The sequence below is a fragment of the Cucurbita maxima genome, unplaced genomic scaffold, assembly GCF_002738345.1.
Source record: "Cucurbita maxima cultivar Rimu unplaced genomic scaffold, Cmax_1.0 Cma_Scf00009, whole genome shotgun sequence".
Taxonomy (NCBI): domain Eukaryota; kingdom Viridiplantae; phylum Streptophyta; class Magnoliopsida; order Cucurbitales; family Cucurbitaceae; genus Cucurbita; species Cucurbita maxima.
This window is the reverse complement of record NW_019272025.1, coordinates 1,504,226-1,573,974: the sequence shown is the minus strand read 5'-3', so window position 1 is coordinate 1,573,974 and position 69,749 is coordinate 1,504,226. Positions and strand designations below refer to the sequence as shown.

Genomic DNA, 69,749 nt, shown 5'->3' with positions numbered 1-69,749 from the left:
TACAATTTCTGGCTTTCATCATTTCCTTTAGGAACAAACGTGCCCACTTGTATACTGAATACGTGACCTTGCTTCTATTACCACCACTCTGGGTACTTAAAGGTTGCAGTAATTCTGAGGGTCTCTGTCGAGGTGCATTGACTTGTTGACAGGTCAATATGACACATTTCTTTTCATATGAGGCCATAAGTAGCATTTTTAAGGTGTTGGTACAGCTTGATAATTCTTGGATGCATCGTAAATAGTGATCTATGAGTCTTTGCTAACAACTCTGGGTGTCATGTGTCACAATCATACTATGAAGAGAATAGGTTGTGGCTTTTATGTGTAGTCATGACAAGGTGGCAAAATGAAGTGGCACCCAACTGGCCACGTGAGAGCCGAGACAAGATAGTGCCATGATGCGATCGAGGACGGAAAATCATCCAACACATTATATAAGTTATACATTGAAGCCAAGCCAAGACATAGGCAAGAAGGAGTCATCGAGTAGACAAGAGTGTCGAAGATAGACTTATTGAAGGGTCAGGTAGGGTCTTGGGCCTTAATCTTGAAAGTCAGGATTTTGTAGAAAATTTGGGCATTCGATTCTAGAGTCAAATCCATCTGTATGAAATATGAATGCTCACCAAATTTGGTATCAATCGGATACCGAACGAATGTTCCACAACATTGTATGACCGTTCGTCAAAATCTTGTCTACACCTGCCAAATTGTAAATGCCTCAAAATGTACCTTAAGGGGGAGACATGATGTTAGCTCTCCACCACCCTTAAGCCATGTGACCTAAGTGAGCTACTCTATGGCACATACTTGTGTCACAGTGAGGGCGAGCATTATGAGACGAGTGTCTCGGGCGACCTCCTATGAAATGAATTTTTCAAGAACAATGTCAGACGACATGGGTGTGCCGACTTTGCGACCCAGCCCATGTGTCGGCGGTTGGATCATACTCTTGCTATTTGGAATGAAGTCAGTAAATGATATGACATGGACACGAGAGGGTCCAATGCCTCGATAAAACTGAATGGATGAATTTTTAGGATGTCCCAATATTGAGAATGACACATAGGCCCGCTCTCGATGGCATGATCTAGTGAGCTGTGATGGCTGACGATACCCCGTGACTTGAGATGGTGTCAAGATATATGTTAATTGGAAACCTAAATGATATGAGATGCGACGTTAAATGAGAGACCTTGGCTTCGAGTCGAGGCAAGGTCAAGTCGAATGACATGGTTTAGTATAGAAGCAACTTGGTTAAGCCACAGATGATTGAACATGCACGCACGGGCAGAGTGTGTGGTCGAACAAGCTTAGATTTCGTACAAGTTGTGTTCAGTGGGTGAAGAAAAACTTCGCCTAAGGTCTAACGAAGACACAAATTTGGGCAAAAAATGTATATGGGGCTTGGGTTCACCTCAAGGCTAGTCGTGAGCATGTCATGATCATGATGCCACACGGTTGAAAAAGTATGACCGTGACATCATGCCTATATGTTGGTTTAGCTTCTCTATCACAGACTACTAGCAAATGTTGTACTCCCCTTAAAGTTGTAAGTTGTATGGACTCGTATGTCCTCATGCAATGCCCTTCTTAGGTGTGATCTAAGGTTCGTCCAGACTTCCTTCCTTTTAATGTTTCGTGAGTCGGTAAGCGTATTCCCTCACCATTGATATCTATGTCTCGTAAGTGGCAAATCATTGACTTATCTCTCCATACTCTCGATTGCATACTTAGTATTGATTCTTTCCTTGGAATCAACCAAAGTGTAACGAAACTCATGCCGACTATAGTGTTGGAATATCAAACTTTACATCTTGTTATGGTCTTATAAGCTCTTGATCATATCATGAGTCTAGTTAAGGTATCACGGTTTTGGACTTGAGTTCCTTATCATTCATAGTCACAAATTCATGGAAGATTCATTCACATGATCATGAGCTAGGTTCTTGGGCCGCCTATGTCTAAGTCCTAGTTATATGAACCCATGTGGTCCCTCCCTCGTCCTTCCACGGTGGGTTTATAGAATGTGGTCTTATTTCGAGAGCCCATCCATTTTCATACAGTAAATAGTCATAATTTCTGAATCAAAGACAGTTCCCTACTTAGAACAATCTAGGTCACGTGGTTGGTATAAAATTGTATGGCTACTAATCTAGATAGTAAAATCTTGACACCTTACTAATCGGGTGATGGTTGTGAGCTCGAGGCGTATCAAAAGATAAGGAGGTACTAGGTGATTTTAGGCTAGGTAGGCTGGGTTTGGTTCTTTCCATGACGTGGTACTTAGCTATCAAGGTGTTAAGTCAGAATTAAAATCAACTGTGTTTATTTATGAAATTAGCTCAATAGGCTAGTTCCGATCTTACTGTAGAGCATTCATCTTATGTTCATAAAGCATTAAAAAAAAGGTCAACTTAAGTATGGAGCTTGACGGTTTTTCTCTCATGGTCATTCAGTTATTGTTGTGCATAAAATAACTTTGCTCAATTCCACCGATATGAAATATTAATCTTTTCAATTAACTAATTTCTAAACAATGATTAAATATTTTGCCATCATATCATATAAAAACTCAATTGTATAGAACACCTCCACTTTTATGTCTCCATATGAAAGACTTGGACCAAATCATTTGAAACAATTCTAAAGTGCAACACCGAGAAATAAATACCCAATTTTTCTTTAAAGTTCTAACTTTCCGATGGAATTTTAAGATGATGCAGTAGAAAAATGCTCAAACAAATCCCTAAAAATCAAGAAAAATATGAAAAAACAGTAAAAAAATTTGATAAAAGTGGTCAAAAGTCAACCCTCGAGAAATATTTTGGTCATCATAGCCTCCAAGAGAACAAAATGATATTGAGAAAAAAAGTAGGTTGAGGGTGTTCGAGTTTCGTTAATTAAGGGAAGATTATGCGTATATAATTAGGGACACTATTTTCATTTGTATGAGGCATTTTGAGAAAACTAACATTAAAGTCACGAGATCTTACATTATAAGGGGACAATATCATAATAGTATGGAGTGTGTCGTTCCTATCAGAAGGTACTTAAATGGATCCCCTCCTTCCTACTTCTTGGCCATTCTTTGGTCATGTCGTTCTTCTAAAATAGGTAGAATTTTAATTTAGCTTTCCAACAAAATTTTATATTTTATGGATCAAAGGAATAACTTAAGATTAAAATTTAAAAATTTTACCACAAATTTTGACACGAAAGAATTATGAGTTCATAATCAAGGAATATTATCTCCATTGGTAAGACCTTTTAGAAAATACAAAGAAAAGTCACGAGAGCATAAGCTCAAAGAGAACAATATCTCATGGAAATGCGAGCCTGCAGCGGCTTCTTCATGACGATGGAAACCTCAAACTTTTCTTCAAGATCAACTTCACCCTCCTCATCCCATTTGAACACCCACACCAAATTCCCCACAAAATACTGCAAATGAAGCATCGAAATCCCAGCTCCGGGGCACATTCTTCTCCCTCCCCCATATGGCATGAACTTAATCTCCTTCCTCCCCCTCCAAATCTCTGTAGCTTCCGCTTCCACGTTTGTCAAGAATCTCTCCGGCCTGAACTCCATCGCCTCCTCCCATACCTCCTCGTTCCTCGCCATCTCCGCCAACGCTAAATGCACTGTCGTTTTCTCCGGCACCACGAATCTCCCATCCAATACCACTTCCTCTGTCACTGTATGTGGTAGAGCCAAATGCCCTGGCGGATGCCTCCTCAAGGTCTCCATTATCACTGCTTTCAGGTACGGCATCTTCTTCACATCCTCCTCTCTTATGTAGTCTTTCCATGATGCTCCATCCATCGCCTCATTCATCTCTCTATATAGCTTCTCTTGGATTTCTGGATATTTTACGATGTTTGCCATTGCCCATTCCATCACCACTACTGTGGAATGGACGATTCCGTTGAGAAACTCCACGCATAGGCTGATGATTTCACCTTCTTCGAGCTTCCGATTCTCTTCTGGGAGGTGTAGGTTTATCAATGTGTCGAGATAGGGCGAAATGTGTTCTGATTTTGTTTCTGATTCTGATTCTGATTCTAATTCGTTGTTCTTTTGTTCGATTTCGCGTTGTTTTTCGTGGAATCTGGATTTAATTAGAGGAATTATTGCAGTTTCGATTTCGTTTCGAAGTGTTGAGAGTTCCTTCCAAAGATTAGGGCAGAGGAATTTCCCTAATTTTAGTGGATACTGATTGAGTTTGTTTTCGTTACTGGAACACAACAGAACGCGATGGAGGAGATCGGCTAGGGCTTTGATTCGATCCTCGTCGATCTTCAATCCAATGCACATGAACACTGATAACTCCGTCATAGTCGGCCAGAAATGGTCGACAAGGCGAACGGCAGTGGCGCCGCCCTGGGAGTGCGATTTCAGGCGAGAGACTAGCGAGTGCAGGCTCCACCGGTGGGTGTCGGAATGGAGTTTCAGGCGAGAGGGGTGGAGGATTTCAGAGACAAGGTTACGACGGAGGAGGTTCCAGTTGGGGCCGTGGAAGGCGTTGAAGATGGTAATTTGGTTGCTGTAGAGGATTTTAGTGGTGGTGGAGGCAGGGGGGCGGCCAGCGAAGGCGGCGCCGTTGTGGATGAGAGCTTGGTGGGCGATGGAATGGGCAGCGATGAAGATGACAGGGCGGGAGCCGAAGTGGAGTGTGAAGATGGGGCCATAGTGAGCATGGAGGGTGTGAATCAGCGATGAGAATGATGAGGAGTGTTTCCGGAGGAGGAAGATGTTGCCCAGAAATGGGAGAGGGAATGGTCCTGGTGGAAGGTTGTTGAAGGAGCGGCCATGGCGGATGAGCATGAAGATTGTGAGGATGGAGATGATGGTTATGATGAGAATTGGAAGAGATGTAGTTTCCATTTTCAACATTCACAAAGATGGCAGAAGCCGAAGACGATCCAACCCATGCACAAGTAACGAATCCTTGGCTTCCCCTTATATAGTCGACTTCCTTTATTTCATTTTCTTTATTAATTTTAATATGATTTTTTTTTAACTTTTTCTATTAATATTAGTCGGTAATAAACTCGAAAATCTAAAGTTATATTATATATAATAAAAATTAAATCAAATTTTAATAGGTTAAAATTATTTTAATAATTAACTTAATAAAAATAAATTAATTAACGCCCATTAATTATTAGTTAATGTAATAAAATTGCTGGTAGGAGTAATTATCAAGCTAAACAATCTTATTTATTGATAACATTAATATCTTAATTTATTTTATTTTGAACAAAATCAGTTAATTAATTAATTGTTCTTAGTTTACAAATTTATTACCATTAATTCTTTAATTATAATAAATCAATAATATTTAATTTATTTTGATAAAAAAATTATTGACTTTTTTAAGATAGCATTTTTCTATATTTGTCTCAATATTTAGATTCAATAGGACAATTCATTTGAGACTATCACAAGACGCGACCTCTTGAATAATCTAACTTTATTATGACGTATACAGATATTGATGCTAAGATAGCTACATATGATATAACAATTAAGATACAACCTTGCAACCCCATATTATGATATAATAATTAAGGTGCGACTGTAACGATCAGAAATTTTCTACTTAATTTGAAATTGTCATTGTATACATATTATGAACATTAAATGTGAAAATACTTCATTTAAACTTTTACAAAACATCACCTTCAAAGTCATGAACTTACGTGTTTTGAAAACACCTTTAAAACGACACAACAAAACACTAAATAAAATAAATAAATGTTTAACTTAAAAACATCATACTCTAGCCTAAGTCTAAAAAAATAAATGCGACTACCCTATGCATGTATCATGGTCTCGAATTGCGATGTTTTCCTCAGTCGTACAAGAATGTCTTGTCTTAACATGAAATAGAAGTAACACGTGGTTTGAGCATTTAAAGAAATACTCGGTACGTGACCCCACTATTGGGGTTAAATGGAATAACATGTGAATGCAATGACTAGACCTATCATAACAGTCTATTTTCTTATGATACTCTCCTACAGGTAGCTTAGATGTGTACTATATACTCTACACATGGCCTACACCTGCGAGTGTGGACCCACCAGTCGGTTCACACACTCCTGGACCCTTTTCCTTGTTGGGCGAGCATGCTCTGATAGCTCTCTGTGCCAGACACCCGTTAGAAGTAGTAGCCGTCACGGAAGCATTATGTAAAACATAATGGTCGTTCTTTTGCCTAGTAGTGAACGTGTCCGTGCCATCGTGAAGGAATATGAGTATCCCCCTATGCATGAAGTCTCAATAGTTTTCCATTTTCATTATCTTTTAATACAAGCCCGCTGACGTTTCGTACGTATCATATCGTTTTTCATATCATTTATCATATCTTTCATGCATACGTCGGAGTTGTATTTTATGCTAGTTCGTTGTTTTGTATGTCAATCATATCATATCATTCAGATTACATAAATATGTCACATCATAACGTTTCATGCTTCTAGACATAACAACTTTCATCATATCGCTACAGGAACGTATATGATTATGATATATTGATAGAACGTATCCTAACCATACGTTCTATCAATATATCATAATCATATCCTTTTCTATACATAACCTAACCATATCGCTATGTCAATCATATCTTAGTCATATCGTTACATTACAATTATCGTGTCCTTCTCGTATCCTATCTCACACATATCATTGAACACATCATGACGTAACAGTTATCATATCATAACACATACATAATATGTCAAAGTTATATTGATTCCTAAACAATTCACACATATCAATATATATGATACGTACAGAACCATGGGACACGTGTCACATCAAATATAATCATGCCGATAGTAAGGTCACTTATTTGATTAGCTTAGGCCGGTCTCACCAATTTGTCCTTAATAAAAATTCGATTTTGTCCTTTGCATCCAAGTCAACCATCAATTTCAAGTTTAATTCTCTATATTTTATAATACTTTAGTGTTAGACTTCGTGCGTGCATCAAGACTGTCTTAGAATATTATATATAGGTATAATTTAAGGATCTCATTGGTCTATACTTATGAAAAATTTTCTTCGTTCAAAGGAATATCGGTCTTTGGTGGAGACTAGAATCTCTGCCTCAGCGAAATTAGTAGAGATTACTAGAGCACAACAAAAGACAATTGCAGACTAAAAGTTGAAAGACTTGAAGGTCAAGAATTATTTGTTTCAAGCCATTGATCGAACTATTATGAAAACGATCATTAATAGAGATACTGCCAAAAAAATTTGGGACACTATGAAGCATAAGTACCAGGTTTTCACAAGAGTCAAAAAGCACAACTCCAAGCTCTTAGGAAAGAGTTTGAAGTCCTATAGATGAAAGAGGGCGATAGTGTTGATGCATATTTTGCTCACCATAAGCAAATGGAGAGAGGGTTACTTTCAAATTGTTTTCAAAGCATTTCCTCACTCATGCTTTCAGAAATATTTCTCTTAAACATGACCCGAGACTCAAGTATACGCCAATATTGTCTGCGAGTTCGAATCACAAACAGTTAACTTGTTCCCTAGGTTAGAATAAGTGCAGCACAATCGTTGTCTCGATATTGCATAAATGTGACTGTGACAAATGGTATTAGAGCTGAGTTGACTTCTTGAATCGTAGTACACAAACATGTTCTCTACAAAACCACTGGGCAAGTCCCAGGCTGACCGATTGGTAGAGATCGAAGATCGATTACTCTACCTAAGTGAAGTTCCTAATGGAATGAGACTTTTAGAGTCTCGCATGAGTGAGATTGATATTAAAGTCACCAGGACTGACGAATTGGTAGGTCGCCTTGAGACAATGTTGTTCGTGAATTAATGGTTAGGTGGCTTCGAGAGTGGGGATACCTTGATGAGCAATATTGTCCTATTGGAGAAATGCATCAAGGGCTTAGACAATGATGAACAAGTGATCGTTTAGATGATCTTATAAATGTTTGAGGATTTGAGAGCAACCTTTGGAGTGGTCAAGAATGAAGTGACGAATCTGATTGCAAGACTAAACCTCACCATGATAGTGGAGAAAAACCAATCCCCAACTGCGGTGTAATCCAACTCAACATGATAAGTCCCGGAGCTTAATCCCTTCTGTGGGGTTTGAGATGCCAAGGCTCTAGAGAACTTTATTTTTTACCTCGAAAAGTACTATCGAGCCAAAAATATCGTGGTAGAAGAAGCGAAGGTTACGTTGGCAACAATGCATCTAGCCAATGATGCAAGGTTGTTGTGGAGATCTAAGTACATGGACATTCAAAATAGTTGATGTACTGTGAAAACTTGCGAGAGCTTAAAATAAGAACTTCACTTGTAGTTCTTCCTAAGAATGTCGAGATAATCGCAAGAAGGAAGTTAAGGAAGTTGAAGTATACTGGGAATATCTGAGACTATGTTATGCAATTTTCTGGGCTTATGTTGGATATTTGTGACATGTCCGAGAAAGACAAGGTCTTCAGTTTTGTTAAGGGGTTTAAGCTGTGAGTAAAGGCCAAACTTCATGAACAAAGGGTATAAGACCTTGCCACAACCTACGCTACAGCCAAACAACTATTTGACCTTATCAACGATTAATCACAAGACGAAAGGTGGAACTAGACTTTCATAAGTGGAGGTAATAGAAATTACCAGCCCAATTCCCCCAAAGGTGGGGGAAGTGACAGACTTAAAGGCAGAGGAGAGGAAAACGAGTTCTCCCAACAGATAGGTAGAGCTCAATGGCAAAAACCTCACCGCAAGAATAGTCACAGACAAAGCTCCTTGTCCTATTTCATATGCGATGAAACCATCGAGAATCTGAATGCCCACAGAAGGCGACACTATATGCCTTCCAAGAAAAACTTGGGGTGAATACAAAAGCTGAGTATGAGAAAGTAGAAACTGAAACATCGTTCGTTGAGAATGTTGAACACCTTGCATGGAGGCACTAAAGTACTTGTCCACTCTCTAGAATAGAGTGGAAGAGATAGATAAGTTAGTGGAACGTGGTCTTATGTATTTCGAGGCATAGGTTAATCTCAGAATGATGAGGTTTGTTGACTATGGAGCCACCCACAACTTCATGACAGAGAGCGAAGCAAAACGCTTGAACATCCTTTGGCATTGAGACACAGGAAAGATGAAGGACATCAATTCAGAAGCTTTACTTTTCTTAGGAGTTGCAAAGAAAACTTCGACTAAGATGAGGACTTGGACTGGACAAACCGACTTTGCGATAGTCAAGATGGATGACGTCGACATTAGGGGTGAACTTCCTGTTAAAACACAAAGTCATTACCATTACCTTAGCAAAATGCTTAGTAGTAACGGGGTCCAACCCGAAGATCATTCAAACAAACACACATCAACCAAGAGGTGAAAATGATGTCAGCACTGCAGTTGAGAAGGGATCTTAGCCATGATGAACATGTGCTCACTGCGTTGTCGTAGTTGAAGAGGGGAGCTCGAGTGAGCTAACCCTAATTGAAGCCTCTCGGTTACTAAAAAACACCACGACATAAGATTAGAAAGTTAGACAATATATTTATCTCCTCGTAGGCAGAAGATCCTGAGATTGATTTTATGTCAGGGGTGAGGTTGCCTGCCACAAATGTGTGTCATATGGCTCAACTTGAGTTAGCTGAATTTTATAAACAGCTAAATGACTTGTTGACAGTTAAGACTCATTCGACATGCAAAGACTCTTGTAAATGATCACTCAAATGCTGGGGAGAGACCCCAAACCAACAACTTTATGGAAGGGAGAAGATAAACCTTCGAAGTAACTCATGTTCACTTAGAAAGACCATTCAAAGGGATGAAGAGAAGGCCTAATTGGAAGCGTTGGTCACAAAAATTTCATAACGAAGAGAGAGTTCTAATCAAGTTGAAGTCAAATCAACTCTGAGTTCAATGCAGCAAGAACCAACGACTGATGCAGAAATGCTATGAACCAGTCGAAATTATCCACAAAGTCGGTAAGACATCATATAAAATCCAATTGCTCCCATGGATGCAGATTGTTGACTTCTAACAATCGCGAGAAAATCGTCAATGGAATAACACCGGCCGAAGGAAATTTGTTGGAAGAAAAAAAATAACGGAAGACAACAGAGAGAGAAAGTATGCGCCTGATGGATTGTTATTTTCATTCAGTTGACATATTTAAATAATCCTAAAATTAGTTGTAGTGGCACAAATCTTGCGCACAAAGTTGGCCCAAATGGCCAGTAGAAAATACGCTCTTCCATTCTATGTGAATAACCTAAATAAGGAAAAATCATAGCTTTTATCTAACAATCTCCTCCTAAAAGTTGTGGTATATCTACCTTATTATTTGAACTCCTATTTTTTAGCGTAATTCTTCAAATTTTACCCGCGCAAGTGACTTGGTGAAAATGTCTCCAAGTTGTTCCTCTATTCGGATGAAATCAATCTTAATGAGCCCCCGATTTGCACATTCTCGGATGTAGTAGAATCTGATTTCTATGTGCTTGCCTCGGTCGTGCAAAACTGAATTTTTTATTAGGGAGGTCGTAGCTTTATTGTCCACGTATAGCATTAGTGGATCGCCTTCTCTTTCGATGAGTTCTTCCATCAATCGCGCAAGCCATACCCCCTGTGTTGCCGCCGTCGAAGCGGCGATGTATTCTGCTTCGCAAGAAGACAAAACAACTACCTTTTGTTTTGTTGATTGCCAGCAGATCACGCTGCTTGAGAGGAAGTAAATCATCCCGGTGCTTTTATGATCATCAACTTCACTGACCATGTCACTATCACTGTAGCCAACCAGCTCAAGTTTCTCCTTTCCTTTCCCGGCTCAGTATCTCACATCCCAGCCTCTAGTTCCAGCCACATAGAGTAGGATGCGCTTGACAGCCATAAGATGCTCCTCTCTAGGTGCTTCCATGAATCTACTCATGTATCCAACGGAATAAGAAAGGTCAGAGCGTGTGTTTACCAGATAGCACACGCTCCCGACAATATTGCGGTAATTGGTGGCGTCGACTGCCATCGTAGTGCCGACCTTCCTTAGTTGGAGTCGTGCCTCCATTGACGTCCTTGTAGGGTTACTGTCCACAAGGCCAGTTGTGTCTAGCAGCTTCTTCGCATATGCACTTTGGTAGATGGTGATTCCGGCAATACTCTGTTTCACTTCGATGCCGAGGTAGTAGTTGTTAGATAAAACCTGAGTTTTTACAGTTTTTCCTTATTCACACGATTTCAGAAAATCTCTGTTTGACCATTTGACAAAACACGTCGAATGGATCACCAAAATTTTGGACGAAAATTTTGTAGGGAGTGACACAGATTTAGTTGGCCACTCTCCAGCCATATTTAGAATAATTTATATTTTAAATAGGAGATTTGTTGAGAATAAATAACCATCTGATTTTGAACCTAGTCACAATTAAGTTATTCTCTCTCTCCTTTTTGTACTCATTTTTCTTCCAACAACCAATTTCCTCTCACCGAATACTACAACAGTAGTTGAGTACGCTGAGATTCCTCATCTTGAAGTTATTTGACATCTCCCTCTTGAATCTTCTGAGAACTTCCATGTCACCTCCAGTGATTATGAGGTCGTCGACGTACACTCCCACGATTAGTCGCTGCTCGTCGTGGCCGTGTGTGTACATGCCATGCTTAGAGGCACAATGCTTGAACTTTAGCGACAATAGCGTACTATTGAGCTTCACGTTCCAGGCTTGTAGTGCTTACCGAAGCCCATAGAGTGCCTTGTGTAGGCGCAATACCTTGTCGAGGTTGTCATTGTCCAGGAAGCCTAGTGGTTGTCGAACTAGACAGTCTTCTTCAGCTCTCCGTTTAGGAACGCGGATTTCACATCCATGTGGTTGATCTCCCAGGAATGATGTGCCGCGATTGCCAGCAATATGCAGACAGATTTCAGTCTTGCCACCGACGTAAATACTTCCTCGAAATCCACTCCTTGCTTCTGGACGTAGCCCTTCGCCACCAGACGGGCCTTGTGTTTCACAATTTCTTCCTCTTCGTTACGCTTCAGTTTGAAGACTCATTTGATCCCTATGGCTCGGTGTCCCGACGACATGACCTTCAGATTCCACGTCTGGTTCTCAGTGATGGACGTCATCTCCTCCTGCATTGCCTTCAGCCAGCATAGATTTCTTTCTACTTCGGCGAAGGTGTTCGGTTCATTTGTGCTGATGGCATGCAGTTCGGCCTCCTCCTATTCGAGTTCGCGCGCCGCCAGTCTAGGTGGTTCACCTCCTCCCACTAGGTCTTCCATCCTCCGATACCTGGCCATCAAATCATCATCGTGATCGGCATCCAGCGTTGAATCCGCAGTCCGTGGTGTTACAAACTCTAGTGGTACAAGGGGTACAACTACTGGCGGTAGTGACAGTTCCCGATGTTGCGCTCCTCCTTCTCCTGGCTCACTGACGAGGTACTCCACAGTGAATTGATTTGGGTTTTAATCTGCCTCGGTCACATCGTTCCACTGCCAGAAGTGCTTTCGTCGAAGATGACGTTACAAGACACGTGAGCTCACCCCCCACAGGATCATAGAGCCTGTATGCATTGCTCCTGATTTCGTAGCTGATGAAGACGACATTCAGCCCCCGGGGATCGAGTTTGGCGAGGTGGAGACGTGCTACCTTCATGTATGTGACGCAGCCGGACACTCGGAGATGATGTACCACTGGTTTCTTATTGTACCAGGCCTCATGTGGCATCTTCCCGTCGAGGCTTCGCGTTGGCGATCGATTGAGAAGATAGATGGTCGTCATTACCGCCTCTCTCCAGAACCTCCTAGGCATCTCGACTGTCATCAGCAATGACCTTACTGTCTCGACGATGGTCTGATTTCGGCATTCCACCACCTCATTCTGTTGTGGGGAGTATGGCGTTGTTAGTTGCCGCTACATGTTGAGCTCTTCGCAGTACTTATTGAAGCTCGCTGAGGTAAATTCTCCACCTCTGTCCGTGCGCAGCATTAGCATCTACCGCATTCGGCCTTCGCTCGCGCTTGAATGCGATTAATCGTCTCTGCCGCCTCATTTTTCGCTTGTAGCAGGATCAGCCACATGAAGCGGCTTTGTCATCGACCAGCAGGAGAAAGAGGGTCTTGCCTTAGGTCGCCGACTTGATGGGCCCGCAAATATCGCCATGCATGAGCTCCAATGGCTCACTGGTGTGGTAGGATGCTTGAGACAGAAAGGGGGTGCGTCTTTGCTAACCGATGAGACACCTGTCGCATAGCCTGTTCACATCTTTGATTATCGGTAAACCATGTACCATCTCCCCCTTGTGTAGTTTTTGTAGAGCAGGGAAGTTCAGCTGCCTGTACCTTGCGTGCCACCTCCAAGCTCCTTCTTCGGTCCTGGTTGAGAGGCTGATCGGTTGCTCTATCTCTAACTCCAGGATGTAAAGACGGTTTGTCATGCGTCTAACTTGCATGAGCAGCCGTCGTCGTAGAACATCGCAGATTTTGAGTAGCCCACTCTCGGTGGAAATGAAGCAGCCGACTTCATCGAGTTGACCCAGGCTCACAAGGTTAGCCTTGAGCATCGGGATGAAGTAGACATCGGTCAGCTTGTGGAGCTCGCCTCCTTTGCCGACGAACTGGATGATATCGCGCCCTTCTTGCGCCCAAAGTTAGCCTTCTTGCGCCTCCATCCTATCCTAAAATTAGCAGTAGTGGCACAAATATTGCACCCAAAGATGGCCCAAATGGCCACCAAAAATAGGCCCTTCCATTATACATATCCAAAAACCAAAAATTGAAAGTGAATAACTTAAATAAGGAAAAACCATAGCTTTTATCTAACACGGACTAGCTAGGTTGTTCACGTTAGCAAATTAAAATGTTATTATCTCAACCAAGAAGACACCAAGCGCAAGTAGGTGGTACAGTCTAATACAACAAAGAAAAATTTCACAGCAAAGAAAGTAGAAGAGACTTTAACAATGAAGATGCAAAGACTCAACCAATTGAGAAGTGGTTTTCAACCGTTTCTGAAAAATTAGAAGATGTTGAGATTAGCTAGAAGTGCATCAGAGACCTCAAGTTAGCCTCATCCTACATCACTGAGTTCGTAAAGAATCAATAGAGATGTCAACCAATTGAGTGAGAGACGATGTCACGATCATGTTTGTCTAGGACGTGTAGTCCATGGCTGCATGCCTATTCCAAACCCCTTTTTACTTGCTTTCATGTTAGATAGGTTTTTACTATTTTTGTTGTGTCAATACGGGGGTGTATGACTGGCCACCAAAATCAAGTATACGCCTGACTGAGGCTAAAATGCCACAAAATGTACTATAGGCAATATGGTTAGTTGTCAATTCTTCCTACCCAGATTATATGCTATCAAAGTTATGGTTGTTGCTCATTCACTTTTAGCTTAAAAACATTTCTCTCAAACGTGATCCAAGGCTCGAGCATATGCCAATATTGTCCTCGAAGTTCAAATCTTACACAACTTACTAGTCAAAGTATACTGCAGGAGATACAACTAGCCGTTAATTCTTTCCACCTAGAGTTACATGTTATTTAAGCCATTGTATTGACTTTGTTGCTTGATAGCGCATAACGACCTTGTTTTCCATTCATTTGAAAATCTCTCTACCTTATTTTTTTCAAACTTTTTTCTTAACACATTAAATCCATCTAAGCATTCTACTTAGTATTGGAAAACAACTCCTATCCTTTCTCGTATTCTCACAACAACATATGTCATCTCCATGGATCAAATGGAAGAAAATATTTAACGAAACTTCTAAAAAATTTAAAAGTATTTGAAAAATTAATTTATGATCGAGCTTTCAACACATTTCAACGCCATAATGTGATGAATTATTCCCCACCCGTTTTCGTGATTTCCCATTTCCCATCTTCGCCGCAGCCGCACACCCCATCGGTCGCTTTAATCTCTCCGATCAGTATCACCACTGCTTCACAGCGGCGCCCATACTCATCAACCCTCCATCCCTTATTTCCTCTTTCCCTCTCTCTCACCTGCTGCCGTCGCTGGTCGCCGGCACCCCACCACACCAACAACGTAATGCCATTTGTTTTTGGGAAAAGAATATGATTGAATTGAATGGTTTATGCATTTGATTCAGTGCAGATGTGTGATTGAAGTTTAGACTCAAAGAAATGGTGAACAAATCGCAAGCATTTTCTTGGTCGCGTCTCCTTCTCAACCAGGTCGTGCACCAAAACTCCACTTCAAATTTCCCGGAAAATCTCCCCTCTCCAACGCTTCCCGTTTGAGGAAACACCGAAGACTCCGGCGACGCTGTGTTACTCAACTACTTCAGCCAGAGTAGTGCAAGATTTTCTCGCCGAGGTGGAGAAGGAGAAGCAGAGAGAAAGGGAGCAGAGGAGAAGGGCTGGTCTTGATACCAAGGATATTGACGATGAAGATAGGGAGGATTATATGGGTGTTGGGCCATTGATAGAGAAGCTCGAGAAGGAAAAGTTAAAGGACACTGGGAACTTGAACGCCTATGAAGAACCTACTGATTCTGATAGTGATGAAGACGATGAAAGATTTAGTTCTGAATCCGTCAAAAAGAGGTTTGATGAATTTGAGAGGAAATTCAAAAGACACGAGGAATTGTTCAAGAACTTCACTGAGACTGGTATGACCATTTATTTTGGAGCATATCAACATTTCCTACTTGTTCTTGTTTTTAGTATATGGAAGGATTTTGGGAATGCATATTGATTCAAATTTTGTATACTCCAAATGTAGCTAGTGGCATCCTCAAGTTTCTGTTTCGTTGTTTGATACTTATTGCAATAGACTAACATGTGGGTTACACTTTTTATAACGTTCTTCATATGGAATGAGGCATGAACATATGTATTGAAAACGTTGCAGAATTCAGCATCTATTAATTGATACCATTATTCGATCTTAACATCTTAACCAAAAGAAAATTCATATAACCATTGTTTTCGTTTTTATAACTTTTTGGACTTGTGTTAAAATCTGTCGTCTCCAACTGTTTTTTTACAGACAACATCGATGACGCCTTCAAATGGATGAGTAAGATCGACAAGTTTGAGCAAAAACACTTCCGGCTTCGTCCTGAATATCAGGTAATTGGTGAATTAATGAACCGCTTGAAAGTAGCGGATGGCAAGGGGAAGTTCATCATTCTTCAGCAAAAGTTAAATAGGGCTATTAGACTAGTGGAGTGGAAGGAAGCTTATGACCCAAATAATCCTGCAAACTATGGAGTCATTCAACACAAACGAGTAGGTCCGTCGGTTGATCTCATGGAGCTATCAGGATTTGAAAAAGAGAAGCAAATCATACAAGGGGTTGATGATGATGATGAGGAAGAGTTTGATGACATGAAAGAAAGGGATGATATACTACTGGAGAAGCTTAATGCTATAGATAAGAAACTTGAAGAGAAGCTGGCAGAGCTGGATCATACCTTTGGAAAGAAAGGAAAGGTTCTAGAAGAAGAAATCCGAGATCTCGCAGAGGAGAGAAATTCTTTAACTGAGAAGAAACGAAGGCCTCTTTATCGAAAAGTATGTTACTCCATCATCCTTTCTATGCCTTTACTTTATTGTCCGTCTTCTTTTGGCAGTTGATAGTTTCCATCTACTTTTGTTGTTCTACACTGGGATTTGAAGAACACGCTGTGCTGTAAGCTAAGCTGTTCCCCTTGTAGGAGGAGGAGATATAGAAAGTGTGGTCTAAGTTGAGGCTCTCTCGCCCTCACTTTTGCTTGTTACAAATTGATTGCAGGGTTCGATGTGAAATTAATTGATGTGAACAGAACCTGTAAAGTTACGAAGGTACGCGACCACCCTTCTAAATATCCTATCCAAATAATTATGTACTTGATTATTGTAAACTTTGTATGATATAGGGTGGGCAAGTTGTCAAATACACTGCTCTCTTGGCTTGTGGGAACTATCATGGCATTGTTGGTTATGCAAAAGCCAAAGGACCTGCAGTACCAATTGCTCTACAAAAGGCATGTTGCTTGTGCTATTCAGTAGATTCCGTTTACTTGTTTAGTTTTATTGAAATTTGAGAATTTGATAAAATGCCTGAAGTTTGAGTTGTAGAATGATAGAGAATGAAAATTAATTTTACAATTGTGTTTTGATTGAAGAAATTGAATTTATGGTAGTATTTTGTACTTCGAATCATTATTATATATAGGGAACCGAAGCCATTCATTGTTATGATGAAATGGGTTACAAAAGTTCACAAAACATAGAATGGAGGAGGAAAGGAGTTTATCGAGTGCCTTTGAGAGGCGAGAGAGTTGCGCTGAAAAGTTAATTTGAAGTCTTAATTAGGAGGGAGAGACAAAAGTCGAAGGTCAAGTGGGCTAAAAGGGTGGATGAAAACTCCTCTTTTTCCCCCTAGTATGGTGAGGGGTAGGAGAAAAAGAACCTGATTGAGTTCGTGGAGATCGAAGATGGAGTGGTCGTGATGCCCACCGCCTAGTGTCCCCTTTCTTGGAAGGTTTAGACTGGTGTCCCATTTTAGAAAGGGAAAGGGAAACAGAAGAGTTGGAAGCTCCTTTTACTTTGGGAGGAAATTTGCGTGGTGATATTTGACTTTGATAGGAATAAATACCTTGGTAGGCCCACTGACCCATAACCTTAAGAGCTTTAGCTCGAATCGACTTGCATTAATCAAACTACCTGAGCCCAAATCCACTCTTGCTACCAACTTGCTCAACCGATTCCCCTATGACTCCTTACGCTTCCATGAGTGTGTTTCACTGTCTGGGCAAGAGTTTGGCACCTCTTTAGAGGTTCAAACACATCTTCTAGGATCCATGTGGGATTCCTATTGATTTGTTCCAATGAAGCATCTTTGGAAACCGTAATGTCTGTTGCTTCAATCATCATCGTTGATCCTGTTGGAGATGATAAAAATTGGGGTAGCAGTTAAAAATAAAGTGGTCCTTTTGCAAGGTTTGTTTGAATAACTCCCAAAAAAGAGTTTGAGAATCTGTCTCTTGTCACAGAGGGTAACAAGAACTGGGGTGTTTGGGTTAAGAATATCATAGCTTTTTTTTATACAGTCTGATGAATGTTGACACTTGGGCATGCGCAATCATCAGTTGAGCGCAAAGCTAGGAGAGCCAGAGACCAATACTCTTGAGTCCCCACTGAATTAGAGCCCCCCTTCCCACCTATCTGCCTATAAACGATGTTAGCTTAAGATCCATCAGCGACCTTTTTTCTCTATGAGATAGCAAAAAGAAAAAATGTTTTATATCAAATTGCCTTGGAGTGCCACAATGAGCATTTGCCTTATAATTTTTCAGTTTACATTTTTAATGTGTATCGATGCTCTTAAGCAGGCATATGAGAAATGTTTCCAAAATCTTCATTATGTGGAACGCCACGAGGAGCACACAATTGCACATGCAGTACAGACAGAATACAAGAAAACAAAGGTATTCGACCATTTCTAATTAAAGTTCTTATCTCGGATCGAGGAGTCCCGGCCCTTCCGCACCTGGAAAACATCAGGGGCTAAATACCTGCGGTGGACAAGGCGGATGAGTCGCATATACTGGCTGCTGGACAACAACGACAACCGTCTCTTGTCTAGTTTTGGATGATCCATATCCAGTTGATCGATTTCTGTCATTTGATAGAAACTTATGGTTCCTTTCTTTTCTTAAATCTCCTTTTTGTTGTTGTGTTTGTTAAGGTATATCTTTGGCCAGCATCAACTACCACAGGTATGAAAGCAGGGAAAACTGTTCAAACTGTTCTGAATCTGGCTGGTTTTAAAAATGTCAAATCTAAGGTAATTTCTTCATCTCCTTCGTTGTGGAGATCAACATAAAATGTATTCTCTCTTCCCTCCTCTACTGCCTCTAACTTGAGTTCAAATAACAGGTTGTTGGCTCAAGGAACCCCCACAACAATCTGAAGGCCCTCTTCAAAGCTCTGAATGCAGTTAGTAGCTATGCAATTAACATTGATAATATATCTTCCAATTCCACAGACATCATTATGCTAACAATTATATCATACGTCGTGTTTTCCAGATCGAGACTCCAAAAGATATTCAAGAAAAGTTCGGACGGACTGTTGTCGAGAAGTACTTGCTATGATACGAGGTTTTCTTTTTCCCTCCTTCTTTTCCATACTTTCTCGGGTCGAATCTGTTCTTTTTGTTGGTTCTAACTCGAAAAGGTATTGGTATTGGAATTTTGGTATTGTTTCCATTTTTGTAGCTTTTTTTGGTTTATCTATAAAGGAATTTGTTCTTAGTGGTTGTCCTCCTTTCTGGACTTTTAACTTTATGGTATTCTTGGGTTACGTGAATTTAGAATTCAAATATCACTTAGATTCCTTCCTCTTCTGCCATTCCTGAAGTCATCAGCTTCTTTCTTGTTCATACATTTTTTTTTTTTTTTATTGCAACTTGTCTTGTCTTGTCTTGTAATGTTCTTATTCGACACCCAACAAACTCGTAACCGGGCTCGAAAAGGGATTGTTTTGATTATGATTTTAACAGCATTGTGTGTGAATTTTTTAGTTGAGAAGATGGAATTCGTGTTTTTTTTTTAATCAGTATTGAGAGATAATATATTGTAAATGAAGCTTCTATAAAATCAAATCTTTCATACGTATTGACGTTTTAAGGACGAAAATGTAAATGAATTCCATAAGTAAAAAAATTATATCCATAAAATTAATTTATAATATTTGATCAATTATGTTGTTCATATAGTAATTGTTGTTGCTTTGTTGACTGATCAATTATATTATTTATATAGCAATTGTTGCTTAGTCGACCATGTTAGCTATTTATTTATAATTTAGATTTATGTGCCCAAATAAAAATAAAATCAAAACATGTGCACCCGATTTTGGAGTATAAAAAATTATTAAAAATCATTCCTAAAATATTAAAAAAATTATTAAAAATCATTCTTAAAATTTATAACAAATATCTCCCATCCTAATATATAAATAATACCAATATATTAAAAAACAAATATCTCCGTTAAAAATATATATATATATATTTTTAAATAAAAAATATTATACACTTTTATTTTATTTTATCCAAAATTCATTATAATTTTATTTTTATATCTGGAGTAATTATTGATTTTATTGGAAAACACAAATATTTTTTAAACATGGAAACAACAATAATTATAAAAATTGGAATCACAAATACTAAAAATAACATTTCTTCATTCTAAATTAAATGTTAAATTTTAATAATTTTCTTATTCATGCATTATATATTTTTTTTAAATTACAAAATTTATTAATTTAAACAATTTTATTAGGTATGTAATTTACTTTATGTTTAATGAATCCATTGACTATTAAACATTTTTTTTTGTTTAAATACAAGAAAAATATTAAAAATACAAAAGTTAGATCAGAATTTTATTAATTGGGAAATATTATTTATTTATTTATTGATTGTAGTAAAAATATTAAAAGAATAATTAAAATAAAAGGCCTTTATTTAAATTGGCTTAGTCCACAAGTAAAGCGCATTAAAAAATAAAAGAAAAATAAAAAATAAAAAATAAAAAACAAAATTGTCACACGTGTCTGCAAAGAATGGCATCAGCTTTATATGAAATGACACTTGAAATTCACAACGCCACCACCTTCGCCGCCACTGTCTCCACCGTAGCTGCAACCTTCCTTCTCTGAAAATTCTGCATTCATTTTCTTCTATTTTTCTGCATTTATTTTCTTCAATTTTAGCATTGAATCGTCTTTTTTTCACCCTCGATTATGTCCGAATCCAATGCTAATAATCCGATCCGGAAGGTTCTCGGATTGGGATATTGGGTTCAGGGTTTCCGTTGCTTCCCATGGATGGCGGTTAACTTCTTCCTCAAGGACGGCCTCAATGTAGATCCTTCTACTCTTCAGCTTCTTCAAAACTCCGCTAATCTTCCTATGGTCGCGAAGCCTCTGTACGGGATTCTCTCTGACGCCGTTTATATTTCCGGCCAACATCGGATCCCTTACATCGCCATTGGGGGTAAACTTCCTTTGTATTGCTTGAATCTCCTGGATTTCGCCTTTTTTTCTGTTTTGTATTTCGATTGTGTTATTAAGTTTACTTGTTGTTTTCGAAATTCTGGAATATGTTTATGAAACAAGTTGAATTCTGGTGTTCTTTTGAAATCAATTTCGGATCACGCATTGAATTTTAGGGAATTTTGATGAAAGAACACTGCTGAGATGGTTACAAGTTCTGAGGCCTTTCTTCATTCACTAATTTTTCTGTCTATGTTCTGAACTAATGCTATGTTGTAAATTATATTCAAATGACCAGATAGCATCATTCTGTAATGAAACAGAAATCTTAATAAGCATTACAATCTTTGAGATTTATATTTCATTATAGGCAGGGAAATTCTGTGAGTGTGTGATATGCAAACGATGCCAACGTTATTGGTTCCATAATTGTAAAATGTATGCTTTAATCTGTTATACAACCTGAATAAGATCCTACAAACGATTTGCATTGCTAACTGGTTTGGGCATATGCCCTCGACCGAGAGACCAAGAGGTCAGATTCATGTGTTGTTGAACTTGCATTAAGGTTAGCATGGGAGATAACCAATTAACCAAGTGTTTCTTGGTCAAGCATTTGGGCTAAAATCACTAAGCATTTGTTTTCAAGTTCCTCCTTGAGGTAGTTTTGACGTTTTTTCAAAGCACTTTTATGCTAATCTAATCTCAAATGGGAGCTGCCTTTTGGCATAGGCAAAATGATTTTTGACCAAATTCATTTACAAAATAATATTATTAGACAAATGCTACCTTTTTTGGATAAGCAAGGTCTGGTACAGAGAGAATAGAAGGCAGCTTTCTTTCAGTATCTTGGAAAGCAGCTTGTAAGAACTGTGAACTGAAGTGGATTTGGACCGTTACAAATGGTATCAGAATCAGAAATCGGGCGATGTGCCAGCGAGGAGGTTAAGCACCAAAAGGGGATGGACACGAGGCGTTGTGCCAGCAAGGACGCTGGGCCCCGAAGGAAGATGGAGTAGGAGGTCCCACATTGGTTGGAGAAGGGAACAAGTGTCAGCAGGACGACGTTGGGCCCAGAAGAAGGTGGATTGTGAGATCCCACATCTATTGGGGAGGAGAACGAAATATTCTTTATAAGGGTGTTGAAACCTCTCCCTTTTATAAGGGTGTTGAAACCTCTCTCTGCAGATGGATTGTAAAAATCCTTGTGAGGAAGTCCACAAGGGGAGTCTAAAAAGGACAATATCTGCTAGCTACAATAAATTTGTCTAAGCTTTCCTACATGATTTCTGATTATGTAAGTTTTTGGAGAATTGAATTGGTATTACCACTGATACATACTGAATTGGTACAGGTTTGGTAATTAAAAGATGATTGGATTGCACTTAAAGCATTAGTTTATGTGCTGGAGTTTTAGGAAGCTATGCGCCAAGTATTTATCATGAGTTATAAATGTGAATTGGTCAAATCGTTTATCAATTATTTCCATCCTTTCATTTGTCTGATAATTTACTTGAGACTCATTTTATTGTCAATTTTTTTTTAAAAAATTATTCCTCTTATGCTTTATGTTGATGCAGCTCTCCTACAAGCAGTATCATGGATACCCATAGCAACTATGTCACCCTCAAGTATTTCAGTTTTCACGATCAGCATATATCTTCTCCTTAGCAACCTCGGTGCTTCAATAGCGGAGGTCGCTAACGATGCCATCGTTGCAGAGGCAGGAAAGCAGCCCACTTCTTCCAAGAATTCTCGAGCTTCTTCATCAGGTGAGCTACAAGCATTTGTTTGGGTAGCATCCTCTGCTGGTGGGATTCTTGGAAATCTTCTCGGAGGCATCGGTATCGATAGGTTTTCGCCTCAAGAAATGTTCCTGTTCTTTGGTCTTCTTCTTTTGCTTCAGTTTTTATTAACCATCATCGTTCGCGAACGCTCTCTTAATCTCCCTCAGAGCTCAACCAGTGCTGGTATCAAGAAACAGCTCTCACAACTTTTCGTCGTGCTAAAAAGACCCGAAATTGTGTATTCCATAACATGGTTTGCTGCATCTTACAGCATAATACCTGCACTGACTGGCACCATGTTTTTTTATCAGACAGAGAATTTGAAAATTGAGTCATCTGTTTTGGGCATCTCTAAAGTTATTGGCCAAGCAGCCCTGCTGTTATGGGGTGTAATTTACAATCGTCATCTGAAGTCGATCCCGTCTAGGAAACTTATATCAAGTATCCAGGTTTTGATGGCGGTGTTCATGATCTCGGACATGCTGTTCGTGAAGGGAGTGTATCGAGAAATGGGCATGCCAGACTTCGTATATGTTGTTTTGTTCTCTGGTCTTTCAGAGGTTCTGTTATTCTTCAAGATCTTGCCATTCAGTGTTCTGATAGCTCAGCTTTGCCCACCAGGATGTGAGGGCTCTCTCATGGCTTTTGTAATGTCAGCCATCGCCCTCGCGTTCATAGTGAGCGGATGTCTCGGTGTAGCGCTTGCGTCTTATGTTGGCGTCACAGCAAATGAGTTTTCTGGGCTCCCTAATGGTCTAATAATACAGGCAGTCTGCACTCTTCTGCCATTGTCATGTTCATGGTGCATCCCTGATGATGTCAAAGCCAAAGGTAGAGATAAAGACTCCAAAAAGCAGCAGTAGCACAATGGAAGAATGGTTAGCATGGTCAGTGAATTTGAATATACATATTATATTCCATTATTTATATTCCATTTTATAACTATTTTGTTTTAAATTTTTTATTTTTAAGCTCATAAGCATTTTCAAATCTCAATTTCATTTTAAATAGTTCATAAACGAGGCCAAATGTAAGAAACAAAAATAAACCATATGTTTAAAAACTAGAAAACAATACAATCAAATGTAACTACGGTAACCCCGGTTTTATGATTTTCACATAGCGATGTCTTATCTTTACTTGAAATGTGAAAGTAGTGAATGATCCCGTTGGACTAGGTAATGGAAACACACGCATACATGATGAGATCTATCTTTTAAAACAATATAATATGACCTTGAGCTCTTTTCGGTACGGGACAGGATTGAATGTGTGGTACTTTCTCACAATATGGACCTACCAAATGGGTTTGTATATGTAACCTTGGATCTGGCTTGATCGGGCTAAATACGCTAATGCGTCGTTGGATACCGTAGAAGGGAAAGACTCGCATGATACCATGATGAACATAAATATCAAAAGTATGTGTCCGTAATAACATAACACAATGGGCTAGTATCTTGATGCAAATGACATACATAAAATACATGAGATTCCCCTAGTTTAAAATCATAACATATAATAAGAATCATTTCGTTCTTCCCTTCGTTCATGTTATAGTACACATATGAGACATGTATGCATAGTACTCATCATGACTTTTACCTTTCATCATCATAGTGTAGTATAATCATGACTTTCACCTTTCATCACCATAGTGTAGTATAATCATGTACATACATAACATGGTGTCGTAGGTCACCACATAACATACATAAGTATAGCATGACATTATGACACATGCAAGAGTTACGGGCATGAATCATCATACATCATACAATTCTTCCGACCAACCAATAGGAAAGCTACTTACTTGGTTGACCTAAGCCGGAGTTACTATTTATTCTTGGTACCGACTTGAATCTACTCCTCAAAGTTCAATTCAACCTCAGATACATCATCTTGATAATATCAATTAAAACAAAATGACGGTAATAATCAACCACCTTATGGTCCAATTACTAAGAATAAAAAAAATATTTCTACATATCTCCTCTATCTTTTTTTTTTTTTTTCGTAAATCAAGTTTATTATTTCGTATTTAAAATTTGATTATTCTAGAAATTCATATTTATAATCCGTCTAAATAATTCATTTTAGACTTTAAATCATACGTTTCTAAATTTTATCAAGTATTTAACAAAAAAATTTATCTTTCATTTAATGTTTTTTGGAATATAAATATATTTAACGAATACTATGTCTACTAACATATAATTTATTAGAGAACTATGATTTTGTAATATATTTGAAAATTATTTACATAAATAAAAATATATGTTTGTTATATTTAAATTCTCCTCTACATCTACCATATGTAAATGTATCTGTCCAAATTCACATCAAGCCCAATCTTGAGTTATATTAATTGGATTGGGTAGAACAGGTAGATGATTTTTCATATATAATTAATTTTTAATACAACACACGAAAATTTCAGGCACTTTAACGACCTCTTCAAATCACATCTGTTCTAGGGGTGTATATTCATCCGACAACCCGATAATCTGGACCAACCCAACCCAACCTACAAGTTTGGGTTGGGTTGGATTAACATTTTGGGTAGGGTTGAGTTCATTTTTTTGAACCCAAATTGAATCAGTTCGGTTTCGAGTTCGTGGGCAAAACCCTCGGATTAACCCGAGCCAAATTCAAATATATAACATATATTAAGAATCCTTCCTTATAATGAGTTTGTCAAAGTGGTACTATGGCCTGTCTAAAAGACTCATGCCCAAATTCTATTAATTATGATTTTAAAAATGTTAGTTCATAAATTATATATATATATATATAATTTTAGTTTTCGTTTAAAAATTGAAATGTTTTGACCAACACACAATTGGATCACAGTTTAAACATATTTAAAGATTTTGTTATTAAACTAAGACTAATTCATTCTAAATTATAATGTATTTTCTATTTGTTGCAAGGTCACTAAACATATATTAATTTAAAAAAATATATATATTTTTTATACAACATTTTTAAACTAATCATTTTTATGGTTATTTAATTTCATAACATATCTTTATATTTTTCTTACTTAACCTATTTTCAAGAAATATCGGTATTTAGCGGTCTTTAATTTTATGACAATATTGAACTATGTTAATATGCTACAATTTTCGTTCGAACCACATTAATATGTTACCATTTTTTGCTCGTTTTTTATTGATTTTTTTTTTTGTGAATAATTATGGATTGATTTAGGGTTTTTGTGAACTTTTAATATATTTTATGTAAGATTGTATCCTAATAATTATAAATGGTGGATAAATTTTGAGATAGGAAATTAATTTAATATTATTTTGTCTTTTTAAAAAAATTAATCAACTTATTTTGTTTTATTTTATTTTTTTTAATTGCAGTTACAAATATATATTAATCATTTTTATCAAATATTATATATATATATATATATATTTCTCTTCCTTCTATATTTAACTTTTATAAGTATTAATTTAAATAGTTTCATTTTTTCTTTCAACTAAATCGTCTCTCTACAATAAACAACAAATAGATTTTACGGGCCTACCGATTACCAGTCACAATCATATAAAATTAATTAACTATAAACTTTTTAATTAACCAATTTCCATTCATTTAACTACTTAGGTCACTTTACTAAAGACCTAGGGTTGTACTCATATACACGGTAGAAATCACAAACAAGTTGATCATTCACGAGTTGTTTATAACTACAATTGGATTAAAAGTATGTTTTTACCATTATAATATTACATCTTATAACTTAGCATCATTGATCTTCTAAGGAACAATTATATATGATCAACTACAAATTAGGTAAAATTCATTCATCTCATAACTTATACCATTGGTTTTCCAATGATAATTATTTAAGATTCATCTATAAACTAGGTGGTATCTTATTGGTCGAAGTCCCGAAATCAACACTTAAGGAAAGTAGGAAGGGAATGAATTATTCATTCACGCACAACATTGAATTTTACTTTGATTTTATTAAGAATTAAAATAAAACAGGCAAGGAGATGAAACTTCCTCCGCGCTATCTAGAACTCCCTCAACCATATTTTCCTAGCTACCCAGAGCCAAAACTCGTAGGAGTCTCTTAAAAGAAAATCCTCTAAGAATTTGAGAGAAAGACTATTTAGAATCCACTAAACTAAATCAATGAGAGCTCAATTGTTATTACTAAAGTTCATAAACTAAATTATTAAAAAATTTCGATGAAAGAGCGGATCAAAAAGTGTCTCTTAATCTTTTTCTTCTTACTATTATTGAATTTTTGTCCCATGATCCAAATTTTATGTATGGAGATTGTGATCATTTGTAAGTTGGAGGCCATTTCATAAGGATCCTAATACATTGGGAATACTTGAACATCTCATTTATACCATACTTGGTGTAAATTACTACAAACTTTAAAAGTACATTTTGACAATAAAGAGTGATTCTAATAGGCCACATAATTTGGCCCTTATTGTAATATACAACAAAGCTGTGTATATTTATTTCAAACCATAATATGTACCCAAAAAAAATCAAAGAGCTATGGAGAAACAAAAAAGTAGCTTAGATTGCTGTTTTCCCTGTTCAAAACTCTGTCTAGCTTCAGAAGTTGCTACCATGTGTCGAAATCGCGCTTAAATTCGAGCTCGAATTTGGCAGTCATTACCCAAAAAGTAGCTCCTTAAGAGATGTTAGAGGTGAGCAGAATCCATACACCACAGAGTCTCTCCAGAAGAAAAAGCCTATAGGATTAAGCAACATTAGATATGTAGAAGTGTCATTAGGCAACGTTCATGCTTCTCGCTTACTACTTCGTGCCATTAGTTTGTTTGATCAGATATCTAGAGGTCGTTTAATATCAATCATGTTTCTACTAGGCGTCTTTTTAGCTATGCAGTATACACCTCACGTACCATTTCTGAAGTATATAGAAGGGAAAAATGAATAGGGATAAGAAGGGAACCTATCCAGGAGAATAGGCAAGCAGTTGCAGCAATGAAGAACTCCCTGCTCACGCCATTGCAACTGTTGTAGGAACCATAAGCACACTCACTCAACTACTGCTAAGGTAAGAAAAAATGCAGATGTATCAAAATGATCAGCAGCTTACCAGTACAAGCATACTATGTTACCATATCCGTAGAACAACATCGCCCAACCCGAACCCAAAAACCTGCAATTTCCGTTCAAATGATCATTATCAAGGCTGGTTACAATGTTATATACTCTGCAATTGTCCTGGTTGTGCACCATAGGGCCAAAAAATGGAAGATTATTTGTATCGATCGACCCGTTTTCATAATATGCAAGAAGGATGTTTACTTTTGGGAAGAGACACTATACATTTGTACTCTAAGTGAAGATCATGTTTCCCAACACTTAACGAAAAGGAACGAAATAGACACGACTAAACAGACGTGAAAGTTCTGATTCGGGGAAATAAGATTACCACATGAAGTCTCGAATGAATAGCGCACGTGGGAGTACAAGACCGTTTCCGATCAGGGCAAGAAACATTGTGAGAGCTGATAAGCCTTTGATGTTCTCAGGATTCAGATAATTAGTCCACTGAACAAACAGCATATATGGTGTTAGAGATAAAATAAAGATGTAATAGTATTTATTTTGTAACAGCCCAATCCCACCGCTACGAAATATTGTCCGTTTTGGCCCGTTACGTATCGCCATCAACCTCACGGTTTTAAATGTATATGTTAGGGAGAGGTTTCCACACCCTTATAAGAAATGCTTTGTTCCCCTCTCTAGTCGATGTTTCCCTCTCCAACCGATGTGGGATCTTACATTGGTTGAAGATGTGGAATCTCACATCACAACCAATGTGAGATTTTGTAACAGCCCAAACCCATTGCTAGCAAATATTGTTCGTTTTGGCCCGTTACGTATCGTCATCAACCTCACGGTTTTAAAACGCGTCATTAGGGAGAGGTTTCCACATGCTTATAAGGAATGCTCTGTTCCCCTCTCCAACTGATGTGAGATACACATCGATTGGAGATGTGGGATCTCACATCACAACCGATGTGAGATTTCGCAATAGCCCAAGCCCACCGCTAGCAAATATTGTTCGCTTTGGCCCATTACGCATCGTCGTCAACCTCACGGTTTTAAAATGCATCTGTTAGGGAGAAGTTTCCACACCCTTATGAAGAATGTTTTATTCCCCTCTCCAACCGATGCGGGATCTCACATATTTATATCATACTAAAAGTTCAAACTGGACAAATACCATTTGCGAAACCGGCATCCACATGAAGAGGAGTGTTGCTGTCCATCCAGATAATGCTCCAACAAATTTCACACCTTTCTCAGGAAGTTTTCCAGCTCGTGCCTGTAAATCTTACAATAACACCTTTAAGGAATGTTGAACTAGATCGCAGCAATAACATTTTATCAACATGATAAGAACAGAACAGAAAGTAATCTTGGTTTCAGATCTCAACTTCACATTATTCCATTTAATGAACATATAAACGCAAGAAAACTTGCCAGAAAGAGAAGGATTTTGCCTATTTGGTGCAAGTTTTGCAACACCATTATTGACAGAGATACTCAATCCTCACAAACACGAGATTTTGAGCCGCATATTTCATTAAACAGAGTAGCAAATGCAAGAAAAAACAAAACATTCTACCAAAGCAACGGCTAGCAACGCTGCGACCAAAGCGGTGATCCCCGGCAAGATACTATTCGGTACGAACGGAACAAACGTAGACCACATAACCTACAAGGAAAAACATCTCTGAGACAAATTTTACTATAAAATGTTATCATCTCAGGAATGAAGGTGAGGCTAGAACAGAGATTACCTGAGGGAGCACAGAAAACCCACCAACAGTGATGAAATCTTCCCAAAATTTCAAGATTTGAACATGAAGAACATTAAAGTAATTCATAAAGTTTATAAGAAGACCAGAAGACACAACAGCCGATGTAGCTACAAAGTAAGGCAGTGGCATGGCCCCAGCTATTGCAAGCTGAGCAAAAACTATAAACGTTGTAACTACTCCTAATGTTTGAATCACCATGGCCTCTTTCTCCCTCTTCTTTGCAAAGTATGATAGCAATGAAAGGTTCCCAAGCAAACCAGTTAACATCCCCTACATGTATAATAGAATGGACTCGAATTATCAAGAAAACACTAAATATTATGCACATGACTCAACACTTTATTGTCACTTTCTTAAATCTTTGAATTGGAAGTAGTTCTTACCAGCCATGGAACAGCCAACAGCGCTGTTGTGTTTCCTGCTAAAAGGTTTCGAGTATTAAGGATAATCTGAGGCAACTGCAGCAACATAAAAGGAACATTTGCTGCTCCGGAGAACTTTGCTGTTAATGAACTCCACTCCTCAAGCCTTTTGCTGTCACTTAAAGTCTCAGATCCCTTTCACAATTTGAAAAGAGATCGTCAGTACAAGAACACAAAAAACAGAATCTGCTGGGTGATTCCAAAATTTGATTTCACATTATATTGCTACTGAATTAATGAAGAAGATACGACAGTAACCTGGTGATGTGACTGAGGGACGTCGGATTCCAAGGCAGCGATCGGCGGAAGACGGCGGTGGGGCAAGGTTAATCGAGAACTGTATGGCTTCAAACAAAAGCAATTGTGGGGATTTGGGTTATTCAGAGGCAACGAGAGGGAAATGGGCTTCGAAGGAATCGATGCCGGGAAGAACCCAAGTGGGTTTCGTGGTAAAGGAGTTCTTGCACCATTTGAAGCCAATGGGAACTTAACCGCCATTAACATCGCGCGAAGCTCGGATTTCTGACAGACCCACCTGCAATTGATTCGCTAGAAACACAGAGAGACGGTGAATTGGGTATTGGAGAAATGGGAGGTGAGGCGTGGAAAGAATCTGGATTGGAAGTGTTAATAAGACAAGGATGATCCTGTTTGGAGCGTTTATGAGATGGGTGAGAGAGATATTTAGGGACGATCAGCATTTCGTTTCAGGTTGTTGCTTGAAAAGGAAGGAGGTATGGGAAACAGAGAGAAGCAGCTCGGTTCGGCACAAGATCCAATTTGATGATTAATTTTGTGAAGTACAAACCTCACATGCCATGGCCATTGGACGTCTCATTCAAACTTTTTTTTATTTTTTTTCTTTCCTTTTTTCTTCTTCTTCTAAAAATGATTTTCATTTCAAGTTGTAAAGGTGTTTTTTCATGTTCATGCATTTAAGGGAACATTTTTTGATCGGTAGAAATGTTCTTTTCAAAGTTGGGGAGTTTTCATACTCAAGATCTAAGCATCGTTTGCAATATTTTCCTTTTCTCTCCGCTCTCCTACCATCATTTTCTTTCCTCCATCCATGATCGTAGTTGTATCACTAGAGCTTCCAGACCTAAGTGATGGAAGTCGTTGAAATTGACCTCGTCGAATAAGGAAAATATCATATCAAAGTTGTAAAGGAGGATTTGAGAAGGATCATACAGTGTTACAAATGTTCAAACTACATTTATTACACGATTCAAAACTAAGAAAATTCAACTAGCATCCGAAAATTGGATACGTTTAATCTTCATTTCCTGTGTTACAATAAAGATCATTTGTAGTTCAGAAATGAACATTTAAAAAGTTGAAATGAAGTCTGGGTTGCTATAAATAGCACGTGATTAATAATTTATTTGAAAACTTTATTAATAATTTTAATTTCACAACTTATTATTGTACTACTGTAGTATTGGAGCGAGAAGTTACATGTCCAAATGGTTCTAACTCTTTTTTATGAGACATTTGAAAGGTGGTAGGAAGTAACTTGTCAATCATGATCATAACTTCTTACGATGTACATTTGAAAGATAGTGAGAATAACTTGTGAATCATGGCCACTAACGACATACGGAGTTGGGATTTATTTCGTAGAAAGACTATAAATACCCACAAAATAATATGTAAAAATGAGCTCTTAGAAATTTGATCGCGATAGATTGCATCCACATCCAAGTCATTCTATCAAATAAACTTGAATTCACGTCTTAACCTATAATTGTTGTATTCAATATTTTTATTTTGGAACTCGAAAATAACTTTTGAATTTGCCTAAATTCTCTAAAAAAGAAAATTAGATCATTTTCTTATATTTTATCCTTAATGACATTTAGTTAAAATCATAACAACATTTCTTTTTTGAATTCATTTTTGAGTTCTTTATTTGTTTGATTCGTTCTTTATTTGTTTGATTCGTTCTTTGATCATAGTTTAGTCACTTTCTCGAATAACCTACTTTTCGGGTGAGGTCCTAAACATATTTAACTACGGTTTGTACAATCATGAACCAAAACGAGAGAAATGAGGAGAAGATTAATGAAGCTAGGTGGAGAGAAGCACATGTCGAGACCATTACTCGTTTGAATCAAGTTATTAATAACTTGATAGATCGGATGGAGAGGATTGAAATAATTTTAGGTAACCCTCACGAAAGGGACGATATTTTGAATGAAGAAGTTGAAAATGAAGGGAAGTATTTTTATGATATTTTATTAAACTTTATCTTTTATATTTTAATCCGTAGTAATGATCCTTTTGTTTTAATCCTTTGACAAATCGGGACCATTACTAGTTTAAATTAAGTTATTAGTACTTTGACTTATCTTGAATGAGTTGTGAAGTCGTAATTTGTCGTTGTTAAAAGTGTCTGTTTTTAGGTTGAATTCATCTTCTATTTGTTCTTTAGGAAAATTCACGTTCACTCGGTCAATGTCAAGTTCAACCTCTTTGCTTCATCATCTTTGTTACGGTGAAATGAAACTTTCTTTTAGAATCTCAACATCAGACTTTCAAGCTTTCAAACACTCTATGAATGGTGACTTTCGGTGTCTGGACAAGGGAACATAACGTAAGACATGAAATATAACGTTAGGCATGACGATTAGATACTTTCTCGTCCTTTAAAACTTTAAATTTCATGGGGCTAATACACGTCTCACTTCGGAAAGTCCTCACATTTTGTCAGGTTGACAAAATGACATACTTCCTCCGAACGATTGTCGTGGAAGTTTCTTAGGAGGAAACCTAGTAAAGTTATTGGTCTCCAAGATCGAGGGAGATCCTTGTCTTCCTTTTTCCTTTCTTCTTTTGAGTGTAACTTCTTCTCTTATAATTTTGGTACGAGCGAGACTCTTCTAAATAGATTCGATTGTTTTCGTGTTATCTTTAATAGACTCATACGTTGGGATCTTCAATCGGAACCGAACAACTATAAGCTCAAAGGTTACAGATTGGATTAAACTTTCTCCTTGATTATATAATATACCAAAGGTGGTTCAACGTTAGAATTTATCATTTGTATAACACGATTCGTCTGAGTTCCCTTTTCAAGATCTAGCTCGATTTTCTTTTCACAAGTCAATCTAAAATTAACTTGTTTGTACAAAACACTTCTCCATTAGATCATCGGTGAATGTAATATTTGCCGTAGTTAAGGTCACTTACTTTTTCTGACTATTTCGATTGTATGCATTTAGAAAAGTAAATGAGTTATTTTTTTAACCGTTGCTTGAAATTTCCTACCTTTCTTTTATGGTGAGGTGACATCCCTCGTGACAGAAGCATAAGATTGAACATATAAATATGAAAAATATTCAAACATTCTATACTTCTACAGTATTGTTTTACCTATGACTCAAACACACGTGGCTAGTGATTTATTCGGAAATTGAATCAAATAGGTCTTTTTAACGCAGCGGTCGAATAACATCATAGTAAGAGGTAAATCATCAGTTCAAACTCGATAAGGGGCTTTGGCTTTTGTCGTGAAACTCCTACGGGAGTATTCATATCTGATTGAAGGGAGAATTAGATGCCAATTTTCATTATTAATTTTCATTTATTAACTCCAAAAAGATCGTGACGAGACTTCATTTGATAATTGCATTGGACAAGAGGGCAGTATTATAGAAAAAAAAAGAAGGCAAAAAATTCAGAAATTCTTAATTGCATCAGGAATCCCATTTCATTGGAATTCGGTATGGATAAAAGATCTTCCTATATTATACTATTCAATTCTCGACGATGAATCGATTTGATAGCTTCGATATTGTTATTCATGATATTTTAATACGATTCGATATCATCGAGATGCACTTCAACCCATTGAATTTACAAGCGAAACATTTATCATCTCTATGAGATTAAATCCCGAGTTATTGTGGATAAAAAAATAAAACGTATTAAGAATATTCAATTTCGAGAGAGTCTGTACATACTAATTACTATTATGATTTAAATCTGTAATCGATAGGGTTAGTACACGCTAATTGCCACTGAACTATGATAAATGTTCGAGTTCAAAAACGTATAAGTAGTAATATCTAAATTTTTTTTGGTAAATAATATAAATTGAACCGAACTTCATAAATATAAAAATGACTTCTAAATATTTTTGTAGTTTGAAAACTTATTGTTTAAATTTGTAGCTTTTAAAATATTTTTAATGTAGAATAGCTTTTAAATTTAACCTAATTTTAATTTAAGGAGGAGGATTCCTTGGGAAAATTTTAATTTTGAAGGCAAATTTGACAAATCGATCGAATAAAAAGGACATTCAACCCAATTTCGCAGCAAGTGGCCATGGGCTGAAGGCGGCGGTACAAAATTCCGACGTTCATAACAAAAAACGAAATTCGAAATTCGAAATTCGAAATATTTTAGCGAAGAACAGAAGAAGAAGAAGAAGAAGAAGAAGAAGCGCAGCTACTGAAGTAGGTTTTCTTCTCGATCAATCATTTTTGATATTGTCAGTCATCCTAGGTTTTCAATTTCAGACGGGATCCCTTCTCCACTCTTTTGTTGTTGTTTTGAATTCTTTTTGTTATTTTGGAGCCGCCATAATCTGTTTTCCTGGGCGAAATTAGGAAATCAGGGCATTTTCGAGTTTCTTCTTGTTTCTGAAATTAGTGTGTAATTCGTGAGTAGTTGAGAAGGGGGGAGAGAGAGAGAGAGGGAGATGGATGATTATCAAGAAATGGAGAGGTTTGGTATGGAGAATGATTACGATGATGGCCAATGGATTGGGGGCGAGTTTTATTACCGAAAGCGCAAAGAGAAGAGGTCCCAAACGAAAGATGATGTTCTTTATGGTGTGTTTGCGACTGGGTCGGATTCGGACTCTGACGGTGATGGATTTTCGTCTCGGAAGCGCCGCAAGGACCGCGACTTGTCTAGGAAACCTGACCTCACCAAGCCTGTCAATTTTGTATCCACCGGCACCGTCATGCCCAACCAGGAGATTGATAAGATTTCCAAGGATGGAGATGCTGAGAATGTGGACGATAACCGGCCTGGCCTTGGCTTGGGCTCTAGCACGTCTGGTTCTGGCCTGGGTTTTAGTTCTTCGACTGCTGACAGAAATCTCGATGGGTTTAAGGAGAATGGTTCTACTGTTGATGGAGATGAAGGTGGTGATGACTTCTTTTTGCCCACTGCGTTTGGGAGAAAGATAAAGGAGGGAGCTGAAAGGAGGGAGAGGGAAAGAGTGAAATCACAGATAGAGAAGAAAAGTCAAGTGGTAGCCGGGGGAAGAAAAGATTCTGACACTGGGAATGTTGGAGCCTTTGAGAAGCATACCAAGGGCATCGGTCTGAAGCTACTCGAAAAAATGGGATACAAGGGAGGTGGGCTTGGAAAAAACAAACAAGGGATTGTAGCTCCTATTGAAGCTAAAATGAGGCCTAAGCATATGGGTATGGGTTTTAATGACTTCAAAGAGGCACCTAAGGTACAAGCTTTGCAGGAACTTGAGGAGAAAACATTGCCCCAACCCACGACAAAGGCAAAGGAGAGGCTATGGTCGAAGCAAGTAAGGTCTAAAAAGAAGAAAGAAGCATATTTAACAGCTGAGGAATTACTGGCTAGCAAGCAGGACCAGGCATTGGAGGTTGTTCAAAAGGTATTTGACATGCGTGGTCCTCAGGTGCGGGTGTTAACAAATTTAGAGAACTTGAACGCTGAAGAGAAAGCCAGAGAAAATGACATCCCTATGCCAGAGCTTCAGCATAATGTGAGGTTGATTGTAGATTTGGCTGAGTTGGATATTCAAAAAATTGATAGAGATTTGAGAAATGAGAAGGAAACTGCATTGAGCTTACAGGAAGAGAAGGAAAAGTTAGAGATTGAGCTGGCTCGTCAGAAGAAGCAGATGGATAGTATGGAAGAAATTATGAGCATGATAGAACGAATAGGAGAAGATAATTCTGCTGGAACATTGACATTAGATGGACTTGCTAAGTGCTTCAGTGGCTTGCAGAGAAAATTTGGTGATGAGTACAAGTTATGTAACTTGTCTTGCATTGCATGTTCATTTGCACTACCTTTGTTTATTAGAGTATTTCAGGGCTGGGATCCTCTTCAAAATCCTTCTCATGGGTTAGAAGTGATATTGTTGTGGAAGACTCTGCTTCAAGATGAAGACTGTGTTGACATTTGGGATGTGACATCGCCTTATACTCTCCTGGTTTCAGAAGTCGTGCTACCTGCCGTACGAATCTCTGGCATAAATACTTGGCAGGCTAGGGATCCTGAACCAATGCTTCGGTTCTTAGAGTCTTGGGAAAAATTGCTGCCTCCTTCAGTCCTTCATACTGTATTGGACAATGTTGTCATGCCGAAACTTGCAAGTGCAGTAGATTTGTGGGAACCTCAGCGAGATCCTGTTCCTATCCACATGTGGGTACATCCATGGCTGCCATTGTTAGGGCATAAGCTGGAGGGTATGTATCAGGTCATACGTACAAAGTTGAGTTTTGTTCTTGGTGCTTGGCACCCGAGTGATGCTTCTGCCTATACTATATTATCACCTTGGAAAGCTGTATTTGATTCTGCTAGTTGGGAGCAGCTTATGTGTCGATTTATTGTACCTAAATTGCAGCTTGTCTTGCAAGAATTCCAAGTAAATCCAGGAAATCAGAAACTTGATCATTTTTACTGGGTTACTAGTTGGGCTTCTGCCATACCTATCCACATCATGGTTGATATGATGGAGAAATTCTTCTTCTCCAAGTGGCTACAGGTATTGTATCACTGGTTATGTTCAAATCCAAATTTTGAGGAGGTTACAAAGTGGTACATGGGCTGGAAAGAACTCTTCCCAAAGGAGCTTCTGGCTAATGAAAGTATCAGGTACCAGCTTAGTTGTGGCCTGGATATGATGAATCAAGCCGTTGAAGGGATGGAGGTAGTTCAGCCAGGTTTGAAAGAGAATATTTCTTACCTTCGGGTTCTTGAGCAACGACAGTTTGAAGCTCAGCAGAAAGCTGCTGCACAAGCTAAACAACAAGGCTCAGCTGGATTGGGTAATGCTTCTCATTTGGATAGTATGGGTGGTACAGTTGAGATGACTCTGAAAGAAGTACTTGAGGCCCATGCCCAACAGTACGGTTTGCTCTTTAAGCCCAAACCTGGAAGAATGCACAATGGGCACCAGATATATGGCTTTGGAAATGTAAGCATAATAGTCGACGCTCTAAATCAAAAAGTGTATGCCCAAACTGAGGAATCATGGTCCCTAGTATCCCTTGAACGATTACTGGACATGCACACTAGTTCTACAGCAAAGAGACGGTAGATGTAAGCTTGGCATAACTTTTTGAAGGAATTTCTCATGTTGTGAAGCAACTTTAAGCAGTGTTTAGATTATGTAGACTGCTTGTACTATAGGAGAAACTATAAGGTTAGTATGGCTTCAATCTCTCAGTCATTGCTGGGCAAGTCTTTTTCACCATTAGATATGATCTGAAAATTCTTTTTTCATCAATATGTACTGAATTTTGCCTTTTTTATGTGAATTACTATCTTATCATGAATTAATCTCAATCTCTAGCTTTTCTGATAAAATTCTATGATGTCTTCTATCACCATCTGCGTTTTTAATAGGTACAGATAAATTACTGAAAGGTGATTCATGATGAAGATTTTTATTCTAAATTTATTGATTCCTTATTAGTTTTTGGTTCATGTCTCAATAACAATACTTGATAATTATATGGTTAAATACGGAATTGGATCTGACATGTAAATAGTGAACATGTTTTAAATAGAAACATAGGTTTTTTAGATTAGAGGCTAAAGATGGGGTTTAATAGGCAGTCATAAAGGGAATTTAATGAGAGTTTAGATTAAAAGTAGCTTTTCTGAATCAAGAAGCACTATAGATGTTGATATCCAAAACGAGCACTATGTTCTTCCTAAAAACTTATGAACCTAATGCTTTGTTCTTTGCTGGAGAGGTATAGTAATGAAAGAGGTTACTTTCTGGAACTGGCTAGGAATAGCCACAATTGTTATAAGGTGTATGCAACTGGGGTGATTGCAGGGGGGTGCAAGCTCTGGTTTTATGAAGAACAATAGAATGATGGATTACAGTTTTGAATTTGTGTTAATGATGGGTCTTCTGTCCCTTATATGCTGTTCTGATGCAGGAGAAAAGACATCTCAAAATTAGAGACAAAAGTAGGGAACGCTTTTTTTTTGTGTGTGTGTGTGTGGGGGGGGAGGGGAGTGTGCGCTTCCACTTTAGAATTCCCAGCGAAGTTGTCAATATACTGATAGATGCATGAGAAAAATTATCTGGGAATGAGCCGATGGAAGGGATGATAACCATTTCAAATAGATTGGTGTGTCAAATCGTGAGACTTTTTTTGTTTTTGATGCTTGCTATTTATTTTGTTTAACATTTAACTTTATTTTGTTGTCTGAACTGGAGAATGTTGTACTAAAAATTAAAAATTATAATTCTGAACTTTGTTTAAAATGAGTCTTGCAATTGTAATTGAAATATGTATATCTAAATTTTTGCATCAAGCTTTGTTTAGCATTGACATGTGTATTATGTTAACATGTTTCTTAACCATCTCTGTCTTAACGTCTTTTTGCGTTCCTTCTTTCTTTCTTCTGAGTTATATTGAATCTTTGCTTCTTAGTGTGCGCAATTGTTGCAAAAATTCAAATAATATCAGACATAAAAGAAAAATGTAATGGAAATTGAAGTTTCCTAGCATTATATACATTTTATTTGTGTAGATGCTTCAATTAATAACTTGGTTAGATGCTTTCTGAATTCAAATCTCTGGCTTCTTGTTATATTGTGCTTTTATTTACAGAAAATCTATTTTGATTTATATTGGTTCATTATCCTTATATCCTTCCTATTGAATACTTCTTCTCTGGATGATCATGGTTACAAACCTGATATATATATATATATAGAAACCGCATTAAGTTTGAGAAAGTTACAGGTACTGTGTTATATAGGCTGATTAACTGGAGGTCACTTTTAACTAATGGGTGGATGGAAAATAATATTAAGTTTGTTAGTTAGCACTTCGTCAGCCACGTTGGTAGGAAATTTTGGGAAATCCCGATATTTGGGTAGATATCGAGTATTGTAGGGTTAGTGAGAAGTAAGCTACCTACCTTTGTACTTAGAAAATGGTAGCAAAGTAGTAAGATATTGAGTATTGTAACATTACTTCTGTAATGTTGGGAAACTGGTAGCAAAGTATTCCCTTGTGGATTTATTGTGTGCTGCTCAGAAAATTTGATGATTGAAGTGTTCCTAATAGTTGGGAGAATACTTTTACAATAGATTGTGCAGGATCATGACACCACTAAGACAACATGGCTCAAAATCAAATTTCGCAAAAAAATTTATTCACATTTAGTAGATGGCAACATCAATCAACCCCAAAATCTCTTTCTGTATATATACACAATAGACAATGGATGGTCTCTATTGTAATTATATGTTCTTAACACATTAATGTTTAAGCAACATGGCTTCCATCTTCCTTGTCTTGGCTGCCTTCTTTAGTTTCTCCAACGCCACTAGTCCAATTTGTCTTACTCTTTCTCTGGACAACCCTATGCTGAAAAACTCAGACCACAAAGTGCATTTTGTCAGCTAACTTGGAACATCATCGACATTTTGCTCGATTAAGTTTCTTTGGCTTACCGTTTGCTTATTTCCTCCCATGTCAGACACTCATTATCCAGACCGTGGTAAAGGCGTATTATCTCTCTTTCTCGGTTCCCAAGTGTCGTAGTTATGAGTTTGTTAACCTCAGCCTGCCAATATTTTTCAGTGTATTAGCAGACAACTCATCATTCTTCACTTTATATTGATGAAAATAGTATAGTTTTTCACTCTTTTAAGTCTATTTTCTTGGTTTTGTGGTCGATTAATTTACCTTCAGAATCCATATGTCCGTTCCATGCCATGGGTTGTTCTCGAGGCAGTTATCTGCAATATACTGCGAAAACAAAGGAATTCAAGCAATGCCAAAAATTTAGACCAAAGTTCTGAAAAACATGTTATGTTTGAAGAAACAGAGTTTCTATTCAAGTCTTACACTATGATGAGTTTCGCCTGGAAGACCATTTAATGAAGGAAATGCCTCTCGGTCTAGCGAGAACACCTTGCTTATTGCCTAAAAGAGATGATTGGTTGGCTTAATAAGGAAAATGAAAACAGAGATTCATTAGGATAAAGCTCAGTGAATGGTTTATTAGAAATTTGTAGTACCTCTGTGGCGTTCTTGACTTTCTTTTTGGACATGTTTAGGGATTCTGCAATCCTCTGAGACAAATAGACAAGTGTTAAGGAAATCCCAAAGTTCACAAAGTTCATGTAGGTTAGTATAGGTATTTCTGTTTTATTTTTACTCAGGTCTATTTTCATTTTTCCGTTTTGTTTCAAAGACTTTATTAAACATGCAAGTCCAATGTTCTATAAATACGTTTCAAATGATTATTTCCGCACTAACGGTGACATTATGTATATGGTAGCAACTTTAGGTTAGTAAAAAAAATCTAGGGTCGTTACAGTTGGTATCAAAGCTAGTCATTAGATGGTGTACTAGCAAGGATGCTGAGCCCCGAAGGGGGGTGGACACAGAGCGGTGTGCCAATGAGGGCGCTGGGCCCCAAAGGGGGATGAATTGTGAGATCCCACTTCAATTGGAGAGGGGAACGAGCGCCAGCGAGGACGCTGGGTCCTAAAGGGGGGTGGATTGTGAGATCCCACATCGGTTGGTTGGAGAGGAGTGAAACATTATTTATAAGGGTGTGGAAATCTCTTCCTAGTAGACGCATTTTAAGAACTTTGAGGGGAAGCCCGAAAGGGGAAGTCCAAAGAGGACAATATCTCTTAGCGGTGAGCTTGAGCTGTTACAGTTCATCTTAGTCTAAGTTTGCGGTCTTTAACGTCAGTAAGAAGTGTTTAGCAATATTTTGCTAGTGTTATAACAGTTATCCACTTACATCAATTGATGGAGTGATTCCTTTCTCTTGCAGTCTAACTTTAGCGTTGCGAATCAATCCTAATCTTTCATGCATATGAGTCGGCAATCTTAGCATTCTTGAATTCTCAACTAATGCTCTTGAAACACCCTGCACATGGATGAAGACATTCAACTGCTGTCAATGCGTGCTATAACATGGTATGCATTCTCCAAGTTAAGATGCTTACATTAACTGATTTAAGCTCAAATATCCATTTCATCTCTCCTTTTATTCTTGGCAAATCAACATGTTTGATCTCCATGTGTTCATGATACAGAAGTTAATTGTTTGCTCACCTGGCGTATCCACCAATAAACATAGGTTGAGATTTTAAACCCCTTTGAAGAATCAAACTTCTCAATCCCACGGAGAAGTCCAATTAAGCCACCCTACATTAGTCATGAACAAACTCTTCAATTACAGGGAAGCTAATAGGTGTAGAGTTAGCTGTAGGGGCTGTCATAAGCTCTTCACCTGAACTAAGTCATCCATTTCAGCCCCCATTTTGTCGTATCTTTGCGCAATAGACATAACCAAACGAACATTGCTCATTGCTAGCTTCTCTCTTGCTAATGAACATTCCATTACACTTGACCGTAATTTGGCACGGGAAATCTTGAGTGATATTGCTAGTTGGTCTTCAGAGGGCTCACATCCTAATCTTTCCTTTAGTCTGAGGTTCATTACAGATGTTAGGGAGAACAAAATGTGAAGTTCATGATAGAGCATCAGTTTTGACAATGGAGTAACAGAAGCATATAAACATATGATGGGTTTCTTTTTCACATCAGTTCAGTTAGGACAAGACTAATCATGGGAAGAAAATGGCCTAAAAAGAGTTGGTGTTGAATGGTTTTATCCCACCCTGAGGCCATCCAAGTAGGAATAATACTATTTACTACTATTACTCAATTGTATACATAAATATTGTGAGATCCCACATTGGTTGGAGAGAGGAACGAAGTATTCCTTGGGTGTGGAAATCTCTCCTTAGTAGACATGTTTTAAAACGGTGAGCTTGACGGCGATGTGTAATGGGCCAAAACGGACAATATCTACTAGCGGTGAGCTTTGGTTGTTACAAATGATATCAGAGCTAGACACCGGGCGGTGTGCCGAGAACGTTAGGCTCCGAAAGAGGGTGGATTTGTAAGATCTCACATTGATTGGAGAGAGGAACGAGTGCTGGCGAGAATGCCTTGAAGGGGGGTGGATTGTGAGATTCCACATCGATTGGAGAGAGGAACGAGTGCCAGCGAGGACGCGGGGCCCCGAAGGGGGTTGGATTGTGAGATTTTATATCGGTTGGAGAGGGGAACGAAGCATTCTTGTAGTGTGGAAACTTCTCTCTAGCAAACTCATTTTAAAAGGGTGAACCCAAAAGGGAAAGGCCAAAGAAGACAATATTTGTTAGCCATAGGCTTGAGCAGTTATAAAGCTTGAAGTAATCTATGAAACTCTGAATAAGAAGAATGTGCTGACCTGGTTTTACGCTCCTCCAATGCAAGACCGACTTTGATTTTCTTCGAAAGGCGTACAACTTCAGCATGAGAAAGCAGCTCTTCACTTAATAAACCTTTCACATACCCCTTTAATCGATTTTGTAATAGCTCAGAATTGATGGTAGGCCTTAACTGTTTGCTGATTCTTGGCTGAGCCATAAGAACATGTTTGCTCTGTATTTTCCTCTTAGAACTCATTCTCCTTTGTCGTGCAGACACACCAGAACAAGTGACAGGTACTTTCTTCTGTGTTTTTCCTCTCGGCGCATCGGCCAACACGGTTTGATCGAAAGATAGATTCCATTGCTTCTCCAACATGGACTTTTGCAGCAAAAGAAGAACCTCCACAGTACATTTCAGATCAGTTTCTTCATCTTCCCAGATTGTGCTATTATGAAGCCCTGGCTCTGCAGTTGGAGAAGAAGGTGCAGCTTTGATGCAGTGCACGTGCCGATTCGACGACTGATTTCTCGGAGAAAAGTTAGGCGAACTTCTTGCTGTTATTACCACACTCTTTGTAGGGGAAACCTGGGTTTGTCCAATCCTGTGGTCATTGGCATACAAAACCTTTTCTGTGAAATCAGAATAATAGGACGAAGAATTCAACAGCCTCTTGGCTGCACCAAGCCCAGTTATTGCAGTTGTTGTTGCCATCATATCATATGGCTTCTCTTCTTCTTGTGCACAAAACTCTTAATCATCACACGATGAACACAAAATCAAAGAACACCAAATCAAAACTTCCAAGTCTATTTGCTTCCCCAGAGCCACAAACAGCCCTAAATTCATGAAACAGAGTAGAAAGTGGATTAAATTCCCACCTGAAATCTACAAACAATCAAAGAAAATAAAGTGGACAAGAACTTATAAGAACAAAATGGGTGTAGGAAAATGATATCCAGATTGAGTTTCAGTCACTACAAATCAACATGGAAACAGCAAAAACTACAGAACCCCGAAACAGAAATTATTGAATGAATTGAAACATGAAAGAGTGCATCAATTAAGTACCTCAAAAATGGAGGAAGACAATGGAGTCTTCACTCCTCAACTCTAGAGAGAGAGAGAGAGAGAGAGAGAGAGAGAGAGACGATGAATCCAAGACCGAATGGTTTGCTGCTGTTGTTGCTGGCTTCATGAATACCATCAATTTTTTTTAATTAAAAAATTCATGGAAAGAAGAAGGAGAAAATGGAAAAAATAAAAATAAAAATAAAAAGATAATAGGAAAAAAATATTGAGAGGAAAATGTTTGAGCATTAAGGATATGGGAAACTGAGATCCTATTGGTTGGAATAGATCTTGGGTCCAGCTTTGTGTGGCCTGCAATTTATTTATTTTTCATTCTATATATATATATATATATATATGTATATATGTATGTATGTATGTATATATGTATGTATGTATGTATATACATGTGGAAAGAACTTCTGAATAATATTTTCTCGATCTCAATTTTACCCTTAATATTTTAAAAGCTCTCGATTTAGTCTCTTGACCAAATTTGTTAATATAAAGAGATATGCTATTGATAAGATAGGAAACCACTATAAGGGGAGTAAGATTCTGATTACCTTGTGATCGAATATCTCAAGACAAGAACATTGTTTGAGATTCGAATCACTCCACAAGCAAGATCGATCATGTCTAGCTTGAATGATTCTTGTTGATCAAATATCTCAAGGCAAGAACACTTGCTTGAGATTCGAATCACTCCACAAGCAAGATTGATCATGTCGAGCTTGAATGATTCTACATACAACTTAAACTACATAGAATTGCAAATAAACTTAGCCATTGGCCAAAGAAGAGCACAAATACTTCTTTTACTATATTTTCCAAGTCTACTTACAAATACAACATACATGGTTTTATATAGTCTCAAAATGAAACTATTAAAGGTATTCAAAATGAAACTATTAAAGGTATTCCAAGAGTTGTAACATTCATACTTAATGACTATAATTAACCCTGATGTAATTGTAACCTAAAGTAAATAAAAAGTATTAAAATACATTAATGAAATATAAAACTCTAAATTACTCAAAATGTAATCCACCCCAAATTTAGAACATGAAACTTCATTCTTCTTCAATGTGTCATGAATTGAAATATCTTTTGACAATTTCAACAATATTTTCTTCATTCTTCATTGAAGCATATTATATGATTGATATCTCTTGGTTCATATCAGTTATTATAAGAAAACTCACGTACATTTAGAATCTAAATGAAATATTAAAGTTGAGATAATAGGAAAAGAATACTGATTTAGATTAATACCAAGCAACATGATACTGGATGAAGCACTTTAAACACAGTTTAGAGAAGAAAAATACGTTTATTATTTTCATATATATATTTTTTACTTCATATAAGACCAAAACTATCATTAGCACGATTATATACAACTTTGATATGAAGTAAGAATGACGAAAATACATGAAGTCCATTTATTATAAGTATACATGACCGAACAAAGAATTAATTGGAAATGTGATATCGGGAAAAAATATGAACAACAATCTTATGTAGTGAGATCATATAAGACTTGAACTATGATCGTGAAGAGATATTAAAATACGATTATGTATAACTTCGATCGCGTGTAACATTTCTTCTAGATTTGGCCTAAAAATAAAAATCCTAGCTTCTCATCTCAAAAACGGGTAAACTAAAGTTTTGATTCATGAAGTTTGAGATTTGTATTAATTAAGTCTTCGAACATTTTGTAAATACGTGATTTTGGTAATTTAAGAATTTTTAAAATACATAATAATCATTATTGAAATAAATTAGAAGGATAATAATATATGCATAAACAATATATATTTTACAAAACATTTCATTTCTAAAATTTAAAAAGGGATGGATGATGGAAGATAATTTTTGTGTAAACACCTTCAAAATTTCATTAATTAATTGAAATTAGTATTTTCGTCAATTAAGGTGTTTTTCCGTCACTTTAAAATTTAAGGTATTTTTGAAGACGAAGAATAGAGCACAGACATGAGAATCACGTAGTTCTGATTGCTTTAGATTCATTCATTCCAAGTTTCTAAAGCAACTATTCCCGCTTCATTTAGGAGTCATGAATTCACGTAAAATGTTCAAGGAGTTGTCTTGAGTCGGATCCAATCCACGAAACTTGAGACCCAACATCCAATCAACATGATCAATGCGGTCAACCCAGTCCACAAATCCAAATTCTTCAACCTATAATCATCGGTAGCTAAGATAAGTTGTAGCTCTATAGACGAGTTTTATGATCTACTTCTTGAATGTATTGAATGTCGTAGGTGAAACAAACTCCGTTAAGATGAGCTTAAGAGCGATCAACCAAACTCTGTATTGAATGTTCTAAATTTTTCTGATAAGGAATTTAAATCATCTCATGTACACGGTACACGTATTGTAAGTTCATACCATCATAAATTATGTCTCTAGTTATATAATATATAGATAGGTAAACCCACGATAATATCCGTAATCCTTTTTTTCATCGACTTTCGAGAACGTAAGCATGCACTTGCGATAGGCTTGCTAGAGAATACATTAACAAACCTATTTATACTTTTAAGAGTTTAATAAAAACGTCGACTTCACTTAATGATTATTTAATTACAAGCAAATTTAATAATAAAATAATATTTACCATCCAAACAAACCTTTAAATAAAAATATTTTTATATCTTTCATTATTTTTTTTTTAAAAAATGCTTTAATTTAATAATTGTGTTAATTTAAATTTTATTTTATTAATTATATATTTTTTAGTAAAGAATATTTAGTTAATTACAAAGCCATTTTTAGGATAATTCATATGCTTTTTCAAAAATAAATTTTAAACTAACTCAAATTTTGTAAATACTTCTTATTTATTTATAAAAAAAAAAAAATAAACAAATTATTGGTTTTTTTCAAAAATGTTTTTCTAAAAAGAATTTATATATACTTAGATTTTTTTTTAATATTAAACAAATTATTAATAATATATTTACTAGAGGATTGAATTAAATGTTTTATTTTTCCTTTTTATATTGATTCGAAGAAAAATATGTTGAAAAAATAAAATATCGGTCGACAACCTAACAAAGTATATTTTTCCTTTTTATATTGATTTCAAGAGAAGAAAAATATGTTTAAGAAAATAAAATATCTATCAACAACAAGCCGGCTACATGAGAGAACGTGATTGTTTCCACTTGGCTTGACTTTCTCCATGTACCTAATTCGGTTTGTGGGGAGTTATAGGTCACATGAGAGAACAGGATTGTCCCCGACCTTAGTCTAGACTTTCTCCACGGATCTAATTCAGTCATGTGGAGTTATAGGACCAAAGTAATTCTCACGAGGAAAAAGATTATTCCAACCTTGGCCTAGACTTTCTCCACGGACCTAATTCGGTCCGTGGGGAGTTATAGGTCTATTATCAGTTCTGAACAATATTTTGTCCCTTCAATCTCGATTTTACCCTACAAGACGTTTTTCGTATTGGTTGGTCCTAGAATCCAAAATCCCGGTAACAAAAACTTACAATTGGATTAAATTAAAAACCTAATTTATTTGATATTTGGAAATTTGTTGACCATAATAATCTCCAAATCACCCAAAAAAAATCATAAATTACAAGTTTTTCAGAGAGCAGAAGTGATGAACAACAGCTGATTTTCAACCCCAATGGCTTCTCCCACCTTCAACAAACGATCAAGTTCTTCCACAAATCTTTCCATGGCTGGAGCAGGCAAGCACAGAGGCACCAAAATCCCCTTTTCTCCCTTCTTGTTCTTGGATGGTATATAAAAGCTTGCCACGCCGGGGATAGCTCCGACGCCTCCCTTCGCCGGTCCGCCGTACGCAGCCTTCCCCCACCCAAAGTCCACCTCTCCAAACCCAGCCCTCGTCACATCTGACACAAGATACGACCTGACCACAGTGAAATGAGGCCGCCCTTTCACCACCATAAGATCCGCCACAGATTTCATATACTCCTCTGTCACCGCCGCCTTCGCTTCCCGAACCAATTCCAAAGCATACCCAATTGGGTTCCCACAAAGCTTCCCTGCCGTGGTGACAGCCACCGGAAAAGCAAACGCGTTGCCGTAATACCCCAATGGCAATGGTGGGTTGAATTTAGAACGGGCGTTTACAATACAGAGCACTCGCACTTCCTCCTCTGGATCTGGGTTAAGGGATATGGTGCGGCAGCGCCAGAGACAGGCTGTGAGGATCTCGAAGGAGGAGGATTGTCGGAGGTGGGTCGGTAAGGCCTTGCGAATTGCAGAGATCTCTGATGGGCCAAAGAAAAATGAGCTATGCGCCATGTCGTCAAGCGGGATTATAGTGCCATTAATGTCAGCTACTTCATCATACTCGCGATGAACACTCCTCACTTCAGGTGGGTCTCTCGCATTTAACAGCGCCCTTTGCCATACCGGCCGCACCAACGGAGTACTCGCCCCACGAGCCATTTCGCCGACGGCCATCATGAATTGGACAAGACCAAAGGCGTCACTCATAGTATGATTCAAACGCAGCGCAAATATAAACCCACCGCACTTAAGCCGTGTCACTTGAATCAGCAACAACGGGCAATTGAGAACACCATTAGAGCCAGGGACATCAAAAAGAAGCTCCTCCAGACATGGAAATGGTGGCTGAAGCGAATCCCCAAATTCCTCCAAGCGTACATCCGCATCCGCTTCAATAAACAAAACCCCTTCTCCATTACACTCCACGAAGAGCTTCCGGCCAGGCCCTTCTCTCAGCCGACCCGCAAAAGGGTAGTAAAACACAAGCGTGTTGGCAATCGCGTTCTTTATAACCATCGCTGGGTCTCGCCCGGCCATGCGTGGGTCATGGCGGTAGAATTGGATTACAGGGATCTGAAATCGAAGGCCCTCTTGGTCGTCGATGTCGGAGAGCTGCTTGAACTCATGAGGCGTGGGGTTTGCTGGAGCGACGAGCTCCGGCGGGGACCTTCGGACATGGAAGAGAAGAGCAGGGGAGGAAGGCGGCGCCATTGAATTAGAAGAAGGATTGCAGAGAATTGAGTGTGATTTGTGAGAGGCCAAGTGAGGAATTTATAGAGGGAGAAATGGGGGAAGGAATTGAAAGTTCTTGAATGGGAAATGAAGAGGGGAGCGACCAGACATTGTAATGGCAGTTTCTTGTCCTGTTCTAACAACCATCGTACTCTGTTTCCGTTTTCACACCTTTGTAACAACATTTTTAAAGATATTTGTGTCACTTCAGAAGTAAGGAAGGAACAGTTATGGGTATTTCATCAATAGAGTCAATGTTTTGTATGTAAGGACTTTGTTAGAAATTTCATAATTATTTCTTCTCCAATTCAAGGAAGATTTGTCAGAAAGTAGTTGAATGTGAACATTCAATGGCAGTTGCAATTATTTTAAAGCTTTGGCTCAATTATTTAAAAGTTTTTTTTAAAAAAAGTTCAAAAATAGAATTACATTTTTATAAAGGTCTAAGAAAGCACACCTCCTCGTTGAAGGGTATTGGTATCAAGGTGCCAAACATAGATTGAGATGAGCTCGAAGGAGGAACAATGGCAAAGGTGGGTGGGTAAAGCCTTCATGAAAAAATACTTTTATAAGGATGGCTTAAAACTCCATAATTTTGGTGAAGAAACCAAGTTGATTCGAGTTACTAAAGAGAGTTATGAAAATCAAACGAAAATAAGAAAGCACTATTAACCGCGATGAAATTAAACTTGAAAAATTTGAACACATTCATTGGGAATGGGCTTCGAACTTGCGCACTGTTTGAGAGAGTGGACACGTGTCAACTAGTAATTTGCGCACGCATTAGCGCAAGGAAAAATGAAAAAAACCATCTGAGAACCTGCGGACCTTGCATTGACTTGACCAACCCAAAAACCTGTGAACCCGTGAGTACACCACTTTCTTTTCGCATGCACGAGCGCATGAAATTCACGCATAATTAGCCCTTGTAGCTCCTCACGGTTGCATGACTTGGGCGTGAGGTCTCTTTTTCGGTTTGTTTGACCTGACCCGCGTTCGACTGTTTTCGCTCCAATTTTGGTACTAACCCTATTATAACTTGAATTAGGACCTACCAGATAAATATAGAAAATTTTGGAGCCTCCAACATGTGGAAAAGCTAAAGCTAGCTCGGAAAAACACACTTCATCCAAGTAAGTTACCATATTGACTTTAGGCAAGTAATACTTGTAAGGATTGCTAGGATGTTGTCTCGTACTTGATTACTTTCTAATTTCTTGTTACTGTTCTCCAAGACACTCCTCCTAGGATTTACAGTACTAGTCATGAACCTGGCAACTTGTGTTCAAGGTTTCATATGTTCCAAGCGACACTGTCTAACCTACGTCCAAGATTTCATGCGTTTCGTGACATAGTTTGAACCCACATCCATGACTTCATGCATTCCCTGTGATATGGTCTAAAAACCTATGCCTAAGGCTTCATGTATTCCAAGTGGTATAATCTGAATATCTATGCTCAAGGTTTCTTATGATCCAAGCAGTGTAGTCCGAAAACCTATAACCAAGGCTTCTTATGTTTAAAGTGTGTAGTCTGATCCTGCATCTAGAGCTTCATGCATTCCCTACAATAGAGTCTTAATACCTATGCCCAAGACTTCATATGTTCCAAGTGGCATAGTTTGAATACCTATGCCCAAGACTTCATATGTTCCAAGCGGTATGGTCTGAATACCTATGCTCAAGGCTTTATACATTCTAAGCAGTGTAGTTTAAAAACCTACATCCAAGACTTCTTACATTCCAAGCGATGCAGTCTGAGCCATGAACATGCTGTATCGTGGGAGGTCTTAGGAGTTTCTTGAGTTTTTGAGTTTGAGGACCTTGGTCTTTTATTCTTGAGTAGTTTCTAGCATTCTAACTACCATTTTAGATTGATAGTTGTAGAGCTTGTGTGAGATTCAAAAATAGGCGTTGATGTAAGTGTGATGGATTTACACATTCGTATCAAAATAGGCGTTGATGATGTTATCTCTGAGTTGAAAAGCAGAGCATTGATGATAAGCATCCCAAAAGAAAACACTCATTAATTTTGCAAATGATGTTCGTAAGATTGGAGAATTGATAGTGAGGACAATGGAGAAAGTTGAAAGGGCGTCGTGATTACTGTTTCTGATGGGAATAATCTGAAAAATAAATGGGAAGTGGTGAAAGGAATGAAGGAAGTAATGTGATAACGTTTATGTCAATCAAATAAGTGGCTCTATTATTGGCTTGGTTGGATGAATTGCATTATAGATGATGACGTGTGTCCTGTGTCACAATTTCACTCTTACGGTAGCAGGACAATAATTGTGCGGTACTTGTTCTAGTCCAGTGAATAAATTAGTCGTGAAAATTTTAAACTTTGCGGACAACGTTAGCGTATGCTCGAGCCTCGAGTTTGAAAGAAATGTTTTGAAAAATGAGAGAAAGTAAATACGTTGAAAACAATTGGAAAAAAAGTAATGTTATAAGTTAAAAATGATTAGGCAACAACAACGACTTTGGTAGCATATAACATGGGTAAGAGAAAGAGACAATTAGTCATGTCCCCTATAATACATTTTGGGGCAATTTAGCCATGACAGGTGTAAAGATGATCTTGGTGAACAGTCATACACTCCCCATATTGACACAACATGAAATAGTAAAAAGGTATTTAAGATGAAAGCATGTACACCTGGTTTGAAATGGGCATGTGGCCATTAAACATTATGCCTGGACAAGTATGACCATGAACCATGTCGCCCCTGCACATGTCATATGTGTGCTTCACAGGTTAAAGTTATGATATATTATTCAATGTAATGTTATGTTATGTCATGTCACGTCACGTCACGTTATGCTATGAGAAGTTATGATAAATCTATACTATTTGTGATCCTGCTATGTTGTGTAATGTTTTTATATAATAGATAATCTATGATGCCTAAACCTTCTTAGACCATGCCCTCAAAGCTATGTTATGTATCTCATAATGTAGAGAAATTCTGTAAGCATAATTCATAGACTTATTATGTTATAAATAAATGAAGGTTTGTCTTGCATCATACATGGTTCCATGATTATAAGCTATGGAGATCTCATGCATATTTGGGTGTCGTGTGCATTGTGATACTTTTCTAATAGGGCGAGTACGGATGCAGATGCTACGACTTATGAAATTCAGCATTTATGTTCGTCATGATGTTATGCGGGCCCTTTCCCTCAATGGTGTTCGACAAGAACCCGTTAGCGAGGTCAAACCCTATGGGTGTGCGAGCTCACTTGGTGGGTTCATGCTCGCACGTATGGGCAATATGTAATGAAGTACAACACGTCTAACCTTCCCCAGACTAGAAAACTACGTAAGGTCATGCTATGATATGTTAAAAGATAGATCCTACCATATTGCATGTGTTTATATTTTCTGACCTTTATTAATTATTTGTTGAAATAGCCAATAGTCAATAAGTAATTATTGCCAAATAATTACCATTTCGCCTAAACTTTTAGTTAACAATTATTAAACCCTCAAATTAGGTATAAAATAGTGGGGTTATTCACCATGTTGCATGGGTTCTCTCTCTCTCTCGATTTTTCTCTCCATTTTTCGTTGCAAGTACACGAGGGTGCCTAGGAGTGTTGGCTGAAGGTGGGTGGGAGTGTCGTGAAGCGCTTGGCGATCCATGAGAGTTTGGGTCGTGTGGAGTGCAAGCATTCCGACGGTCACTTTTAATGGCCAGTTATTAAACCCTCAAATTAGGTATAAATTAATGTAAAAAAGGGTAGCTTCCATTAATTTTGTTCTTAAATAATAACTTCAATTAAATAAGTTTTGATTGCATTCATTTTGTTGATTAACCCTTGCAACAAAACCCAATTACTTTCCAAAAATCCAAAGATATCATTATTTTGAAGTGAAGGGCTTCATCAAAGTTATTGCTTTCTTAGAGGTCCAACAATGGTGGAGGAGAGGAGCTTACCCAACCCTAAACCTCAATGTGCTGTAATATGTGAGACTCTTCAAGCTTCCTGTCTTTAATTTCCTTGGGAGGGTTAGATAATGGAGAGATTACAACTAAAAAAACCTAAAAAGTCAATGATGAAAAATAAATCCTAATAATTTATGAGTAATAAAGATTTCAAGGTACTAGTTTTATAATTGCATAGGTGTGGAGGCTTAGATATCACAAATAAATTCTATTAGTAAAACCTTGCATGTCTATGCACGCCCAACTCTTTATTTAATTTCATGTTGTATTGCTTCAATATTGTATTTTTTGTTTGTATGACTACGCGGTAAAATCATGTCTAGGCCTGCAAGATCTGAATCGCCCCAAAATATACTATAGGGGTGTGACTAGTTGTCAACTCTTCCTCCTCCTTGATTTTGTATGATCGTTCAGCAAAATCACGTCTAAGCTTGCCAGAATTAAATCGCCTCAAATGTACCATAGGGAAATGAGACTAGTTGTCAAATTCTCCTCACCCTCAAAATTATATGTTATTTAAGCTCGAATGGTACGATCCCTCCGTCACCCCAGAATGAAAGGGGCGATCTCGTAGTTCCGTGTTTTCTTTTGCTTATAGTTACATAACGTTACTTTTAAAATCCTCTCATTCTTACTTTCAAACTCGCCTTCAAAAATCTCTCTATTCTCATTTTCTAAAACTTATTCTCAAATAGGGTCAGATGCTTGAGTATACGTTACCTAGCTATAGGTGACGCGAATACAAATTGACTTGACTCACTAGGTGTTAGGAGTGACTGCCACACAATGGCAAAGTTTCGTGCCAGGAAAAGTGTCATTGCTCCTATCTGTTATCTACTAAAAGGTATTGGTTCAGGATCTTTCTCTCAGGTTCATCGACCCTCTCGACCTTTCTTATATGAATAAAAGTGTCGAGTGGTTTTTCAATATTCATTCACTTCTTAGCTTCATCCCACTCCTTTTAAATACATCTTTCATCCTCACACTCACTCATTCACTATATTTTCACATCTCTCTATTTCATATATCAATGATGCCAACCATTGACTTTACCTTCAAAGTACGAAAATGTGAATCAGAAGTGATTGTTCCAGCAAATCCTACACCCCATGAATTTAAGCAACTCTCAGATATGGATGATCACCAAGACTTAAGATTTCAAATTCCATTATTAAATTTCTATGAACATAATCCAAATTTAGAAGGGAGAGACCCAGTGAAGATAATAAAAGAAGCAATTGCAAGGACGTTGGTGTTTTATTATCCTTTTGCAGGAAGACTAAGAGAAGGGCCGGGTAGAAAGTTATTTGTAGAATGTACTGGTGAAGGAATCTTGTTCATTGAAGCAGATGCAGACGTAACCTTGGGACAATTTGGAGATGCTCTTCAATTTTCATCTTCACTTTCATGGTTTCAAGATGTTATAAACAACGTTCCAAATTCTGATGGTATCGTTAATTCTCCATTATTGTTCATTCAGGTATATATAACATATTTATTTAAGATTTGAATATAATATTTATTTTATAGTTTTTCATCATTGAAAAAAAAAAAAAAAAAAAATCTTCTTACCATTTATTTCTTAGGGTCTAAAGTTCAAATCTACACTTGAGTTTGTCTCTTTATTGATCATGCACATGTAGGTGACACGACTCAAGTGTGGTGGTTTCATTTTTGCTCTTCGTTATAATCATACGATGGCTGATGGTTTCGGCCTCGTCCAATTCATGAAGGCTATAGCAGAGATAGCTCGTGGAGCCTATGCTCCATCAATTTTTCCAATATGGCAAAGAGCTCTCTTAACTGCAAGGGACCCTCCAAGAATAACTTGTCGCCACCCTGAATACGACCAAGTTCCTGTCACCAACGACACCGCCATTCCAATCGACAACATGGCCCACCGCTTTATATTTTTTAGTCCCCTCAAAATCTCAGCCCTTCGTCAAACCTTACCCGCCCACCTTCGCCATTGTTCATTCTTCGAGCTCATTGCAGCTTATGTTTGGCGCCTCCGAACCATAGTCCTTCAACTTAGCCCAGAGGAGGAAGTGTGCTTTCTTTGCCCCGTAAATCTTCGCTCCAAGATCAACTCTTTACCATTAGGATATTACGGTAATGTTTTGGTTTTTCCGGCAGAACTCACCACAGTCGCAAATCTTTGTGGTAACCCACTAGGTTATGCCGTTGAATTGATTAGGAAGGCTAAGGCTAAGGTGACGAATGAGTACGTAAAGTCTTTGTTGGATCTTGTAGTGATGAAAGGACGGTCCCTTTCCACTGCAGGTTGGCCATACATAGTATCGGACCTAAGGAGGGTTGGTTTTGAAGAGGTGGACTTTGGATGGGGAAAGGCCATTTATGGAGGACTTACGACAGGAGGGCTTGGAACAATCCCTGGAACGATAAGCTTTTGTATACCGTTCATGAATAAAAATGGAGAAAAGGGAATTATGGTGCCTCTGTGCTTGCCTGCCTTAGCCATGGAAAGATTTATGGCAGAGTTTGATGCCTCGACGAATGTGGAACAATTGGTTGATGAAGTTGATAGCCATTAGCAGAGGATAATTGCAATGAAGTCGAGCAGAATAATAGTTTGAGTACATTGTATATTTATTATAGTTAATATTTTAGAATAAAAATACCTAAATATTTTAGAGAAGAGAGAGTTTTTAGTAACCCACTATGTATTCCCTTGCCCCCTCTTGTATAGGTTTATAGCATGAAGGACTTGTTCAGGAGTCCCTACCCATTTCCATAAAGTGATGGCACTTAGTTGCCTCAACATACTATCCTATTGACTTAGGCCTAGCTTAATAAACGGTAGACCTACTGTTTTGTAGGGGGCGGTATTAGACCTATCATAGGTCACTGATAACACTACTAAGGTACTTGAGAGGATAAGGAGGCGTAGACTCTAGTGATACTGTTCACACTTTTAGCGACTTGAAGAGCTTTCTTAATCATCCTTTGGTATCATGGAGGTTTACTAGGTTCTTAAGAAATCTATGATACCTCATACACGGATCTCACTTTATCACTTTCTCTTCTAGCTCGTTTGGGTTTTCTTAGTCTGGGAGCACTAAGGTCTAGATCTCTGATCACCATTCACCATCCTAAAGTGCTTAGCCTATTTGAGGTACATAGACTTGGGTCATCGTTTTATAAAGCCTACCTCTAGCACCCTTGCCATGACCCAATTTTCGAGTCTTCGAATCTCAGGCGATGAGTAATAAAAAGACGAATACAAAAGCAAATAAAAATAAAAGTTGAAATTCTAATAAAATTTAAATTAAGGAAGACAACCTAACCACACCAAAATTAAATGCAAAACTAATCTAATAACAAATGGGGTTTAAATTTATTACAAATGGGAATATGAGTTCAAGATACCATAACAAATCAAATATAAAAAATTCAAAATATAAAAATGGATTGATGCTTTGAAATTACTCCTTCTATGCTTTGAAATTATCCCTTCTAGGGCTTTATTCTAGACTCTCAAAAGTTTGAGCTTAGTCTCTATTGCTATCTGAGCATTTTAGGTGCTCGAAATATCGTGTGATTCTCTAACTACTCATGGACCCGCTCTAAGTTCAAAGGAGGTGGTTCAACCTTTCTTGGCATCGCGGATATGCCAAGTAACAAGTCACATCTCTGGTGTGGACTACTCTTCTAATCTTTGACTTAGAGTAGCTTGCTTTGCCTACGCAATTTGAAATCGATTTTCTAGGTCGAGGTGAAACCTCATAAAGCTCTCTCTCTAGTGGGAAAATTATGGTGTGCGCCAGACAATGCATCATCCATGGGAGGTTACTTGGTGTACTCATCCCAGAGCACCCAAAGTCGAAAAAGTAACCCCTTAAACATATTATCTCCACTGACTATTCGCATGATCCACGTCCCCTCATTGGACAGATCTGCATTACTCGCATGATCCAAGTCCCCCATAGGACATACCTACACTACTCACATGATCCATGTCCTCCATATGATGGATCAACCGTGCAAGGTAATCCACAACCCTAACCGAATCAACAATACAAGGTAAGTATTTATTTATTACTTGTCCATCATTATCACTAGAAACTGGAATTAAAGTTGGAGATTCAAATCACTACATCTTTACATAGGCTAAAAAAAAAAAAAAAAAAACTAAAGTAACAAATGATTTCACTTTTTTTGTTTCTTTATGGATCTTGCATGTGGCACAACTTAAGTGTGGTAGTTTCATTTTTGCTATTCACTTTAATCATACAATGACCGATCGTTTCGACCTTGTCCAATTCATGAAGGTTGTAGAGGAGATAGCTCATGTTGCATTTGCTCCATCCATTTTTCCAGTATGGCAAAGGGCTCTATTAACCTCAAGGGACCCTCCCAGACTCACTTGTCACCATCATGAATGTGACCAAATTGTTGTAGCGAAAGCGGAAGCAAGATCAATTGTACTCACACACCCACGAACAGAAATTAAACAAAGAGACAAAGATTTATATGGTTCGGAGAGAAGAAATTCTCCTACATCCACGGGTGGTAGCCAATCCCTATAACCAAAATGTTTACAATTGTACCTCTCACACTATAAAATCTCTCAACAAAAGTTTCTTCCAATTGCCTCTAGTCAAATACAAAATGGCAATGATTCCATATGACTCCACATTTTTATAAGAATATTTTTCTCCAAGTTTGAACACTAATATTAGGATATGTAATTAAAAAAAAAAAAAAAACAAAAAAAAAATATATATATATATATATATTTGAGAATTTTGTTGGGAGGAATTCAAATCTAGCAAAGGAATCAAGTTGATACATATTATTGATTCAAAGATTAAAATCGAGAGAAAATAGTTTAAATTTAGCACTCAGTATAGAAAAAAAACTTTACACCCGTCATATAATTGTCGGGACACACATTTCATGGCGGAGCGAGGAACCTTTTTGAGGAGGTTGTGGACATGTGTTGACAAGCGACTAAAACAACAACGTCGGGCCGACAATGAAAGTTTGATTCTTTGAGTCGTCGTCACAAATTTATCTGAAATGAAAGTTTGATTCCTTTCTTTTAAAATCTAAGTCAACCTATAGTAGTTCATGACATCAAATTTTAAAATTTAAACTTTTGTCATATTTAGGTAAATTTTATAATGGTTCATGTGTTAGAATTCATACCAACATTAGACATAATTATATATTACTTACATTTATCTCCTTTTTGTTTTTCTTATGCAATAAAATATTATAGATAAAAATTTGAATCCCTCGAGAAGGAATTTCATTTAATTAAGTTATAATTAAATTGACCGTTATAAAAACTTGTTAATTTTAACAAGTTTATAAAAGTTCCATCAATAAATTATTTCTCTATTACATGCGTCCAAAATTTTGAGTGAGTATAAAACGTTTTGTTTCATATTCTGTTTTTTGTCTTCCGTAACGACGAACGGTTGTGTGAGGAATTTGTTGAGTATTTTGGGGAGTCATGTGAGAGTTTGGAGTACTGTGAATGTTTGATTAATCCACCACACCTAAATAGTGTGAAAGTTATCTTATTTATAATCAAATGAATTACAAGGATATGGAAATAGTAATAAATGGAAATAACAATAAATGAAAAGATACCTATAATAATAAGGCAAATATTTATTTGCCTTATAATAAAATATTAAATATAGTATATATGGTAAACTATAATTTATTACTAAATATCCTTAACAAGTACGGATGAGATTAGTTGTTATTTATTAATTAATTTTTTTGGTTGCTACGATAGAATATCTCCAATCAAAATGGTGGAGTTCTCGTGAGTGAGCCACTTAAGAAAAAGGTGCACCTTGTTGGTATAGGTAGTGACTTTAGGATTCCTCTCATTTTGATGTAGTCTTGGTTCTTTAATGCACTCTTCGTTTACTCAGTGTCACAATTTTAATCTAGAACAATAAACATTGTTTGTAAAGTAATAATTCGCACGAAAATTTACAGTGAATTTACATTGTCTTCTCATACTTTAATCATGCGTTGCGTTGCATAGCCTTTCAATCACATTCGATCTTTTGACGCCTCAAAATTCAGACAATAAGTTAATTACCTAAATGTGAGAGACAAAAGTTGCATACATAGAGCCTAGAGAAAAGCTCTCTAACCACAAAGGGTGTTGTCGTGGGATGTGGGGCGTCTCGTGTGACTGCATGCTAACTCAGTATTATTAAAAAAATACTCGGTTAATAATTATAACGTTTAACTTTAATAATTTACCACTTTAGTTTTAATGGTGATTTTTGGGGTTAGTTGCAACAACAATTTTATAGTCAAGCTGTTTGTACAATTTTCTACCACTTATTTGATTGCAATAAAATTTATAAATGTAGGTAATTCAAACTTTAGCTTAAATTATCTCATCAATTCCAGAAAAATTCATAATTTAATGTCTCTCCACCTAAACTTTTAATGGCCAAATATTCAAACTTTTTCAAAATTTTGTTCTTAAATAACTTCAATGGAATAAAATATGAACCCCTAATATAATAACGCTCAACTTGTCTTTTTCAAAATTTTCAATTGCATTTTAGTCGAAACATAATATGGTTGGATGATTCCAGTTTGTAACTTTTCTCGAACTATTTGGCAATCTATTTCATATCTTAACCAAACTAATTCTAAACAAGTATTTGTGATAGCTCAATACTCAGCTACTTCTACTAATGATCTAGACACATTGATTTGCTTTTTAGATTTCCCAGAAATAATTGAATTTTCGAATATGCAGAATCCAGAAATAGACCAAGTTCGACCACCATAGTAAGAATCTGAATATGCTTGTAATCTTAAGTGGTAGTACAAGTCCATGACCAAAAGTACTTTTTATGTATCTCAGAATCTGAAGAGTTGCCTCTCAATATGGTTTTCTTGGTTCATGCATAAATTGACTAAAAATACGATATTCATTAATGTTCGCAACGTTTAAATACGACACAAGCTACTATCTAAAATATTCAACTAACCAAAAGTCATAAGTGTTCATTAATGAGAAAAAAATCTTCTAATTTTTCAATAATAAAGACATAAAGGAAGGGACCAATTTTTATAATGGAGGTTTAATTATTGCAAATTAATAATATTGTTCTTAAATTTTTACATATGCAAACCATTTTTGATAGTAATAACTACTTTATCTACTCATCTTAATTGAATTTACACTTTTTAATTCAAAGAATCTAAAAGCATTTTAAAATTACATCTCTCAAATGCATATTTATTATTAAATCCAACCAATTATAAAATATAAAACAAAACTCGTGTTATTACAACATGTCTCTTTTTAAATACCGCAACTCCCAATATCAATTCTTATCATTTCACTCAACAATCATGCCGACCATTGACTTTACCTTCAAAATACGAAGATCAGAACCAGAATTGATTGCTCCGATAAACCCTACAACTCATGAGTTTCAACAACTATCTGATATGGATGATCAAGAAAGCTTCAGATTTCTTAATCCAATTCTGAACTTCTATGAACATAATCCAAGTTTAGAGGAGAGAGACCCAGTGAAGGTAATAAAGGAAGCAATTGCAAAGACGTTGGTGTTTTATTATCCTTTTGCAGGAAGATTGAGAGAAGGGCCCGGAAGTAAGCTCTTTGTAGAATGTACAGGCGAAGGAATCTTGTTCATTGAAGCAGATGCTGATGTAACCTTGGAACAACTTGGCGATGCTCTTCAATTTTCCTCTTCATGGTTTGAGGATGTAATATACAACGTTCCAAACTCTGATAGAATCATCGATTCTCCATTATTGCTCGTTCAGGTATATAGATTAAAATTAGAGATTTGAAAGTATAAAACTAAAATTCGAGATTAATATAGTAGTTCTTCTCCTAACGAGATTCAAAACTACATATCTTTATTGATCTTGTAGGTGACACGACTTAAGTGTGGTGGTTTCATTTTTGCTATTCGTCTCAACCATACAATGGCTGACGGTTTCGGCCTTGTCCAATTCATGAAGGCTGTAGCAGAGATAGCTCGTGGAGCTTTTGCTCCATCTATTTTTCCAATATGGCAAAGAGCTCTCTTAAATGCAAGAGACCCTCCGAGAGTCACTTGTCACCATCATGAGTACGACCAAGTTGTAGTCACCGAGGGCACCCTCATCCCAATCGACAACATGGCCCACCGCTTCATTTTCTTTAGTCCCCTCCAAATCACCGCCCTTCGTCATACTTTACCCATCCACCTCCGCCACTGTTCCACCTTCGAACTCATTGCAGCCTATGTTTGGCGCCTTCGTACCATAGCCCTTCGACTTAGCCCAGAGGAGGAAGTGCGCTTTCTTTGCCCCATGAACCTACGTTCCAGGATCAGCTCTTTACCGATAGGATATTATGGTAATGTGTTAAGGATAGTTGACCGTTCATTAAGGCAAATATCTAGATATTTGCCTTACATTACGGGTTACCATATTTTCTCTTTTACTAAATGCAAATATATTATATTCATTTATTATTCTTTCCTTTTATCGCTATTTCCTTATTATTTGTAATTTCCCTTATTTCTGTATTCTGTAAATGATTATAAATAAGAGAACTCTCACCACCATTTGGGTGTGGTGGATTAATCAAACATTCACATAATGCATTGGTTTTCCCTGCAGAACCCACCACCGCCGCAAAACTTTGTGGGAACCCACTAGGTTATGCTGTAGAGTTGATTAGGAAGGCTAAGGCTAAGATGACGGAGGAGTACGTGAAGTCTTTCGTGGATCTTATGGTAATTAAAGGACGACCCCATTACACTGAAGCTGGTTCATTCATTATATCAGACCTAAGGAGAGTTGGGTTTGAAGAGGTGGACTTCGGATGGGGAAAGGCCATTTTTGGAGGACTTACAACAGGATGGCTTGGAACAACTCCTGGAACGTTAAGCTTTTGTATACCTTTCATGAATAAAAATGGAGAAAAGTTAATTATGGTGCCTCTGTGCTTGCCTGATCAAGCCATGGAAAGATTTATAGCAGAATTTCATGCCTTGTCAAGTGTTGAACAATTGGTTGATGAAATTGACAGCCATTAGCAAAGGATCATTGCATTTGCTTTGTAATAAAAATAAAATGATAAGCAGTGATATGCATGGCTTGAAAAATACATATTTGGGCTAAATTATGAATAAAGTTTCCAGCTTCGTTTGAAATGTTACATTTTAGCTCTTAAATATTTCAAATGTTTCACGATAACACAACGGCCTTGTCTTCTTCATGATATATAGAACTACACAAGTTCTTGGTACTTTTTTTTATCCATTTGAGGATTGTGGGAGAGAGGTCCTAATTTTTCTTTATTGGTAGTTTTTTTATATTCTTTTTCTTTTTTACCCTAAACATCTAAGAACACCTTAACTACACCATGGAATTCTATTTTTTAATTGTGAAAGGTATTGAGATATGATTCAAAGTTTTTAGCACGTTTGGTAGCAGCGTATATACTTTTCTATAGTGAATACATTTGCAGCTTTAATCCTATTATATCTCTCATATCTTTCTTAATATTTTTTTTCCTAGAGAAAGTTTTTATCAAGTGATTGTTGTTTTTTTTTTTTTTTTTTTTATGGAACGAAAAATGGTTGTAGCTAGTTTTTATTCTATTGCACTGCTCAAACCAATTTTTAATGGTGAGAAAATATGAATGATGGATCATGAAAATGAAGACCTTACTCAGATCACGAGCTATGAGACTTGGTAGAGCATGGTGTTTGTTAATATATTAGAACCCACAATAGAAGAGAAGGAAAGGCGAAACCAAAAAAAATGATGTGAAGGCTCTATTGATTATTCAGCGACCAATTCATGAGACTATTTTTTCACGAATTGGAGCAGCAATCACATCAAAACAAGCATGATCAATTCTACATAAGAAGTTTCAAAGAGATTCAAAATGCCATAATATTTTATAATCTTTAAGACGTGATTTTGAAACTTTGTTCATGACGAATGATGAATCAATTTCTGATTTTTCGTCGAGAGTCATGACAATATTGTTGAAATATGGAGCCAACTAACTATTTGTATTAAAAATCTACCACAGATAAATATATGTATGGTAAATATTTATACATAATGCAAATATACTCTTTTTAGTCGATAACTTCAATATGTTTTTTTTTTCATTCTCTCTATTCTCTCTTGGTGTATACTTCAAGTCATCAATATAAATTTTTTAGCCAATATTTCTCCTTGTAGTTTCTCTCTCCTATTACTTTGGGTTCATTTTGGTATAATTTACATTATACCAAAATAGTGTGCGCACATTAGTAATTTAAAATACAACATAATAATTAAAAAACAGAATAAGGAACAGACGCAAAACATTTTAAAACAAAAGGGTTGAGGACGATTGGTGAGGTTAGTCTATGGCACTTGCTCCAGAGTCTACTCCTGATCTCGACCAGCTTCTTATTACCTGGAAAAAAAATGGAGAATAAGAAATGAGTACAAGACTCAGTAAGTAGCCTACTTGTAGGCTCTTAATCGTGTCCTTGATATGCTAGGGTACGCATTATTTGTTCTTGCTCGTTCTTAATCTTGTTCTTGTTATAAGTACTTAGGTTCCTTTAATTATTGTTCTTGACTTGAGTTCTTATCTTGATCTTTCTTGAGGACCTTGGTCCTTGGATCCTAAAACTTTGGTTTTCATTTAAGAGCCTTAGTACTATGATTTTTGGTTCCTGGTTCTTGTCCTTAGAACTAGGATCTTGATCCTTGTTCTAGTCCTGGATCTTTCTCTTATTCTTGGTACTTTCTTGGTTCTTGTTCTGTTCTTGATTCGTTCTTCAAGACTCTCCCCCTAGGATTTACGACACTAGACATGCACCTGACAATCCTGTGTCCAAGGCTTCATGCATTCCAAGCGACACTGTCTTAACCTACGTCCAAGGCTTCATGCGTTCCAAGCGACGTAGTCTTATTGCATCTTAAGGCTTGCTCTTCGATACGGTCTGCTTAACCTATGCCCAAGACTTCATGCGTTCCAAGCGGCATAGTCTGAAAACCTACATCCAAGGCTTCTTATGTTCCAAGCGATGTAGTCTTAATACTGCATCAAGGATTTGCCTTATAATACAGTCTGCTTAACCTATGCCCAAGGCTTCATGCATTCCAAGCGGCATAGTCTGAAAACCTACATCCAAGACTTCTGACGTTCCAAGCGATGTAGTCTTAATACTGCATCAAGGGCTTGCCCTATAATACAATCTACTTAACCTACGCTCAAGGCTTCATGCGTTCCAAGCAGCGTAGTCTGAGTCATAAGCATGTTGTACCGTGGGAGGTCTTAGGAGGTTCTTGATTCGTGGCTAAGGTAACTTACTCTCTTTTTGTTCCTTCGTGACCTTAGACTACTCCTCCTGATAGACCATAAAGGTCACTTGCTAGGTGCATACTTGAACATGACATCCTGCAACTCTGTAGGACATCTCTTCTAGATGAGGAAAACTTGAGACATGACATTCTGCAAAAGAAACATGGTGCAGGGCATCCCACCTAGAAGAGGAATTTTTGGGCACCGCTTGGTGGGAGGTCATGGGTCACCTTGGACATGATTAGAGTATTATCTAGCATTCTTGAGTTTTTGTTTCTGAGTTTGGGGACCTTGGTCCCTCGTCCTTGAGTGGTACATAGCATTCTTCTTACTTAGGTAGTTGTAAAGCTTGTGTGTTGTTGTTCTTGGTTCTTAATCTTGTAAGTTTCTAAGGTCCTTAATTTCTTGAGACATAAGTTGTAACTTGTATTTGTAACCATATGAACCCATATTAGTGTAAGTTGTTTTAGAAGGTCATAGATTCGCAAGGAGTTCTTTAGAGGGTTCTAGAAGCTAAAGTCTTGTGGTGTTTCCTTTAGGTGTTTCTTGGATTCTAACTTGGTTTAGGTTCCAAACTTACTCCAATCAACTTGAAACCTCAAACTTATCTTCATGTCCTTCATAATCGACCTTATAAGAAGTAGCAATTCATTTAGAGCACGTATGACCTTGAAATCTCATAAGTAGTCCTAGGGGCATTTTGGTCATTTCATCCCTAATTCTTGATTTTGCTACTTAACACGTTTCAATGCCTTTCAAACTTCACCAAATCATCAAGCATCATAAAATAAGATCTACTTCAGGGTTTCATAACATTTGGAGGTCATCTAGGTCATGAACTATAGGTAGATATCCTTAAGGGCATTATGGTCATTTTGCACTATTTCTTGGTTTACCTACTTATCCTTATCCAATGACTACCCAACTTCGTATATAGCCTCAACATACTATAGTATGCTCCGCATTACAATTTTATAGGCAGCAGAGTTCCGAGTAATTTGATCGGTTTAGGGTCTTAACTCGCGGTTCTTTGAGTTTTTATTTCATCTAACCCTAGTTCATACTTGGTTTATGGTTCATATGATAATCCAAACGATTCCTACAAGTATTTCTTAACAAAAAGTCCAAGGTGGCTACTTACCTCGTTGTCAACGTTTGGGACCTCCATTCTTGAGCTTCCCGTACTGGAATTACCTCAAGTTTCCTTTCACAGACTCCTTATTGTGTCTAGTTTCTGGAACCATAAGGTTTTTTATGAGAACCGGTCTAGAAGGAATTAAAATTGAGAAAAACCGAGGGAAGGTTGAGTTTTGGGTTGACATGGTCGGTTCCACTGAACTGGCCATGTCCTCGTCTTCTTCCTCCAGATGGGAAGAAGACGCGCGCGACCATTCAGGCCGCCGTTTGTAACTTGCCCTCCCCAGCTCCTATCACGTCGTTTCTCCCCTCCATTCCTTCATGAACCTTAAAGAGGGTGTTACAAGGAAGAGCTAGGGATTGATTTCGTACCTTTTCATGGATCGTAGCCTAAGATATTTGCTTCCAAAATATGATTTTCTCGTTGGAGTAAAAACAAAGGATTTCTTATTGGGTAGCCGAGTCTAGGGGTTTTCAGGCTCGATTTCTTCAGGAAACCTCTTCCTTATTATCCCCTAATATAAAGAAATTGGTTTGGAGGAACAACTTTGAGTGTGAGATCTTAATTTTGAGAAACCACTCTCGGTCTGCAAGTTACCCGACACCTCCGATTTTCGATCTCTTGGGTATCTTGTTCTACGACGTTTCAACTCTCGATTCATTTAGCAAAGTTACTCAAATTCTTCCTATGAAGCTAAAGGAATCCTTAATTTGAAGGAAAAGAGACCGTAGATAGGAATTCGACACTTGCCCCCAATTTGAACACCAAACAAATTTTCTTCAATTGGGAACGTTCCTAAAGTTATTTCTTCTCGTGGTCTTCTATGGAAACATTCCTTGGAGGTGAAGAAATCTATTGGGGTCATCCTTGCTCGAAGAATACTTGTATATCCTCGGATTGGAATTTTGAGTTTTCCTTGAAGCTCTCTAATGGCGGATGGGATTTGGGAAAATGGTTCCTAGGCATTTTCAGGACTCTATTCCTTCATAGAACTTGTGGGTAATCTTGTTTAGAAGCTATAGGAACAAGTTTCAAAGGAAATGGTGGAGAATTGCTCTCGAATTTGGAAGAAACGCGAGAGTAGGAGACAAAAAATCTAAACACTTATTGCCAACGACTGGGAGCTCGACCTTGCTCGATTCTTATTCCAAACGATTGCCCCAACTTTAGAATTTATAGAGGAAACTTAAACTGACATTGGGAGCTCCAGAATCGTCGTGAATTGTCGATTGGATTTTCTAGAAAATACGTCAGAAATATCTACTCTGATTAGAGCCTCACCGACTTTTGTTTTGAATCCTAGCCGTTGGATGTGATGATTCGTGAGTGTTCTAAAGTATATCCAAGTTTGGAGGAGATCCAACGGTTGAGAGTCGAGATTCGAAGGATTTTGTGCAGAAGGTACTGTGAAGGTTTTGATTTTTTTTAGCAGAATGGCAAATCCGTAATTATCCTTAACTTCAAGGGTATTATGGTAATTTGCCACTTTCCAAATATTTTATTATTTTTTTGAAAAAACCATAATTTTCCTAAAAATTCTTCATTCCTTGTTGGTCTTTTTTCCCTTCTTGAGCATCTTGAAATTCCTTCTAGATAAGGAATCAAAAATCTAGAAAGATCCTTGATAATTGGATAAATGACCTTTACGTCCCTTTCGCTTACGCTTTCATTCCCCATCCTTCTCCAAATGTCTTTTAAGTCCTTAAGATTACTTATTAGGGTATAAAAATGACTTACTAAGACCCCTTTCCTTGCTTAAACTTTTGGGTCTTGCATAGGTGGCTTTCCTTCACTTTTGAGGTGTTACAATCAGGCCTTAGGGTTGATTCAGTTCACGCTGTCCATAAACGTGGCATCCAACATCATCAAAGGAAGACGTCGTCAGACCTACTGAAGGCATTGTTGAATATGTACGAAAAATCGTCGGCTATGAACAATGTGTATTGATGCAGAGACTATTCAGTCTAGAAATGTCTGAAGATGGATATGTTGTTGTACATATAAATGAGTTTAACATAATTAGTCAATTGAGCTCGATGAAAATTATTTTTGAAGATGAAATCAAAGCATTGATTTTGATGTTATCTTTATCCGAGTCGTGGGATACTGTTGTTACTGCGATCAACAATTCACGCGGATCTGATAAACTGATATTTGATGAAATTCGAGATGTAGTTCTCAGCGAAAGTATTTACAAACGAAAAATCAGAGATTCATGAGGCAATACTCTCAGTGTTGATTGAATGAGAAAAAATAAATCAAAGTGCGCAAACAAACATGAGTGATCAAAATCAAAGAACCGAGAAAAATCTCCAAACAAACCAACATAAAGTGTTAAGAATTGTGGAGAAAAATGGCACTTTTGGACAAATTGTACAAACTTGGAGAAGAATCAAAATCACAAATCTGAATATGACAATGATTCTATATATTCAACAAAAGATACCGAGGATACTCTAATCTTCACCGTCCTCTTGTTTAACTCTTTATAGTCGATGCACAGACATATCGAGTTATCCTTCTTCTTAACATATAGCACCAACACACCCCAAGGACATAAATTACGGTGGATGAAGCCTTTGTCCAGCAGATCTTGTTATTGCACATTGAGTTATTTTAGTTCCGCTAGCGCCATGCAGTAAGGGGCTTTAAAAATAGGTCATGTACCCGGCTCAATTTCTATACCGAAATCCACAGCTCAGGAAAGGGTATCCATAGTAAATCCTTCAGGAAGACATTCAAAAATTCGTTCACTATTGATACCGTATCTAAGGTCTTCTCTTTCCCTTTTATATCTACTACACTTGCTAATATGACCCAACCTTCTTGTTGGATCAGTTTCTTAGCCTTCATCATCGAGACTACTTTAGAGGCAACTCCAATGCATGTACCCTTAAATTTAAAGTTGGATTGGGACGACGGTGAGAATACCACCTCCCTTTTGTAATAATCTATACTGGCATGGTTCCTTGCTAACCAATCCATGCCTTCAAGATGGGTGCTTATTATAACCATTATTGTAGTTATAACTTCGAAATTTTTCTACAATATCGAATTAGAAAATTTTCATATATAAATTTCAAGATCCCCGCTTATTATAACCATTATTGTAGTTGTTCATATATATATATACATATATATTTGTACTTTTTGGTTCTAAAATTAGGAAAATTGCACAAGCTACCCTTGATTAATGGTGATTTGTTACAATTGATCCCAACTTTTAATGCAAAATATTAAATTTGAACTTCTATGCAAAATATTGACTCCATTCCATTAAAAGAGTTCCAATCTAAAAACATTTAATAGACTTAATTTCCATGGATTAACCCTTCAATATAAACCAATCTGCTCACCAAAAATTCAAAGATAGATTTAATGCAAGAAAATTTCTGCCGCTTTCCAATGGTCAACTTTTTTTTCTTTTATTTTTCAAATAATTTTAAAATAATTTTGAAAGTTGTTTTCGATAATTCGAGCCTAAAATAATTTTAAAAGTTGTTTTCGATAATTCGAGCATAGATAAATACTCCAACTATCAATCTAAAGGTCTTATTTTTAAGTAGCAGATTACTGAAAGATAAATCATATTCATAAAAGATATGATGGGTCATTTTTGTTTTGTAATTATATCACTATAATGGTCTAGTCATGGACCACCACTATATTTATAGGATCGTTTGTATATTTGTTATAAGTGAATAGGTAATTAAAGACCCCAATTACCGGTCTATAGGCTGTGATTCGATCTCACCTCATAACTGTTGAACTATATCAAGTTTGTATATGGCCGCTAAGAATTATAAAGTTATACCTTAAAACAATTACACTCATATAGATAAGACACGATTCTTTAAGTGTTGTCTAACTTGGTTCTTGACTTGTCGCCAAATATTTTAGAATAAAAATACTTAGATATTTTAGAAAAGAGAAGGTCTTTAGTACAAATACCTTGACCCTACTAGGTTTTCATCCCAAGAAAAATAAAGGGGTAGTATGTCTTGTAATCTCTTTTTAATTGGTTTTAATAAAAAGTGCAAGTGTTTACTACAGAGAGTTGTCTTCAACATACAATACCTAGTGATATGCATAGCTTGAAAAAAATATATTTGGGCAAAATTATGAATAAAGTTTTGTGAGGAATAAGATTTGTTTCGTTTCAACCGTTATATTTGGACTATTGAGAGTATTATTCATAATCGAAGGATATCCTATAGTTAAATTATAAGATTAGTATCTATTTAATTTATGAGTTTTGAAACATTTGAGGGGCAAATAGTTGTCTAATACTAAAATTAGTATTATTTATGAGTTTTAGCGATGAATGACCGACATATTGGGTTGAGGTGCTACCTAAATAAAAAAATTTAGGACAATATGACCTCTGTTATTTTGAACATCATATATAGAAGGTTAATTAGTGGACTCTTTTCCACGGGACCATAAAGTCACTCTAAGTTTGGGAGAACAACTTTGTGTGTCGGCCAATAACTATACCCATTGTGTATTTCCTTGCCCCATTTGTATAGGTTTATATCATGAAGGCCTTGTCCAGAAGACCCCTACCCATTTCTATAAGGTGATGGCACTTAGTTGCCTCGACATGCCATCCTCGACCTAGGCCTAGCTTAATGATATTACTCCTGTAGA

The 69,749-nt window shown here is 37.3% G+C and overlaps 9 protein-coding genes across 14 annotated transcripts; 5 read left to right on the top strand and 4 right to left on the bottom strand.

Annotated features, from left to right (window-relative positions):
- Positions 1-3,309: 3,309 nt before the first annotated feature.
- On the bottom strand, positions 3,310-4,341 carry LOC111483990 (cytochrome P450 89A2-like). The gene has a single exon (XM_023130401.1). The coding sequence runs from the start codon at positions 4,339-4,341 to the stop codon at positions 3,310-3,312; it is 1,032 nt and encodes a 343-aa protein (XP_022986169.1).
- Positions 4,342-15,155: 10,814 nt separating this feature from the next.
- On the top strand, positions 15,156-19,357 carry LOC111484333 (the record flags this gene model as incomplete). Its single annotated transcript, XM_023130889.1, has 8 exons — positions 15,156-15,636; positions 16,017-16,547; positions 16,764-16,813; positions 16,888-16,995; positions 18,346-18,441; positions 18,702-18,800; positions 18,893-18,952; positions 19,045-19,357. Coding segments are annotated over 8 exons (1,491 nt in total), but the record flags the coding sequence as incomplete, so codon positions are not given.
- Positions 19,358-20,602: 1,245 nt separating this feature from the next.
- LOC111484245 (probable folate-biopterin transporter 7) lies at positions 20,603-24,094 on the top strand. Of its 2 annotated transcripts, XM_023130768.1 has the most exons (3): positions 20,603-21,020; positions 22,600-23,693; positions 24,069-24,094. In XM_023130768.1, the coding sequence occupies exons 1-2, from the start codon at positions 20,768-20,770 to the stop codon at positions 23,667-23,669; spliced, it is 1,323 nt and encodes a 440-aa protein (XP_022986536.1). In that variant the 5' UTR covers positions 20,603-20,767; the 3' UTR covers positions 23,670-23,693; positions 24,069-24,094. The 2 variants fall into 2 exon arrangements, with proteins under 2 accessions (XP_022986536.1, XP_022986535.1); XM_023130767.1 differs by lacking the exon at positions 24,069-24,094 and having other exon boundaries at positions 20,604-21,020; positions 22,600-23,749.
- Positions 24,095-27,232: 3,138 nt separating this feature from the next.
- LOC111484255 (maltose excess protein 1-like, chloroplastic) lies at positions 27,233-30,831 on the bottom strand. Of its 2 annotated transcripts, XM_023130781.1 has the most exons (9): positions 30,329-30,828; positions 30,032-30,205; positions 29,628-29,918; positions 29,453-29,542; positions 29,048-29,149; positions 28,250-28,368; positions 27,911-27,973; positions 27,764-27,825; positions 27,233-27,542 (listed from the first exon to the last, which is right to left on the bottom strand). In XM_023130781.1, the coding sequence occupies exons 1-9, from the start codon at positions 30,572-30,574 to the stop codon at positions 27,463-27,465; spliced, it is 1,227 nt and encodes a 408-aa protein (XP_022986549.1). In that variant the 5' UTR covers positions 30,575-30,828; the 3' UTR covers positions 27,233-27,462. The 2 variants fall into 2 exon arrangements, with proteins under 2 accessions (XP_022986549.1, XP_022986550.1); XM_023130782.1 differs by lacking the exons at positions 27,233-27,542; positions 27,764-27,825; positions 27,911-27,973 and adding an exon at positions 27,980-28,176 and having other exon boundaries at positions 28,211-28,368; positions 30,329-30,831.
- Positions 30,832-34,321: 3,490 nt separating this feature from the next.
- On the top strand, positions 34,322-42,898 carry LOC111484199 (septin and tuftelin-interacting protein 1 homolog 1-like). Of its 3 annotated transcripts, none has more exons than XR_002718463.1 (2): positions 34,322-37,496; positions 42,822-42,898. XR_002718463.1 is itself a non-coding variant. In XM_023130699.1 (1 exon), the coding sequence occupies exon 1, from the start codon at positions 34,776-34,778 to the stop codon at positions 37,389-37,391; it is 2,616 nt and encodes an 871-aa protein (XP_022986467.1). In that variant the 5' UTR covers positions 34,322-34,775; the 3' UTR covers positions 37,392-37,654. The 3 variants fall into 3 exon arrangements, 1 of the variants encoding a protein (XP_022986467.1); XR_002718462.1 differs by lacking the exon at positions 42,822-42,898 and adding an exon at positions 41,117-41,201; XM_023130699.1 differs by lacking the exon at positions 42,822-42,898 and having other exon boundaries at positions 34,322-37,654.
- LOC111484226 (RNA polymerase sigma factor sigA-like) lies at positions 39,434-43,750 on the bottom strand. 2 transcript variants are annotated; one of them, XM_023130738.1, is made up of 10 exons: positions 43,618-43,750; positions 42,587-43,385; positions 41,579-41,777; positions 41,401-41,493; positions 41,084-41,212; positions 40,347-40,400; positions 40,174-40,251; positions 40,012-40,074; positions 39,777-39,889; positions 39,434-39,690 (listed from the first exon to the last, which is right to left on the bottom strand). In XM_023130738.1, the coding sequence occupies exons 2-10, from the start codon at positions 43,261-43,263 to the stop codon at positions 39,582-39,584; spliced, it is 1,515 nt and encodes a 504-aa protein (XP_022986506.1). In that variant the 5' UTR covers positions 43,264-43,385; positions 43,618-43,750; the 3' UTR covers positions 39,434-39,581. The 2 variants fall into 2 exon arrangements, with proteins under 2 accessions (XP_022986506.1, XP_022986507.1); XM_023130739.1 differs by having other exon boundaries at positions 42,587-43,434; positions 43,618-43,711.
- Positions 43,751-47,203: 3,453 nt separating this feature from the next.
- On the bottom strand, positions 47,204-48,828 carry LOC111484237 (benzyl alcohol O-benzoyltransferase-like). The gene has a single exon (XM_023130755.1). The coding sequence runs from the start codon at positions 48,630-48,632 to the stop codon at positions 47,247-47,249; it is 1,386 nt and encodes a 461-aa protein (XP_022986523.1). The 5' UTR covers positions 48,633-48,828; the 3' UTR covers positions 47,204-47,246.
- A 4,678-nt stretch (positions 48,829-53,506) lies between these two features.
- LOC111483989 (benzyl alcohol O-benzoyltransferase-like) lies at positions 53,507-55,172 on the top strand. The gene is made up of 2 exons (XM_023130400.1): positions 53,507-54,088; positions 54,252-55,172. Exons 1-2 carry the CDS (start codon positions 53,507-53,509, stop codon positions 55,161-55,163), a joined length of 1,494 nt encoding a protein of 497 aa, XP_022986168.1. The 3' UTR covers positions 55,164-55,172.
- A 4,774-nt stretch (positions 55,173-59,946) lies between these two features.
- On the top strand, positions 59,947-61,776 carry LOC111484240 (benzyl alcohol O-benzoyltransferase-like). The gene is made up of 3 exons (XM_023130760.1): positions 59,947-60,417; positions 60,529-61,002; positions 61,245-61,776. Exons 1-3 carry the CDS (start codon positions 59,977-59,979, stop codon positions 61,680-61,682), a joined length of 1,353 nt encoding a protein of 450 aa, XP_022986528.1. The 5' UTR covers positions 59,947-59,976; the 3' UTR covers positions 61,683-61,776.
- Positions 61,777-69,749: the final 7,973 nt, after the last annotated feature.

Bases quoted from the DNA above. Each gene is read 5' to 3' on its own strand.
- LOC111483990 (XM_023130401.1), bottom strand. From the start codon at position 4,341: ATGACGGAGTTATCAGTGTTCATGTGCATTGGATTGAAGATCGACGAG.
- LOC111484245 (XM_023130768.1), top strand. From the start codon at position 20,768: ATGTCCGAATCCAATGCTAATAATCCGATCCGGAAGGTTCTCGGATTG. The intron at 21,021-22,599 runs GTAAACTTCCTT...ATGTTGATGCAG, and splicing joins CCCTTACATCGCCATTGGGG to CTCTCCTACAAGCAGTATCA.
- LOC111484255 (XM_023130781.1), bottom strand. From the start codon at position 30,574: ATGTTAATGGCGGTTAAGTTCCCATTGGCTTCAAATGGTGCAAGAACT. The intron at 30,206-30,328 runs GTTACTGTCGTA...AAATTGTGAAAG, and splicing joins TCCCTCAGTCACATCACCAG to GGATCTGAGACTTTAAGTGA. The intron at 29,150-29,452 runs GTAGAATGTTTT...TAAGATTTACAG, and splicing joins CGTTGCTAGCCGTTGCTTTG to GCACGAGCTGGAAAACTTCC.
- LOC111484199 (XM_023130699.1), top strand. From the start codon at position 34,776: ATGGATGATTATCAAGAAATGGAGAGGTTTGGTATGGAGAATGATTAC.
- LOC111484226 (XM_023130738.1), bottom strand. From the start codon at position 43,263: ATGATGGCAACAACAACTGCAATAACTGGGCTTGGTGCAGCCAAGAGG. The intron at 40,252-40,346 runs GTACTACAAATT...CATCTCTTTTAG, and splicing joins AAGTCAAGAACGCCACAGAG to GCAATAAGCAAGGTGTTCTC. The intron at 40,075-40,173 runs GTAAGACTTGAA...TTGTTTTCGCAG, and splicing joins CAGGCGAAACTCATCATAGT to TATATTGCAGATAACTGCCT.
- LOC111484237 (XM_023130755.1), bottom strand. From the start codon at position 48,632: ATGGCGCCGCCTTCCTCCCCTGCTCTTCTCTTCCATGTCCGAAGGTCC.
- LOC111483989 (XM_023130400.1), top strand. From the start codon at position 53,507: ATGAATAAAAGTGTCGAGTGGTTTTTCAATATTCATTCACTTCTTAGC. The intron at 54,089-54,251 runs GTATATATAACA...ATGCACATGTAG, and splicing joins CTCCATTATTGTTCATTCAG to GTGACACGACTCAAGTGTGG.
- LOC111484240 (XM_023130760.1), top strand. From the start codon at position 59,977: ATGCCGACCATTGACTTTACCTTCAAAATACGAAGATCAGAACCAGAA. The intron at 60,418-60,528 runs GTATATAGATTA...TTGATCTTGTAG, and splicing joins CTCCATTATTGCTCGTTCAG to GTGACACGACTTAAGTGTGG. The intron at 61,003-61,244 runs GTGTTAAGGATA...CATTCACATAAT, and splicing joins CGATAGGATATTATGGTAAT to GCATTGGTTTTCCCTGCAGA.